The sequence below is a fragment of the Gadus macrocephalus genome, chromosome 17 (assembly GCF_031168955.1).
Source record: "Gadus macrocephalus chromosome 17, ASM3116895v1".
In the NCBI taxonomy this organism is placed as follows: Eukaryota; Metazoa; Chordata; class Actinopteri; order Gadiformes; family Gadidae; genus Gadus; species Gadus macrocephalus.
This window is the reverse complement of record NC_082398.1, coordinates 2134706-2206794: the sequence shown is the minus strand read 5'-3', so window position 1 is coordinate 2206794 and position 72089 is coordinate 2134706. Positions and strand designations below refer to the sequence as shown.

General features: G+C 47.3%; 2 protein-coding genes across 6 annotated transcripts in view; both read right to left on the bottom strand.

Moving 5' to 3' along the window:
* Positions 1-20258: 20258 nt before the first annotated feature.
* LOC132445650 (inactive ubiquitin carboxyl-terminal hydrolase 53) lies at positions 20259-59887 on the bottom strand. 5 transcript variants are annotated; one of them, XM_060035733.1, is made up of 18 exons: positions 59402-59887; positions 51664-52410; positions 49577-49669; positions 48620-48754; positions 47178-47294; positions 45124-45206; positions 44437-44521; positions 43742-43888; positions 41195-41344; positions 39404-39572; positions 37818-37967; positions 35241-35393; positions 32397-32543; positions 31514-32306; positions 30850-30917; positions 23269-23335; positions 22444-23141; positions 20259-22307 (listed from the first exon to the last, which is right to left on the bottom strand). In XM_060035733.1, exons 2-18 carry the CDS (start codon positions 51805-51807, stop codon positions 22231-22233), a joined length of 3276 nt encoding a protein of 1091 aa, XP_059891716.1. In that variant the 5' UTR covers positions 51808-52410; positions 59402-59887; the 3' UTR covers positions 20259-22230. The 5 variants fall into 5 exon arrangements, with proteins under 5 accessions (XP_059891716.1, XP_059891718.1, XP_059891717.1 ...); XM_060035735.1 differs by having other exon boundaries at positions 59418-59887; XM_060035734.1 differs by having other exon boundaries at positions 59537-59887.
* Positions 59888-71881: 11994 nt separating this feature from the next.
* Positions 71882-72089, bottom strand: part of LOC132475470 (myozenin-2-like) — a 9549-nt gene continuing 9341 nt past the window's right edge. The window contains exon 6 of the mRNA XM_060076626.1: positions 71882-72089. This exon is cut by the window's right edge and continues 200 nt beyond it. Within this exon, the coding sequence (XP_059932609.1) occupies positions 72055-72089 (35 nt within the window). The 3' untranslated portion in view covers positions 71882-72054.

Genomic DNA, 72089 nt, shown 5'->3' with positions numbered 1-72089 from the left:
GCGATCAGCGCGGTTCAGTGCCTCCCCCTCCCCAGGCCTCGACGGCCGTTGTAGAAATGTCAAATTTCATGCCGTTTAGAGTTTGATTAAGGGGCCCTAATGGATACCTGTCCAGAACATGACAGGTTAAATCGGCGGCCCTTTCACCCGGCTTTTATTTAGCTCCTCCTCTGCTTGAGCAATCTACCCTTTCTCAGGAAAGGGCCGGAGAAAGGAAACGAGAAGGGTGGGTACTGGTGAGACGAGAGAACTTTAATTGGGAGCTCGTTTTTGGAAGTGACCAGTTGGCTCTGCGGGGATCGCGTGAAACACACACTGCGTATCGAATGGGTTTGTGAGATTGCTTCAAGGCAGCGGGGGGGGGGTCGTTCTTGTTTGTCTAAACTTATTGACATGACTAGCTGTTGCAATCTAAAGGACCATTAGTCTGAAAACAAAGTGGTCCGCCGTGGATATAACACAGCTGGTAACGGTCTGTTTTTACACCTCTATGGTGCCGACAGATTCGACGACAACACTGCTGTTTGTCTTTGACACTTTCTCACTCCGGACAGTTCTCCCACCTAATGGGATTGATTAACTGTCTTTTATCACGTCTATAAAGTCTGACATGTTGATCAGTCCCGCAATAACCGATACGGTGAATTAAAGCGTTGCTTATTGTATATATAACTATTATGACAACAGTACCCCAAAAAGACAACTCCAAAAATGTACTCCCTTGCACAGATGACATCATTGCTTGTTTCCGTTTTCCCAATCACATTAAGCAGATGCTTTAATCCAAAACGACTCACAATAAGTACATTTGTCAGAAGAAAGGGAAACAACTATGTATCGTTTTCGGTACAGTAAAGATATTAATCGAAAGAAGTGCAAAGCATTTACAATTGCTAGTTTAACCGTTCCCCGTATACAAGAAAGGTAGCTAGGCTAAGACGCTACATAATGCTAGGCACTTTTTTTTTTAAATGCGAGGACAACAAGTGCATACATTAAGTGCCAGAGTTTCCCCTCAGGCAATTGCCTTGAAAAGGTTAAATGTTGGCTGTACATTGGATACACTATGCAGACACTACTCCCCCATGCTACACCACCGCTGTGCCTTCTCTGCCTCTGGGAATACACCCGACAGCCGCTGAATAACGGCAGTACAATACAGCAGGAGGAGAAAAAGAAGCCGATATTGATAGCACCAAAGTGGGCGAGAAGGTGCCGGTGGCCGTTTTAAATCACTACACGTCTCCAGGAAGCAACCCAAGGAGACGGCCACTATCTCAAGATATTTCTTGGCGGCTCCAGATTATTCCTCCTCCCTCCACAACATCTCCTGGCACCGGGATGTGAGGGATGAGAAACATGTCCCTGTGGGCCTCTCTCTCTCCCTCAGGTTCTTTTCCGTGTCCCTCCTGGGTCCTCAGACCTCAAGGGAGTCTACATGTATCTATCTATATATATATATATATATACATACATACACACACACACATGAGGAACGGGTTCAGGCGTTGTTTGAGTGGTTGGTCTGGGTAGAAATAGTCTCACAAGGCAGAGACTAAAGTAGAAACCCCATGATGCATTCTGATGTACGAGCCCTACAGGCCTGCCGTGTGTTTTCTGTCGGTAAATCAAGATAACCTGCAGGTAAGTCAGTCATTATGCGATCAATTAACCACCGTGTGTGCGGTCTTAACCTGGCCCCATATGAACACGATCTACAAAAAGGCACATCTCAGACCTGATCGATTTTCCATGGCCGTTCCATTCCGAAGTAGCTCCGTGTTTAAACACAGAGCTACTTGAAGCACAGCAGGTTGTGTGGCAATGGCGAAGAGAAACATAACAATCACTTTTTACCGACTGTTATTTTTTTTTGGAAAGTGTCGAAGAATTTCAACAAAATACGACAGTGAAATTCATTCGGCAAAATCACTGTGGGGACTCAGGCCCGAGCAGAATCCTAATGAACAGCTCGTAGGTGGACAATAACATGAAGGTTTGAGAGATGACGCCACAAGGTGTGTCATGGTGAGCTCTGTAACTCTGTATACAAGCTACAATGAGTGATGCAAGCAGCCGAGTTGGAAGGCGAGCTAGGTGACCAGGAATATCTTAAGAAAGCACTGATGTCTCTGATGACTGTCACAAATCCACCTGGTGACCATTTTCTTAAAAATAACAACATATCGCAGAAAACTAAAAAAAGAAAAATCGAATCGAGCCAAACTTAACTCGGAAATCTAAAAAAATAATACGAGATTCCCTCCCAAACATAGCATTGCATGTGTTAAAAATAAAAAGTGGTAGCTACATCCGCAAAAAAACTTGTATTAATTGTCCCACCAAGCCTGGAGGGGTACGGAGGAATTGATGTGCTGCAGGCCTGCCTTCTCTCACATACACATACACCCAGCCACAAAATATTATAAGTGGGGGTAGTGTGAGTGTGAGCATAGCAATCAGTCATGAATGGCCATAAATTTCGTGTTGCGGTGCGGCAGCGAGCAAGGCGCGTTTGTGCTGACACTGTGAAATAGTTTGACAGAGAGCTGGCGAGTTTTACAGTCATTTCTTTTTTCCTCAATGAGCTTTTCCATTAGGGAAATATCTACTTCCAGGTCTCAGCCACATAGAGGTGCATGCAATGCACACACACACACCTCCCAAATCTCTGTTCTCACAGTGTGTGTGTGTGTGTGTGTGTGTGTGTGTGTGTGTGTGTGTGTGTGTGTGTGTGTGTGTGTGTGTGTGTGTGTGTGTGTGTGTGTGGTGATATCACCGCTGAAATGGATGATGTGGTAGACTTTGGGTGCGCTCGGTGAGTCGTTTTCATCCGGAGAAGTGCCATTAAAAGCATTTAATCTCATAACCTATAACTCACCGTGTCGCTGGTACACATTACCATGGTACCACTGTGATGAATTTCCCTTTAAAGGTTAATAAATGCTATCAGAGATCTTCCCTTTAATTGGCATGCGTGCTAAATCACCTCCTCCTCTCCTCCCCCCCTTGCCGGCTAACTGACAGGACACAGAGGACGGAAGGAAACACCAAAACGGCGGCTAAGGTGTTGCGGAACAAACAAATGAAAAACGCAGTCGGTTGGTTCACTTAACTAAACCGTTCGTACACATGTAACGATAGGTTAGACCGTGGGGGGAATTGGCAAACTGTTGAAAAATGACCTATGACCCGGGGTAAAGCCCGTGTGCTACTGAATTAGGATCTTTGTGGTGGAATATATTTATTGGTTGTTAAAAGCAGATCATTCAGCAGCCACTTTGCCTTTCTGGCATCCACCTTCATAACATTTTCACAGGCGATCCACGGCAAATCAGGTCAGAGGACAGTGTTAAGTCTTCCGTATGGACCCCATTAAAACAGTGCACTTCTACAAGGGGTCGACACACACACACACACACACACACACACACACACACACACACACACACACACACACACACACACACACACACACACACACACACACACACACACACACACACACACACACACACACACACACACAAAAGAGGGGGATGTATGCGAGGACCAGATTGTCATCCTTTGTCTTATCTTACAGACAGTATGCAAATGAGCAGTGCTCGTCACCATCGCCACTTCCCGAGTCTGCAGGCAGGTTTTCCATTTGACATGAAAATATCCGAGTTGACAACCTGTAATCATATTCACTTACCCTAGAATAAACTGAAATTGATGGTCTGAATTGAAACTAAGTGTTAGGAATCGGACTGACGGTGCCTGTGCGTGCTTGTTTGAGTGAGTCCTAGTCTATGGATCGCTTCATGCAGCATGAATGCGTGTTGGTCTCGTCATGTGCTGCAGCTAACAATCATTAGTCAATGAATCTATCCATCACATTATCTAAAGAAATGCAACAGAGGATGCTCTATACACCTAGTGTCCTAGATCGGACAGGAGAGCCGACAAGCTAACCAATAGACGCGTGTTTAAAGTTTGGAGCATTTCTACGGTCAACCAAGTCCTATATACACCGCTGAATTTAATGCATTTGTTTATTTTCCCAAATGTCAGTCCTCAATAATTATAAAACACTTAATTCAAAGCCCAACACAACATCAAACATAACATCAGTCTAGGCCATCGGTTACGTGTATACCGATGCATTAAAGCCATTATACGGTACAACATGGACCTCTGTGTTCGAGAGGACACTGACCTCAATTGACCAGTGTGAATACTGAGCACGACGACGAAAGCGACGAGCACTAGAGTCATCATCCGAGGTTATCACACAATATTAATAACGGTTACACAGTCGCTTCCCTCACCCGACAGTAGCCACAATATTACCACCATATTACGCCACCTGTCCCCTAGAAAAACACAACACGCACATAGACGCACACACACACACACGCTTTCCTATTCATGCATGGTGCAAGTTTAATCATTTGGATTTCCATTATCACAGCTTCTGCTCCTCATTACTCAACCTAGTTCTCTTAACTAGTGAGCCATGAACTCAAATTAATTCATTACATCGTCTTTCGCCACAAGATTCCAATCCAGGACGGAGCTGAGCTTTTTTTTTTTCGTTTATTTGAAAATCCTCCCCCTTTTCTATTTGCCATGCAGGGAGTACATTCCCTCATGAACCCCGTCCTCTTTAATTAGATTTACTCGGCTCAAACGGAGCAGGGATGGCACCGAACGCCACCAGCATTCCCCTCGATTTCATGGGAAAAAAGCAAAAGGGGGAAGGAGCAATGGCGCGTTGGGCAGCCAGCCACAACTCCTCCATTCAACCAGGTAGCCGGGCCCATTGTCAATCACAGCCGTGCAGCTTTGAGCACAACCGACGCTCAATGGCTTTTCCCATCCCTGCTCCTCAATTCATTAAAACCCCCCTCTCCTGGTCCACACACACACACACACACACACACACACACACACACACACACACACACACACACACACACACACACACACACACTTCGTCCTCACCCGCTCTCACACACACACTTCGTCCTCACCCTCTCTCACACAGACACCTCTGTCATCCTCACTCTCACACACACGACACCAACGTCCTCCCAAACACACACGCACTCGTTTTCCTCCTTTCACACACTGACACCAAAACACACACACCTTCGTCATTCTGACACAACTCGGTCATCCTCATACACACACGCCATTGCCACCCTCTCTCACCACACATAGAAATACAACCCCCCCATCCCCCCAGTGCTACACCAGTGGCACTGGGAGTGGGGGGGACATGGGACATGGTGGTCGATCAAAAGCAATGTCACACCTCCATTAGGTGCAAGGGGGGGGGCCTCGTCACGTCTTGTCGCTTAACGAGAGGTAGATGAACAGACGCTGACCTTGTCCCGGTCGCGCCGATATTAAATCACGATCGCCGGACGGTTTTGATGGGCCCAGCTGATACGAGGAAATATATCGTCGTACGCAGCTGCATGTTGATGGCAAAACAAGTGGCAAAGGCCTCATCAAATGAAACGTTGCCATCGTTCATTAGATGCACTGCGATGCGGTGTGGTTCATATTCACTCTTTGAAAGCCATTTAAGTTGAGAGTAAATAGGCCGCTGATATCGATTTTAAACACTAATGCTAAACGGTTACCCTAACCCCTTATAGCTCCCCATAGGAACGCATTTGGATGTCATCCTAGATACTGCCATCCAAAAACGGGCGAAGAAACTCTTAACGGAAAAAATGTAATCCCTTCACTGAGTTTGCTTAACAAAGAGTCGCACCATGAAAATTACGTTTCATTATCGTTCCATTTATATCATTCCCTCACCCTCTTTTTTCTGCGTATAAATATAGCAGAAGACTCAGGCACATCTTGCGCAAGACCATTCTGGATGCGAGAGAGAGAGAGAGAGAGAGAGAGAGAGAGAGAGAGAGAGAGAGAGAGAGAGAGAGAGAGAGAGAGAGAGAGAGAGAGAGAGAGAGAGAGAGAGAGAGAGAGACTAAGTGCTGAAAGTTAATTGGGAAACTCTGGTAGTTGAGTGCGATGCTGACTTTGATCAATGACTGGGGAAACTCATTATCAGTGCAAGCCCAGTGCATGAGGCGGGCCCTAATTGTGTGCCAGTCTGTAACTCGGTGGTGTAATTGACAGCTCCGTGAAGCAGGTGTGCCCAATGACACGAGTGGCGCCACGCCGGAGACACAGTGGGAAAAGGGGACACAGAGTAATGGCTGGGAGGCAGCAGGAAGGAGTAAGGGAAATACCAAAATAAAAGTGTCTCAAAGTGAATACGGCGTCAAACATCGGCACCCAGGTACACAAACATCCACGACTCCTGAAAAATGTATCCAGCGGACACGAGAAGAATCCCGTTGTGTACTGAGAAAATGCCTTACTGAAAATCCATAGAACACAACATTCTGTACGTGAAAAAAGGCGTTTTTTCATCTTGTTTGGGAAGTAAGAAGGGAAGGCAGGATTTGTCTCCATTTGTCAACATTGGTTTGGACACGACAACAACAACAACAGTTTGAAACGATTACATGAAAGGCCCTCAAATCAAATTGTCACTAACCCAGCTCTCCCTCACTTCAGAGTTTAGAATTGCTTGATGGCTAAATGATGAAATGCTCAAATATAGACAAAAAGCTAAATCTAATCTTGCCTGTAAATTCTTTTTTTTTTTCTATTTTTAACACAGGGGTAGAAAGAACCCAACACAGTTATGCTGATTAGTTTCTTCCTGTTGCTAACTGTGCTTGGTCTCAGGATTTCTCTGGTTCACCACGACGGTGGCTGACTCACCAGGTCTCTCATGGATGCAACCGACGTAATTTAACAATCGGCAAAGTGGGCACACACTGAAAGTCCTTTGGAGATGTCCATTACTTCAGAGGCAAGTGCCCTCATTACAGCGCGGTGTAACGCTGCATGGCGCCTCTGTGCGCTTTAATTTCCCAGTTATTTTTCGGTCCAGATTTCCAGGCTGAAACCGAAAGGGACCCCCTGCCATACTGCCACCACTTAACGGGCAGTTCACAGCTGCCCCGTGGCTTCAGGTATTGTCTGCACCTCTCACGGAGCCCAGAACCAGCGGGGGGTCAAATTGCTCGTAATCAGTGTGATCGCGTTCTCCGGGCGTCCAACCCGTTGGCCCTTTCCACCCGATCTACGAACCGAGGCTTTTGGCGCAGATCGACGGACCCTTTTTGTTCCCGTCGGCTCCCGAGTTTTGAAGAACACCCTTAAGAACGTGCGATGATGTTGCCACGAACAACGCCACTGACATGGATCGATGGCGACGTTGGCCCCCGGGCGAAGGCGGCGGTGGACTTTGGTCGATGGGCCTTGACGACGTGCGACGCCGTCGGCTCATGAGTTTGAAGATAAGCCGTAAAAACGTGCGTTGACGTTGCCGCGAACAACGCCACTGTTGTTGGCCCCCGATGTTGCCCCCCCCCCGGGCCGACAGCGGCGGTGGACTTCGGTCGTTCGGCCTTGTCGACGTGCGACGCAATCGGCTCACGAGTTCGAACAACAGCCGTAAGAACTGACGATGACGTTGCCGTGGACGTCTCTACGGACGTGGGTCCATTCCGATGTCGGCCCCGGGGAAACGACGGCGGTTGGCTTCGGTCGGTCGGCCGCGACGACGAGCGACGCGATGCCCACCCACCCCACCACCGAACCCACCCATGACGTGGCCGAGATGGCCGCGCAGATGCTGCGGGCGGCTGGCCTCATTAGCAAGGGCGGTGGAGGTTCTGATCCGCGGGCAGCGCATCTGATCACCGCCATCTGTACCCGGACAATAAACCCCTACCCCGTCCCACCCGTCAGTTGGGGGAGATTACGGCGTACCGGATACCCTTCACCAACAGATGTTTTGTCTGCGCGTCACACACATCAGGGAGGCTAAAGTTGACATAGGGAATGTCAAGGGTTAAAAAAGACTTCCGGTGCTTGATGAGTCTTTTGGTAGTTGACGAATAACTTTCGGAGAAAGCGAGTGCCATTTGCACGTTAATGACCATTGTTATCGTTTGTGTCTGTGGAACAACTAAAGCTGTCATCACATTATACGGTTATACCCCCGTTCGCGCACACACACACACACACACACACACACACACACACACACACACACACACACACACACACACACACACACACACACACACACACACACACACACACACACACACACACACACACACACACACACACACACACACCCTGAGGCTTTGGGAAGATGGATCTCCAGCAAGCGTTCTCAGATACATTACACATGGATAGATGGTAACCATTATAGGTAAACCTTCTGGCGAAAAAAAGATTAGTCTAATTAGTTCTCTCTTTAACTATGCTGATCTTTCGGTAGTACATTGTTGGTGATGCATTTCCCATTTAAAAAGTGTTGAGGAGGCGAGTGCCGCGCTGCCCGTGAATCGAGTGTTTGGATCTCTCAATCTGTTTACCCAGTGTCACGGTAATAGCCCTCAAGACGCCCAAACGGCTTTCCAAACGACTCGCGGATGATGATTTGCTTAATATTTGCCCTGCGCAGCGAGAGAGAACGCCTCTCCACCGGAACATTCAGAGATAGTCGCGCCGCCACCATCTTCCACATTCGTTGTTTTTACTCTTTTTTTTTTTAAGATGCTCATCTTTCACTGCTGAAGACGAATGCCATGGAAACATCCCAATATTCACCCCAAATAGATGTTTTTTTCCCCCTCATTTCCCTTCATATGTCAACATGCTACTACTGATAAAACATCGCCTCCTTTGATCGCGAATATCCCACCTGTCTGCCGAATGTCATGCACATTTTTAGGACGGGGATTTCGGTGTGTGTGTGTGTGTGCGTGCGTGCGTGCGTGTCTGAGTGACGTTTCTAGGTGACTACTGTACATCAGACAGTCCTATAGCACCGTGTAAGCCAACACGTCCGTCTATATGTGTGCATGAACACACACACACACACACACACACACACACACACACACACACACACACCAATGCTTAGAGAGGTCTCATCCATAGTGGAATAAATCCAATCCATTACGAGATGGCGGCTGTGGGCAGCTCAATCGATGGCCCTCTCAGGGGCCTGATGATCTCCCCTCGCTGGCAAGGTGGATCACTCACACCTGTCGCGGAACCGCGCCACGGGCTGGCGATGGCCGAGAGCATTCGGCACACACTGCACAAGACACACACACACACACACACACACACACAAACAGAAACACAGGCATACAAACGCACAAAAACTCACAAAAAACTGGGCACACACAAACAAAAACACAGGCACACACAGACACACACACACACACACACACACACAATCAGAAACACAGCCACACAGCCACACACAAACATGGGCACACACACACACACACACACACACACACATACATACACTTTCCCAGGGAAGAAGAGCGTGTTGACGTGCATAAACAAAACTCAAAAACTTAGAAAGCAGTAATATAAGAGACAGGCATTGCCTAAATCGGGGCCTGGAGTTCTGGACAACACAAGGAGACGAGTGAACGCAGGAATGCACGTATGACATACTGAGGCGCGAGTGTGCCCCCGTCTCAAAGTCACAGAGCCTTACAGTTCGGCTAGCGTTACCCATCAGCCCATCCATGCATGAAAGTGAACATAAACTGTAATTATTTTGAACCGTGCGCGGCATCACAGGACACAGAGTCCGCCGGCCCCCACCGTCCGGCCCGATGTGTTCGCTGTGTCTATTCTCTCTTACACGTTCACCCTGTCGTCTGTCTGCCACCCAACCCCCACCTCCCTCCCCCCAGCCCGCGAGGAGACAACACACACATTACCACAGACACGGGCAGTGCACAAACACACACACACACACACGGGCACGCACATACAGGCACAGAATTACACACACATACACACACACACACAGGAACACACAAGCATGCATATGCACACACACACACACACACACACACACACACACACACAGGAACAACAAAACGGATCGAAGAGACGAATGAAAGGAGTAACGAAAGAAAAACAAACAAAAAAGGGAAGAACGAAAAGAACGAAAGAAAGAAATAAAGACTGATCGAACATCATAGTATACTATAACGAAAGAAAGTGCGAAAGAAGGAACAAAACAACTACGAACATAAGAAAGAACGAAACAAGAACGAAGAAAAGCACAGGACGAACGTAATAGAACCAAAGAATCAAAAAAAAAGACAGAACGAAAGAGAGACGGAAGGCAAACAGATCTGTCTCATAACGGGAAGGCGGAGGCGGCGGCAGAAGAAGGCATCGAGGAGAAGAGTGACGATGAGATCGGATGGCAGGCGGCTCCATGATGCGAGATGTGTGCGTCTGATGCCTCTTCCTGAGCTCGCCACCTTCGCCGCCATGGCCGCGCCTTTCGGCTGGGGCCAGTCAATCACGGTTACAATGGCGAGGGGGGGAGACACGCGCAGCGGTGCGGAAAGAGCAGGAGCGATAATTACAGTGCACGGGACAAGATAATGGGTCTCTTTCCCACCCCCACCCCCTCTCATCCCCATCATTTCATGTATCTACTGAAGACCCCCCTCCCACACCCACCTCCATCTCACGCCATCCCCACCCGCCATCCTCTTCAGCACAACATCCTTCACCCCCTCTTCGTCCCACCCCCACACTCATCACCCAAACCCACCCTCTCAACCCCCTACCACCCCAACAATCACTGTCCCCAGTGATTGGGAACAAATGAACAGTACTATTTTTGTAATTGGATCACTGTGATCGCATAACACAGTATTCAATGCCCAGAAATAATAATACAAAAATATAATAAGAATTGGCTCCTGTTCATTTTACATACAGTGTACCGTAAAGGACATATATTATCATGGGCCAGGTGAGTATTTTACAGTAGTCGATGCTGAATTGAATTTGCTGTTAAATCTTCAAGAAGCATAATGAAAATGTTTTTTTCCCCTTTTACGATGCACTTGATTACTTGGTTCCTTCTGATAGATAAACTCAGTCAGAGCCAGAAATGGGTTTTCTTATCACACTTTTTTAAATAATACTGGTTTGCTTCAGCAGGCATCAGGTCCTCTTAAAAAAAAAACTGATATTCAACATTCATGTCAGAAAGGGAAGCATCCTGTACATACTGCTACAAACAGTGACTTCCCAGCACATAGGTTTGAACCACCATCGAACAGCCTCACGTACAACAGCCAACACCGTGCTGAACCCAACGCAGCCCGTTGCATTGTCAACGATCCAACGGGCTTTGGCAGAACACAAAAACCTCCATTGCCGTAGTGCGAGGGCCATCGTTTTTTAAAGCGGGCAAGGAAAATACAAGAAGCATACAGGCAGGGGGCTGAAATTTGAATACAGACTTGTGTTGAGGATAGTGCAGCTGCTTGCACAATGTCACTCAAATGCCATCTTTACTACACAGCCACAAAAGCCTGTTTTCCCCCCCACATAAATGTAAATGAGGTGTTGAGGATTATACCCTGGTTGTGGTACGACAACACTAGACCCAAAAAGGCTGCATTTTAAACAGGTATCAGAGGTAAGGTGAATCATCCCCTTAGCATCAAACGTGCCAATCGCAGGCGGCCAGCTGTTGGCATGGCTGTGGTTGAGCCCCGAGGCGTCAGCCACTACTTTACTCCTGCCTCGGACCGTATTAAAGTAGGAAGGTTTAAACTCCTGTAAAACATTCCCGTTCAAACCTTCCACTCGGAATTGTTATCCCAGACTCCTGGATTTAAACGACCGGTTAACAACTCAACTCGACACACATTTTCAAACAAACACGTCGGATGGATTTGTTAAAAGTAAAATGGAAATGACCCTGCTGACAGGAATAAAACTATAAACTGACGTGGGAATGCATAATGGGAACGGGCAGAAGATTATGCAAATGAATGTCACGAAAACTGTACAACTGCAGAGGACCGACACGCGCCGTCTTTATGAGTGCTTACCAGTCGCGTGTTTAGCAACTCAATAAACGACAGGACACGCATGAAGAGCGCAAACAAGCAGCGCGCGGCACAAAAAGGAAACGCACCACACCATATTAACCTTTAACGAAAGACACTGAAAATTCATAAGGCCGATAATAAAACGGTATTAACGGCAAACATTGGAAATGCTCGCCACTCATAGGCCCTCTGCGCACACATCGACACACACAACACATTAACACACACACTCCTGCCAGGGAGATGAGAAATGTACAGAGAGAAGGAGGCCACACAGTCAGACATGAGAGACGCCAGAGGCAGAGAAGCCAGTGCTAATCCTTTGCTCTAAATGCTGTTAAGCCTACACACTTCATAAGCATGTGCAACCACGCTTCCCTGTCTCTCCACTACATATACAAATATACATATATTTCTCCTCCTTCCCTCCCTTCACTATTGGCAACCCTAAAGACAAACCGGCATTTCGACCTGAAACCGCGACGGCCCGCCTGCGAGTGGCAGAACAGGCGCCGGAATGGTTTCCACGGAGACGGAGGAGCCAACATCAAGCGGCAGGCACAAGTGAGTGAGTGAGTGAGTGAGTCCTATAAAGCTACTCCATATCCCGACAACGTTTAACGGTGTCATGGAAGGGAGAATAACGACCCTCATCTATGAAAGTAGATAAACGGTAAATGGACGGCATTTATTTAGCGCTTTTCTCCACTCAAAGTGCTGATGGCAGCCATGTTACCAATGCGGTAACGGATTTGGTCATTCATTCATTCTTAATTAATACATTTGATCAAATGTTTCAAAGTTCAGTGTGTTCTTCTACCCTGTCCCCAGGTGATTCAAATCCGTGTCACCCACCACTTTACGACGGTAAGAGGGGCACATCAGGTGAGGTAGGTTTTTCCATCGTAAGGTTGCCAAGGAATCAATCAGCGTTGGGTAAATTAGAACGGTGATTGTTCGAGACTGATTTGTGGACCAGATGACCCGGGCGACACATGTCACTATGCCTTTGAGGACGGCAACACACACACACACACACACACACACACACACACACACACACACACACACACACACACACACACACACACACACACACACACACACACACACACACACACACACACACACACACACACACACACACACGACAATGTGCCCAATTCTTCACTCGTGTCCTTGCAAGCGTGGAACACCTCCAAATAAAATATAAATATAAAGGCAACTACCTCCATGGGTTTTTGGTTTATTGAAATAAATGACAACTCATCCCTCCTAGTGACGTGCAATCATTACAGCGATTTGGTTTCATGTGGGAGGAGAAGCGCATCATGAGGGGAGGCTGGGCAGATTGGCACGGAGCCGCTCAAGGTTGGAATTCGGACCACTATACATCACCGCCACCTCGTGGTCGGTAACTTAAATGCGACTGCGCCTCAAATTCATTGTCACACTTCCCTGCCTTCTTACTGTTGTGTACCTCATAAAAATTATATGAGGTACATATATATATTGTTTTTTACATTCACATAGTTTTACTAGACCAATCGCTGATTAATAGGTAAACCATTTATATGTATCATGTATATTTTCCATTCCACCTTCACCAATATCTTAACTCTGCCAACGAGCCACACCGGATAAATGCCCTATCGAAAGAGACATCTAGAACCTTCTGGAAAGGGGCAGGGTTAACCACCACAATCATGTCCCCAACATGAAGGAGTGCCACATCACATCTTAAAAAGGGTCAGGTAATTCTGACCCCTATAAATCACATCATCCTACTAGATCACTTCCTGTTCATTGCAGCGTGACATATTTAGGAATCAAGCACCATTCCAAGTTATTATTTTTTCCTTTCTTCTATCACCAAAAGAACATGAGTTTTTATGCTTTTTACTGCACCAAGAAAAGCATGGTTTCCTGTCCTTCTTGTCAGGACTACAAGGATAACAAAAGCCTGTGGGTGCTTAAAATGAAAGAAGAGAGAGCGAGAGAGAGCGAGAGAGTGAGAGAGCGAGAGAGAGTAGAGAGAGCGAGAGAGAGATCGTGTCTTTAGTTTGACGCGTCAGATCGCTGTAATTCATAGCGTGAATATCAGTTGAAAATCCAATATCTTTCTCACAAAAACAGCGACTTTCAAACTACATAAGCCGCTATTGAGATGTGTTATCCCTTAAACACAAACCACACAGCAGTGCTATGCTGCTTATTAACCTTTTCAGTGCTTTACACAGGGGATCTTCATCAACCCGGGCCAGGCATTAAACACTGGCAAACAAACCTATTTTACTTTCATAACACATTTTATGGTTGCATGAGTATTAAAACGATGATCAGGTCCCGACATCAGCCACTAAGAGGCTATTTATGCAGTAGCGTGTGTAAACCTACAGAGGGAGCCCTCTACAATGTGACTCAATGTATCAGGTGGTGTTGGGGTTTACTTGTTTTTCAGGGGGGGGGGGGCTTGATTGTCAATATATAACACTTTGATTAAGAATAATAAGTCAGTTAGATCAAACTAATAGTGCGTATATTTCAGCTTTCTTAAGAATGTTTCCGTTTTTTTCAAACTCGGGGGTGGAGGGGGGGTGGGGGGCAGTGGGATGGCCGACCTCTGACCAGGGGGGGGGGGGGGGGCCTGGCCCCCATGTGGCTACGCCCCTTCGCACCGTGTCTTGATCTGACATCCCAAATAATGGGACATCATATATGTAAAGCGATATCAGCCATAAGAGTGTGGAAACCACTCTCCACCTCATCTCCACCTCTCCTCTCTCTGAGAGAGAGAGAGAGAGAGAGAGAGAGAGAGAGAGAGAGAGAGAGAAAGAGAAAGAGAAAGAGAAAGAGAAAGAGAAAGAGAGAGAGAGAGAGAGAGAGAGAGAGAGAGAGAGAGAGAGAGAGAGAGAGAGAGAGAGAGAGAGATAGGGAGGGGGGGCTGGAAGCGGGCTGGTGCCCAAGCATAAAGCAGGTGAAGGTGTGTGATGGTGTATATTAACATTTTAACTAAAAGTTATGAGAACGGCGCGAAGCACAAAGACACAATTTATCAATCTCCTCTGAACTTACTGACTCTCATTTCACACTCGCTTCCTGACAAAAGGCTTTGCGCAAACCACATTTTCTGCTTCAAGTACAAGGCCCATAAATCACTGACATAAGGAAAAGTGCTACCAGGGGCAATATCAGTGTATGTAACCCATTCCTTTGAACTAACATGAGGAGAGTTAATCACGACAAACCCAACACCAACACAAAAGAGCAAAGAAGTTGCCTCCTTCTAATGAACTTTTGCAATCGGCTATGTTTACCACCAGTCATTATGTCCCTCAACCCACAATCAGTTTGTACCCAACCTTTGAACAAACTGGGGCACTGAATTGTCCTTCCGCACGCAAAACCATCTTTCCCATAAACAAGTTGTGAAGAGTGCATTTCCAACAAAACAAAGGAAGTCAATCCAATGTAATAATGTAAGCAAATGGCCGTCGGTTTACGAGCACTTTAGTCAATAATTTCTTGTCAATTGTAAGTCCAAGATCAAAGTAAACACTGTCTGGGACATTGTAACAAAAACACAATTAAACAAAGTCAATGATGGCCCAAGCAATTAGTAGCTTTAATCAGGAACACTTACCATGTCCATGGGAGCATAGTTATTGTTGAAAGTGGGGATGCAAGATTAGCAATTGACAAGCAAGAGCTGATTTTCTGAAAGCTTTTAATCTCGACCAATAATTCAGCTCTTTTTATTGTAAAGCTAAACGTACAAAGCCGGCATGACAGACGACTCTTAATATTAACGTACATTTCTATTGGTATCTTAAGGCTCTTAGATGAGCAGCATTATCATACTAAATATATCCTAGAAGCCTAGACAACTAAGATGAGCATCTTCGTTATCATAGTGGTTGTATCAATCACCCATTTGACTCTGAGCGCCTTCATGAACTCCTCATGGTGTTGAGTATACAATCGGGTGTTGAAAAGACAGCACGCCATTAGCCAAAGATCTCACCTAAATATATTCACTCATCCTACTCTTTCAAACTGACGTAAATCTCCATTACCTGTAAGTCTTGTCTCTTCCTCCCTTTCCCTTCTCCATCCGGCGATTGAAATGGCTCGGGTTATTATCCTAGAAGAACATGCAAAGAGAGGGAGACAGAGGGGGTTGAATGAATTATGAAACTCCTTGACAGAGAGAGAATAATATACATGAAGACGTGTATTTATCCTAAACGTATTAAGTGATATTTATATTACCTGTAGCTCAAGTCTTCCCATTCGATGTCTCCTCCCAGGGGCACCACTCTGTTCTACAGAGGTCATCAAACATTAACAGACTGAACTGGTTTGAATACATTATACATTGTATTAGGCTTTTTAATGCGTGTGTGAGGAAGGGAGATACAAGTCGGATCATACACTTCTGAGCTGATAACTCGTATACCTGTGATTCCCCCTCCTCCTGTTCTTCCTTGGCTTTCTTTTACTATGTTCTGCCTGCAGATAGATCATTGGTTCTCAAAGTGCGTCCCGCGGGCCAATGGCGGCCCGCAGAAACATTCCTGGCGGCCCGCAATGACATACAGATGAAAGTAAAAAGAAAAATGATTTTAATATATATATATTTTTTTTTTTTAATTATTATATTATCAATATTAATTTAAACAAAAGTAAATAAATATAGAAGAGAAAAGTCGACTCTCTAGCTTTCAATTAAATCCTGTTACATTTGTTAGTCTTAATCCGACTTTAAATTACTTTGAAAGGATGAACCTCAGTTTCGTGATTTAGACCTCACTTGACCTCACTCCCGGAGGTCCAAGCACAATGTTTTTCTTCACCACTGGGATGCTTACGGCGTTTCCCGCCTGAATTTTTTTCTTTGGCGGCCCTCAGTCAAATTTTGGGATGCTAAATTGGCCCTCATCTGTCCAAACTTTGAGAACCCCTGAGATAGATAATAGATGGAGGATTAGATAAAGATGTATACCAAAATCAAATGGCCAATATGAGACACCTGCCCACCGTTATTTACAGACTTATATCTGCCTTTCTAAAAGGCTGCTTTCAACACTTTCAGACACACACACGCACGCACACATGCACATACACACGCAGGCACGCACTCACACACATGCACGTACACGCTGTTGCTCCCGTGGTGGTCATCTAGTGACTCCATCATGCACCTTTCCTCGACGCGCCAACACTCGCCAACACTGTCTTTGGGGAGATTAATTACAAAAATAAGCATTATTTTGGGTAACAATGTATATATATGTGTTATGTGTATTAGCAACCGTCGGCGACATAAGCTAGCTCACCGTTCCGACTGAAGTTCGGTTCGTTTCCCCATTCGACGGACTTTTCAATCGATTTTTCTTCGATAATCAAGTTGCTCGAGGCAAAGTGGAATAGATTCAGATATCTCTTTATAAATATATATTATGTTATCAATAAATTAGCAATTAAAAGGACCATGCGAGCATTGACATTTACTCAAATAAAAGTAACAAAGTGAAAAGGAAAAGCGCCACCTGTGCTCGCGCTAATAAACTCCCGCTGCCCTGGCTCGAACTCTCTGATTGGCTGGCCTGTCTCAGCTGTGAACTATCAGGCAGGGGACAGGGGACGCTCGTGCTTGTCCAGGGACGTAAATAAATAAATGGGGCGCAATATGACGTTGACGTAGACAAGGAGCCTCTTTGGTCATGATTTTCTTTGAACATAAAATGGTTGAATTGTCTTAAAAGATGAGTTAAACTAATTAATTTGCGTTTTGACATTCATTGATAAGCCCATGGAATTGATACTCGGATGATGGTTAACCTTACTCACAAAACTGTCACACAAAAGAATAAAGAAATTAATGTATGACACTTATCTTGGCCAACATGCACGTACACGCATTTGCTCCCGTGGTGGTCATCTAGTGACTCCATCATGCACCTTTCCTCGACGCGCCAACACTCGCCAACACTGTCTTTGGGGAGATTAATTACAAAAATAAGCATTATTTTGGGTAACAATGTATATATATGTGTTATGTGTATTAGCAACCGTCGACGACATAAGCTAGCTCACCGTTCCGACTGAAGTTCGGTTCGTTTCCCCATTCGACGGACTTTTCAATCGATTTTTCTTCGATAATCAAGTTGCTCGAGGCAAAGTTGAATAGATTCAGATATCTCTTTATAAATATATATTATGTTATCAATAAATTAGCAATTAAAGGACCATGCGAGCATTGACATTTACTCAAATAAAAGTAACAATGTAACAAAGTGAAAAGGAAAAGCGCCACCTGTGCTCGCGCTAATAAACTCCCGCTGCCCTGACTCGAGCTCTCTGATTGGCTGGCCTGTCTCAGCTGTGAACTATCAGGCAGGGGACGCTCGTGCTTGTCCAGGGACGTAAATAAACAAGGAGCCTCTTTGGTCATGATTTTCTTTGAACATAAAATGGTTGAATTGTCTTAAAAGATGAGTTAAACTAATTAATTTGCGTTTTGACATTCATTGATAAGCCCATGGAATTGATACTCGGATGATGGTTAACCTTACTCACAAAACTGTCACACAAAAGAATAAAGAAATTAATGTATGACACTATCTTGGCCAACACTTGCATTATCATACCAATCAGACCTTTTAAATTGGCTGACATTTTTTATATTTTTGTTTTTGAGTTCTTTTACTGATATGTATTTTGAAAAAAATAATCCTTTTCTCAATTAGTTTTTGATTTAAAAAAATCATTCTTTATTTATCAATTTTTTTAAAATCACCTATTTTGAGAGCCTCTACCCCAATTTCGTTGCACTTTGTGCAATGACAATAAAGAGATTCTGACTTGGTTAAACAGAGGTTAAGGTCGATGCATTAACCAGCAGACGCTATAGAAACTCGAGAGATAAGTGAAGCGGAGGTCTGGAATTCACTCGGGTGGTGAGAGCGAAGACAGCAAGGGCAAGGGTAAATTAAGAAGAAGAAGAAGAAGAAGAAGGAGATAAACAGAAGCAGAAGAAACAGAAGAAAGAGAACCGTGTGGAAGATGGAGGTATGATGACAGAGTGAGGAATGACATGAAGACAGAGAGAGAGAGAGAGAGACGAGGGAGGCGGCTGGCAGGTGGGAGGAGTAAATGAGGGAGCGGGGGGATAAGTCAGACACACTGACAGTGCGGCAGAGTTCAGCTGATGGCCCCTAATGAAGTCAGCCAGATGCGTAGGAGGAGCCCCCGTTGACAGGAACGGGGCCCCATGCTGACGAATGAAGATGTAAACACTTTCAGACACACATGTGCACACAGACACAGGCGCACACACACACACACACACACGAAAAAAAGGGGAAAAACACACACACACACTTAAACAAGACAAGAAGATAAAGATAAAGTGTGGACACTTGTCCAAGAGCTGATATACTTCCACTATTGACATAATTGACCACAGACATTAGACTATTGACTACTATCGCCCCTCAATTCATTTAAGCCACAACCATTTAGTTGAAGGGCCCAGTGACTTAGACCAGTGGACCCTCACCCCAACCCCCTTGGCAGTCTGCACGTTAAATGGGTGGAGGGAAAGTGTGAGTAATGATGAGTTAGAGACATGGGGTTGTGATTGACCCTTTTCTACATTCAGTCATCACACCACTTTCTATACTGTACATATTTTTTACGTAGTGTGTTCATATCTACTTCATATTTTGATAACATCTACTATTAGCATTAAGCCTGTTATACCTCTAAATGTCTATATAAATATTTGTTGGTTAAATATTGATTTTTTTATTCAGATGGCTTCTCACTTCTGAATGTTAAGTTAAGTAAAGTTAAGTTAAAGTAATGATAGCTAATATTAGATGCAAAGAAGCCGTTCGTAGAGGTGAATGGGATGATGGGGAGATAGCTTTGATGACCTCGTAGGTCAGGGGCTGTTGACTGAAAAGTTAAGTAGTTAGAACGGGGTAGAGAGAGGTATAGAAAGATGTTAATAGTTCTACATTGAAATCTCCAAAACGTTTTTTTAGATTAAAAATCTTAAGAGAAATTATAAATGATAGATTCTGCATTGGAAACTGCACCGTAAGCGAGCCATCTGAATAGGTTCTTCATCACTTTATTATGCGAATATATTAGGCATTGAAAGGCCAAAGTTGCAGTTCAGTCAAATATCCTGCAGGAGGCAGCAACACGCTAGGCATCGGTGGACACTGGACACCCAAAATGACAGACCACTGCTTAAATAAAATGGTTTAATAATTAATACAAACGAAATATCTTGTTAAAAAACAATCCTGAAAATCAAAGAATTTTACACATAATTGTATTTCAAATGGTCGAGAACATAGAAAAGTACAAAAGGCACTGTGCAGTTTACTCTGTCCAAAATGTACAAAACAGTTGATACCATCGAAACACCGTAAAAGACATCTCCAGCATTTTACCAAGTAGAGGATGAATATTCAGGAATGGGACCAAGCAAAAATAATCTGTTAAAAATAAGCATTTCAATTCCCAAAGACATGCTCAAAAGCGTCTACACTCTTAGCCAACGTGGATTGATAGTAAAAGGCATTAATATAGTGACAGCACTACTACTTTTGCCCATAACAGGACCTATAAAAAAAAGTTAAGGAGTATTGGAAGGGAGTGTTAAGACAAAGTACATGAAATAAAGAGGAATGCAGCATTATGATACACATAAATTCTATAGGGATGTTTGACTCTGCAGCTTGGAGAGAAAGCGACAGAGGTAAAGACAGAGAGACAGACACACACACAGAGACAGAGACAGAGACAGAGACAGAGACAGAGACAGAGAGAGAGAGACAGAGAGAGAGAGACAGAGAGTGAAAGAGTGATTGGGGTGTGTGCAGAAAGAGCATTAGCCAGATACCTGTTCACCAACAAAACACCACCACACATTCTCACCCTCCAACCGGGCTCCGTCTTAGTCCTGCTCGTATCCTATACATGTGCAATTTAACCCACAACAATCTCCTGCCATCTTGAAAACATGACAAACAAAAAAACAGAACCTTAAACAAAATGAAAACAGCATTAGGATTTATTTACTTCCATCACATTCCAGGCCAATGATTCACAAGCTTCCGATTGAGCAAAAGGTAGAATGAATGGAAACACGTGTTCATATTCTTGGTTTAAATCGTGCCGTTAACCTCTTAAGGGACGGGGAGTTAAGGGGAGGGGGAGTTAAGGGGCTGTTTTTTTATACTAAGACATTCTGGTACAGATCCTCTGTGTGTGTTGTGAGACGTTGCCTGGTGAGACAAGCCCAGAACCGTTTCAGGTGCAGTTGGTTTTCCCGAAGCTCCTGTTGGTTTAACCGCTGCCCGCTTTGGGGTCTTTGAACCGCGTGGAGACAGAGCGTGCTTTATAATTTATTTATCCCCGTTTACTCCCGCTGGTGAGGATTTGTTAATATGACTTTCAAATGAGTCTACTATTCATAAACACACGGGCTGGGCTCTCCGCTCTCTCAGTTCAGAATCCCCCCAGAGAAAAGGCATTCCACAATTATTCAGCTCAAAAAGTGCTTAAAAGTCACGCAGTCACATAGCAAAGTCATGTACCGAAAACAAATTCCACCGATTTTCTTCTTAAACCAATTAAGTAAATTTCCGTAAATTTGAAAAAAATAACACAACTCACCAAAGTAATTATTGCAAGGCATGAAGAAGGCTCTTTGGGATAAGACGGTATGCCGTTATCTAGCTTAACATGCAACATGGCGACATTCTAAGATACAAATCTACCACTCTTCAACCCCTCTGCTAATGAGTGTACTTACAGCACTGGAATGCCTTCTAAGAACATGGAGGAAAACACGATTAAAGCAGACCTCTCGCAACTTAATAACACATTGAAAAATGCAATGGCATTAAGAGGATGAGCTACGAGTGACGTAAGCACTGTGCTAACACAGTTTGGTGTGTTATGGCTTCCAAACGCTTCAGATTTGTTAAGGTTGTATTTACAAAGCAATGAGGAGGAACTGGTACTTGTAACATTCTTTCAACGTTGTTTTTCGGGAATCGATTTCTTTGGCGCTTCGGATTTTCTGTGCAACGGGAAGACGAGTCGTTTAAGCATGTCGACGTCTCCCCTTCAATCGGAGGATTAAAAAAAATAATAATCACAGATTCATCATCGCTCTTCTGCACAGTTTGTGGCTCCGCCTGAGTGGAACTCAGAGGTACCCGTGTTCATCCAGTCCTTTAGGAGTCACCGGGTTCCACCTCGCAGCACTTTTAGCCGTAGAATAACCTAGAATCAGAAAGATGTACAGCTTAAGCACAACATCTCAAAAAAAAAATTCAATAACAAGCCAACGGGCGAGTACAAGAACGCGTTTCCGAATTTCGGAATTTCTCAGAATGCTTTCATTTCTCAGAATGCTTACCCAGCTCCGATCTCCCTCTCCCGGGCTCCGGCACTCGCCGCTCCACGGGGGGCAGCCGGCGCGAGTCGGCGTCGCTCTCCCCCGACGACGCCTGCTGCTCCCCCCAGGCCTCTGTCAGGGCGTGCAGCGGGGGCCGGCGGTGGTACTTGGCCCGGTACGTGTCCGTCATGCAGCCGTCCACCGAGAAGTAGGTGGTGGGGAGCTTCACGTCGCTCGGCGGCGTCGTGGCGGCGGCGGCATCCCCGTCCCCGGAGAACCCCTTCTCGCTGTCGCTGGCCGAGAGGTCGTTCCGCTCCTGGTCCGAGGACACCGACTTGGAGCCCGCGGAGCTGGAGTCGGACGAGTGCCTGTGGTCGGGCGTGGCCTCCATCCAGCGGCGGAAGGTCGGGTGCGTGGTGGACAGTAAGGGTGGCGGGGGCGAGGACGGGGAGTCCCGGCGCCGGTCCGCGTCTCCGTCCAGACCCGGGAAGTCGCTGGGCCAGCGGATGAAGTCCTTTGGGGGCAGCGGCGGCGGCGGAGGCAGGGGGTCGTCCTGCTCGGAGAAGGGGCCGGCGAGGTCGTCGGAGCTGTTCCACTCTGAGCTGCTGGTCTTGGCCAGGTAGGGGGGCTCCGGGCTGCCATCCACGTTCTCCTCCCGGTCGCTGTCAGGGCTGCTGATCTTCTCCAGGCGGCCCGGGTTGTAGCGGAAGGCTCTGGTCCTGTGGATTAGGATTCAGTCACTTTGACCAACTCGTAGTGAACGGTCATTTAAAAAAAAAAATAACACAAAAAGACACCTTCCGATTTGGAGTGCGATTTCCATTTTTATTCTAAATTCCCTTTTACCTTTGCAGGTACGGAGTAGACACTGGATCGGGATCCTTGAGACCCGCTGGTTTCCGTCCACGGTCATCTAGAGGACAGACGGGAAGCGTTACGGCATTAAACCCGAGACAACACGGATAATAACTACCGCCACAGCGGTCAGTCCCCGGCCAGACAGACAGCAGCCCGTCGGCCGCGGCCCGTCAATAAACAAATAAATTGCCGGAAATAAATAAACAAATAAACTGGCTTAACATCTGTCATGATGGGTTTATATCTGAGCGAAGCTACTGCTGCGTGTCCTCTCCCTCTTTCCCCCCCCCTCTCCAAAACATGTTAGATAATCTAGCAGGGGTCAGTGTGGGGGCTTTCGCCGGTACACAGACAGTGGCGGTGTAGCAGCCAGTCTAGAGCCGAGTGCCCCGTGGCTCTCTGTGTTCTGTCGCTGGCTGACCCTGCCACACAGAGGGCTACCCCCGAAAGGGAAGCTGTGTCGATGTTCTGGCCCCGGTTAGCTTTGCGCTCACCTCTGCCAACGATAGCAGAGTTAGCGCCAGTGCTACAGAGAGGGAAAGGTAAGGATGCGTGTAAACAAATAAGGGGTGGGGGCACCCCCACATTGATTTGGGGGTTGAATTCCCTACTATGTCCCTTTAGTCCATGTCCTGTTCTCATTATCGAAGACACTTTGGTTTGTAGATTGAAATAACTGGACAATGTTGTAAAATTTTAAGAGGGAAGAAAATTGCAAGGTGTATGTCACCTGATTAACAAGTTAGGATAAGTCGGTCGGCAAACTGGATGGGTTTGATTCACAACGCCCAATCAGAGGAAAGCATCAGAGCTCTTGGACCAGTAAGGAACTCGGAGTAACATCTGTGGCCTGTCAGTCTGTCAAAACACGCTCACACACCACTATTTTAGCCGTAGGGCGCCCCCACTATGAGCATTAAGCAGCTAAATCCTTTGTGCTGGCGTGCAATTACACTGGAGGGTCGGGCTAGGGACTCCGTCTCTCTTCCCACCCACCCCCACCCCCCCCAGCACTGCTGCATGGTTAAGCTGATAACTCCCCCAATGTGGCAGCGTTTGTTTTGGTCCCGTTGATAAGCGACTAAACAGCGTAATGCCGTTAAAAAAAAAATATCACTGGAATGCGTTTTTGCTGCACTTCTGCAAAAAGCTGTGAGGAAAACCAAAGATTTGGCAGTTTTACCGGACCACCAAACGTAGTGATTTCCTGTTGCTATGCACATAAAAACGTTGTCTAACAATTTAATAACCTCCCATTATTAACCAATTTCTCCTTTTTGTTATTAGAAGATGCAGTATCAAGAAACAAAACAGAAAGACCGAACACGTCAGAGTCGTCATCGTTTGCCCAGTGGACCAGACCGGGGAACGATTCCCAGTGAGACATTAACTTGTATAGCGCTCCCGTTTCTCCATTTGCACACAGGTCTCCTACATCAGGAGGCCATTACCCTAGTGAACGAACTCCCTGAGAACATTTGACGCCCATCTGTACAAACGCACACACCCCGGAAACACATCAGAGAAACCGGCAGTTATTCATGTAGAAATATGACCAGATATTCAAGAGTCGTACACTTGTAGAGTGAAAAATAACTGCAAATATTCATTCCAAGTTAATGCAACTCTGCTTAATTTGTCTCCGGTTCCATTTTGGATGCCAGCGTGTGCATATTCATAGTCAGCACATTGAAAGAAATGCCCGCAAGACCTCAGACGGGTTAGAAAAATTACAAAAATATACATGAAAAGGCTGTGTGGTGAGTGGTCACTGTGTTCATGCACACATATATATATATTCATGTATTCAGTGTGGGGGAATGCAGATAGAGATCTAGGGCAGGGCTATTCAACCTCCTTAACAAGTGGGCCGAAAAGGAAAACCACTGGGGGTTCATGGGCCACACAGAGGTAAAACTACGTCAATGAATCTGCTACAAATAAATCGTACTTAAAATAGTGTTAACTTAATATATATAGTACTACTACATGGAATAAACTTGTCAGACGCATTCCTTCCTTCTTCACTTTTAATCGTATCATTATAAAAGATTTTGTTCTCACATATTTTGGACACGTATTTAGAATTCAACAATGTTGTTTGAATCATCACAAAACAGAACTACTGTACATATGAGACATTTTGAGCCAGTGAGTCAGTGAGAAAGATTGCACTGCCTCGTTTGCCTAGTTTGGCTCATCCTGAGACACTCATGCAGCTTCTTATAGGTCATCGAGCAACGTGCCCTTGTTCTGATGGCATTCATATGAGAAAAGCTAGACTCATACGTATCGGTTGAGCCAAACATTGTCAGAATAAGTGATGCCAGTTTCTGATTGTGGGGTACTGATACTGGCTAGTATCACCGGCTACACACAGAAACCTGATTTGCATGCAACTATGTTTCTCGTTTATTTTATTTATTTTTTGCATGCAACCACTTGCGGGCCAGAAAAAGATTAAGAGGGGCCGCATTTGGCCCACGGGCCGCTAGTTGAATAGGCCTGATCTAGGGGATGAAACCACAGATGTGTCCACGCCTGACGCCATTCCAGAGTCATAATACACACATACAAATACACACACACACACAGGCGGACACACACATCCACGCACACAGACAGAGGCACACAAACACCCAATCCAGTCCTCCCCTCCACACACACACACACACACACACACACACACACACACACACACACGGTCATCATCGCCTCACACACACATCTGTCTGTCTGGGCTGCTGAGGTCACGTCTGCTTGTGGCGGAAGTGGAGGGGAGGATAAACAAGCCACTTGACACTGTTTCAATACTTGACGCTGGAGTCGGTCTTTCATTTGACACGAGGAAGCATCCTCCTCACGAACCACGAGCCGTTCAGTGAGAACCTTTTGACAGCGCTTAGATGTTGCTGTCAGCGCACCGCCGAGACAACCTGTTCCTGTACTTTTAAGGTTTATTTTAACAAAGAGATTTGTTCCTCCTCTTATCATTAAAATGCATGTTGTGGCATATGTACTAGTCACGTCCGTGCGGTTATGCACGGAGGGAAAAAACACAAACTCAGGCAGTGCGTCAAAGCGTCCGCACTTTGAATAATATTCCAACAACATCAATTATTAATTTGCGGCTGAATATAGTTGGGTTTTGCAGACGGATGAGTCTGGATTTTAGATTACACCAGATTACCATAAACAGATTAAGGCAACTTTAAAAAAATATATATATATCTGGCACAAAAGTAAGATGAAACCTAGACACATGCTCTGTCTGGCTCGTCCCAGTCCTAGACGGCATGTTTCCAGACATATTGGAGGACAACTTTTTGATTTGTTTTGTCATGAACACGTCCCAAAGTTCTGCTCATTGCCCATTGGGTAGAGGGGCTGGAGGAGTGAGGTCAGGGGTCGATTCCCTTCAGAAACAACATGTCTTAGTCTGTTCTTCCTCATCCTTTCTCCCTCACTTCTATTATCTCGTGTGTTAATATGATCCAATGGCCTGACGACCCTCTGTCTTAATGTCCTCTTATCCTGGGGCGTTAACACATCGCAGGCTTGCTAAGCACAACCCACTCACTTTACAGGCAGAACAAGAGCCCCCCCCTCCACACACACACACACACACACACACACACACACACACACACACACACACACTAAGGAAAGGGCCCAAAGGGTCAAGAAACTACCCATCACTAATGCACTCGAATGATGGGATAAGGTAATGTTTTGCTGACATCATGGAGAAACTAAATGTCTATACACGAGGAGAAGTATGGGAGAAGAGTGTTCTACAAGTTGATGAAAGGTTTAAAGGATGTTGGCGGTTCATCCAGGGGATCATTCTGGACGCTCCGGGGCAACCGGGTCCATGTTCTGGACTCCGGGTTGGAGACGGGCAACCCAGCTGTGTAAATCAGACAAGTTGTGGGCCATCGCGCCTTCTGCTCAGCTGCAGCTAGTCTGTGGAATGCTCTCCCTGACCATCCAAGGGCCCCACAGACTGTGGATTCTTTTAAAAAAGGCCTAGAAACCCATCTTTCTAGAAAAGCCTTTGGCTAAACTGCTATTTTAAATTATTATTTTTTCTCTGTTATTTTTCTTTTTAATCTAGTTAGTCTTTTATGTTTTATAGTCTTTTAATGTGCATTGTAGCACTTTGAGGTCATTGAGTTAACGTAAAGTGTGTTATAAATAAAATGTATTATTATTATTATTATTATTAAGTTCCTGAGTTACAGACTCAAAGTCCCACACCAGAATGCCTGGACTTGCGGTAAAGACATATTTCAGCCTTTGGCTGAGAGGTGGGAAAGGGGGAAGATACAAGGTTCACTAAAGTAAAGTCGGCTATGGATGAGACGGACTAGCAATAGCATAGGGAAGCTGGCCGCAGGCCCCGAATATATTGGAGGGACAGGGCTCAACGGCTCTGGAGGTAACCCGCTACCTTAAACTCCCTGCTATGAATCCATGAAGTCTTCCTTCTTCTGGGTTACCTGCGTTTTACATTCACTGGAGATGCAAGGACGAAACATGCTGAGAAAACAGGGTTTTGGAACGGGCAACCGAGGTTGGCATGGCTTTTTATCAAGCAGGTCAGGTTGCCAACACAAAAAACCAAATGAATTACGCAACTTTAAAAAAAATCTATATTATGATAGTGTGCGTGTGTCTATGTGCGCGCTTGTTTCCATGTGCGTGCGTGTGTCTATGTGCACGCGCGTGCATGTGTGTCTATGTGGATGCGTGTGTGTCTTTGTAGGTGTGTGTGTCTATGTATATTTCTGTCTGTGTGTCTGTCGGTCTGTGCGGGTCTGTGAGAGAGGAAGTTTGTGTGTAGAGTCATCCCAGGCTTCCCAGGAAGGCCGGCCCACACCAGCGACCACAACTGAACATCAGCCAACTAAGCCTTTTACCAGCAGCTGCTAACAAACAATTTATACTAGAAAAATAGGTCAGGCCGAGGACCATGCCAGGCCAAAATCACGGCAAAGACGATGGGCGTGTGATAATTTAACCTATTCCAGTTATCTTCCCCTCTCTAGTACTTTGGAACTCACAAGCAGATTGTTAATAAGAACGACCCTATCGTGAACTTTGGCATCCAGGGGGAAATCTTTAAACAGTCCAGGCATGCCACATTAACAGACCTTTTAACAATTAATGTAAAACTCGTGCTTAACAACAAACTAAAAGGGCACCATGAAAAAACAACGTCACAGAGATGGGTCACGGCTGGCTGGGCACAGCCTGGCACGCCGGCAACCTCAGCCAATAACCCCTCTCGCCCTGCTCATGAGCGTGGGAATCCGTGACAGCCTCTTCACAGGTTTTGGATGTTTGACCTTCCCTCTCAGCCCCTTAGTCGATACGTCCCCTCCGCGCGCCAGGCGAGGGGACAGCAGGAGTCAGACGGGGGTGTCCCTCTCCCTGGGTTAATGTCACCTCCTTTAACTCGAGCTAGGGCGGCGGTTTGTTTTGTAAAGACGTGCTATCGCGGCCGGACACGCTCTGGCTTTTTACGACGAGGCCGCCTTCAAGAGGGATACAATTTAATTTTCCAGAATAAATATTATTTACAGTCGTTCCTGTTTCAAAGCGATCCTCGCCAGGATACAGCAGAGCAAACATACAAACCCCAGTGTGATTAGTGAGCCTGAAGAAAAATCGAGGCAATCTCGACATACAAAATAGAATATTTATCGGATGAAATAACAATTATCATACAGAAAACACATTTCTCACGGCGATAAAACCCATTTTCTATTCTTTGCCAATTTTCTGAGCAATGTGGTTTTTTTTCATGAAACAGGACACATTAACTTTGTTCCAACAGAAAGAAGGTCAAGTTTAGCGAAGGAACAAACCTCGGTGTTTCCACGCTATCCGAGAGCCTGACCTTAACCATACGCACGGAACGATAAATCAAGGTTAATGACCCGGTGTAGCGGAGCGATACGGTGGCTGGATCACGGTATGAGTGTTTCAGGAAGTCCACGGGAAAGAACCATGCCGGTTTTATGAAAGTCTGATGGCCAGTGGGGACTTATTTGTAGAATTACAGATAATTACTATTTGGTGTCAACTTGGTGCTGCAAGAGATGAGGTAAACCCAAAGGGGTGCGGACAAAGGCCGGTGAGTCCCATAACAACAGATAATGAGTGTAATAATCGCAAACGCACATCAGTAATCATAACACCAGATTATAAGACTGCGAAATGGTGAAAAGTCATGGGAAAAGCATCCCACAGCCCTCAAATACACCTTTGTGATATGGTATAGATGTTTGCAAGTCCAAACCAAGTATACGCATTACTTGAGAGAATGTTTAAGACGTTGAGAAAAAGTACAACCACACCCGATGTACTGATATAAAAATAGATTGAAGAAGCATTGTCTGGCCCGAACAGAGCATAGTAATAACTCAAATCTAGCTGATAGACAGGAGCTGTTTATACTAGCAGCAGGTTTGTTAGGCAGTAGACTATTAAAAAGCAGGAAAAGTCAAGCTTGTTTCTTGTGTTGCCTCACCGATAACCCGGATGACCTCACCGCACTGAGCAACACTCGGTGAGAAATAACAACCGCGAGAGGCCGCACCCGTACTCAGAAATGCAGGTCAGAGGCGGTGTGGTGTGGTGTGTGTGTGTGCGTGTTGTTGTGCGTGTGTCCACGAGGTGTGTGTGTCTACGCGGTGTGGTGTGTGTGTGTTTGTCCGCACACCAGGTGTGGTATGTGTGTGTCCGCACGGTTTGGTATGCGTATGTCCGCACGGTGCGGTGTGTGAGTGACCGCACGGTGTGGTGCGTGTGTCTGCGCGGTGTACGTTCTTGGATAATGAGCAGAAGGTGAGAGACGCCGTTCATTATTTAGTGGAAGCGGTACGTACACGCGTCCCGCTGGGGGTCGCAGGGCACACCGCGCTCTGAAAGGGTTTCAGGGCGTTTGCACACGGCCACGCAGACACACACTTCAACGTTGGTCCTCATCAGCCAACGTTGTGTCACTGGGGGCCGGTGTTTACCGGAGCGGTGTGCAAACATCTGAAGGAGTTTTAAAGACAACAAGGAGCTGAGGACTCGGAGGAAGGTGAGCTCGGTGCGTACAGTGGGACGAGGTAAACAAGGTTTTGCAGTGTAAATAAATGCTAAATGGACTGCATTTATACCGCTCTTATCTAACCAGTGGCCACCCACAGCGCTTTACAATATTGCCTCACATTCACCCATTCATGCAGACATTCACACACCGAAGGCGGTATCAACAACGCAAGGCGACCTTGCTCAGGAATAAACCGGCGCTCGGCTAGGAGCCGGGGATCGAACAAGTAACCGTCCGGTTACCAGCGAACCCGCCCAACCTCCTGAGCTTCATGCCGCCCAGCAGTGTACCGTCTGCCGGTAGAAATGAACTCGCATTAACATCTTTGATTACATCTTCCTAGCCGGGCCCAGCGTTTGCACAATAACACAAGTATGTATTGTGTCAAAAGCTCTTGCGACACCCATAATTACGACCTGGAACAAAAAAGGTGCGTCTTGGGTGAAGGACAAATCTCTTACCGTAGGAGAAGGAGGAGAGGGTGACGTCGGTGTTGACATCATCCCCTCTTATCTGCTGATAGGGGTCCCTGAAACACAAAAGTGGCCAGCAGGGTTTATGAGACTCTCCACTGATAGGAAAGCAGTGTGATATCGCTCTGTGCACACTTCACCCCAAGAACCACTTTAACAGATTGAAGCTGAACAATGAGCTCTCGTGGCCGTCCCCCGCGACATCAGCTATCTCCTTTTCATTTATTTCGGAGTGGTGCGATGTGAAAACATCTGCCTGGTCACCCGGTCACCCGCCCCCCCGCTGCTTAATCACAGAAACCACGACCGCAAGAGGTCAACATCGCATTAATCACTAAAGGGATCAGAGGTCGCCAATATTAGCCATTAGCCGTCCCTAGCAGAGCCTTGTCTTCGGTGTGTAGGCTTGTTCATTGTTGTGGGGCCAGGGAGGCAGTAACCTCTCCTTTCCAGTATCTGCCTCGGAAAACCTATTATTTTATAGAAGACACTTTCACTAACAGGATTAAAAAATACGCTAGTGCTGAAATACTGGACACAATAGTACCAGTGACCGCACAGGGCAGCAGCCCAATAAATGCATCTGCCGGTATAAAACAAGCGGTGATAAAGCTGATGAAAACCATTCCCAGTGGGGCGTTCCCCCTCTCACCTGGCCGGGTGGAGCTCAGGTCTGGGCTTCAGCTCTTTGGAGGAGACGTTCTCCACCGAGGGCGAGCTGGCCGAGCCGTTGCTGAGCCGGTCGCTGCTCTCGTAGCCCGACTCCGTCCGCTGGAACTTCCAGTGGTCGCTGTGCACCTTGAGCGCCGTGGGCGCCCCCATGGGGGGCCGGGCACGTTCCCCGGGGGCCCACCCGCCCCTGCTGTCCGAGTCCAGCGAGCTCCGGCTGCCCCCGATGTCCTGGCGGGACTCGTCCTCGTAGATGGTCATCAGGCTCTTGGGCTTGTGCTCCTCCCGGCTGCCCCACGCCACCGGCTCCCTGTCCTGTTCCTGGTCCTGGTCCTGGTCCCGGTCTCGCTCCCTGTCCCGTTCCCGGTCCCGGTCTCGCTCCCGGTCTCGCTCCCGGTCCCGAGAAGGGGAGTGGCTGTTGGGCCTCCTCCGGCCGGGGCTGGCCGGCCTCCGGTCCGGCCGGGACGAGTACGCCCCGCCGCTGCCGGCGCCGATCACGCTGTCCACGTTCAGCACCTCCCTCATGGGCTTCCACGGCCGGCTGGAGCGTCCTCCGCTGCCGGAGTGGTCCCGCGAGCCTTGGCTGGTGTCCGTATCGTACCCGTTTGCGTGGTGGTCCAGCCTGCGGAGGCTGGGGTGTCCGCTGACCCCACCGCCGCCACGAACACCACCCCCGTTGTTGTTGCTAGGGGGGCCGCGCAGTGCGGCAGCCACCGCGGGCGCCGGCTCTTGCGTCCTGGGGTGGGGGCGATCGTGGGGCCGGGGGGGGTCGTGGGGCCGGGGGGGGTCGTGGGGCCGGGGGGGGTCGTGGGGCCGGGGGGGGTCGTGGGGCCGGGGGGGGTCGTGGAGCCGGGGGGGGTCGTGGGAGGCCGGTCGGCCCCCGATGAAGGCGTGGCGCTCGTTGCGCGTGGGGCCCTTGCCCTGGCTGTTGTAGAGGCGCGTTTGCACGTGCTGCTTGAAGCCGTTCACCGGGGGCGAGACCGAGCGGCACACGGGACGGTCTGGAACCGGGTCTGAGCGGGAGAGAAAGGGAGAGAAAGGGAGAGAAAGGGAGGCTCTGTATGAGAGGGTGCCTGAGTTTCTTTTTCACCAAACCATTATTCATCTACCTCCCACTCTTAACAAGAAATAAATTATGAAACATTACATTCTATAATTGAATGCATCATTACTTATTTATTTTTTTCCTTAACTTGTGATGTGCAAAGTAGAAACGCAGGAAACGATTTAAATCTCCAACCCAGGCGATTGTAACAAAGACAAACTTCTGACAGCGCATGTCACAGAGCATGCCACACCTCTCTCTCTCTCTCTCTCCCTCTCCCTCCCCCCTAATGCTGGCCTTGTGTTTAACAAAACCCTTCAGTGTCATCAAGTTCCAGGGAACAGAAGTAACAAAGTCTTTCCCACCGTCACCTTGACCCTTCACCGTGGGACACCGCGACACAAATGCCTCGCCCTGTGTGCGGAGTACGGGGGTGGGGTGAGGTGGGGGTGGGAGGGTGGGGGTGGGGTGAGGTGGGGGTGGGAGGGTGGGGGTGGGAGGGTTGGGGGTCTGACGGGTGCTGCTGGGCCTGCCAGCGGAGGGGTGGGAGGTGTAAATAAAGGACACCGGGGGTCCAGGTTTCACACCGCCGTGTGCTTGAGGAGCGGCAGGGCCAAGGAGTTCAGCGCGTGCTTTCGTGTCGACTTTACAGAATGTATATCGGGAACAGCACAGGGTAGGCACTCAAATCAAAGATTCAGAGTGTCACTAGGATAAGACGGTGTGTCTATACTTGGGACTGAAGAATGGTGTGCGTGCGTGCGTGCGTGCGTGCGTGCGTGCGTGCGTGCGTGCGTGCATGTGCGTATGTGTGTAGCCTATTCACAGGCATACAGCAGAATACGGCTTTGCTGTTGCAGACTCATGTCTATTTCAGGCTTTCTTAACAAGAGAGGCAGACATGTGACCACGGAAGTGGTCCTTTGGTCAACCGTTATCACCAATAAGGAACACAAAAGGGAATTATGGGATACATGACTCCACCTGTGAGGTAACCTCTGAAAATACCATCATGGTCGTCATGAATGCAGCCTCCGATCAAACGTTAACGTGACTCAACAGGCAGTTAGCGGTATCTGATGGATTTGAAATTCTCATTTGAAAAGGAATTGTGATTAGATAGTAAATGTGTGGCATTCAGATGTGTTGAAACTACCGATCATCCTCTGATACACGCCACTAAAGAGGACACAAGTGGATGCAAGCCAATAAGGGGAAGTTAAATCGTTGATGAAACACGGAATGTGCCCCACACCCCACACCAACTTTAAATAATTGATAAGCCTGTAACATACAGGCCAAAGCTACAGAAATCAAACAGAATATTGAACAGAAACAAATTAAAATCCTTTTGTCGCCGCACACACAACCCAGAATAGAGTTCTGCTCCCTCAACAAACAGCAATAACCTCTAGCAAAAGATGAAACCGGTTGATGCAAGACGGAACATCTTCGAGGACTCTGTGCCAGGAACACCCTGCACAACCCGGCGCTCCACTCATCTCCAAGGCCAGCCCGACACCTCCCCACCATTAGAACACAATCACCCCAGAGACGGGACCCGACACCCCCATCAGCGCACGGTCTCAGACGCCCCCACCTCGGTGAACCACGCCGCCTCAAACTGTTGCACTCCGGCGCTAAATCAAAACAACTTGACGTCAGGGAGATCCATCAGCTCCTCTCGCGGTGCAGAGGGCATCACCGGCGCGGCCGGTAATTGCAGCGACGTCACCTCGGCCAGCCGCGCTATTCATCACGGCTCGCCGACACCGCCATGCTAACCGAATGCCGGCGTAATTGGGAGTAAAGCGCTCGCTAACGGGCTAACGTTTGCGCGGTTGACTTGGTCGATGCTATCCCCCCCCCCCCCCAGGATTCTAAATTGGAATCGGTGGAAAAGGGCACCGAGGGGACAGAGGAGTTAAACCCATTTCCCCGACACTTGATAAATCTGTGGGAGACCAGGAGAGACCAGGAGAAGCCCCTGGTCTCCCCCCCCCCCCCCACTGCATGTCTTTGCGGGGAATCTTTTTGTTTTGGTTTGAGGTTTGCCATTAAGCCCACCGAAAGGATCGACGCCTCCCAACTGGGATGCGTAAAGAAAACATGAAATCCATTAGGGAGGAACAAGAGTGTTTTTTGTTTACGTATTCTCCCACTCCTCGGTGACTGAGTCAGAGCGAGGGAGAGCAGGGCTGGACAGACGTCAGCGCTTAATCCCCCGTCTGACACATTGCTTCCAGACGGCCGCTTACATAAGCGGCAGACGAGCGAGACGCTGGCCCCCTGCTTTCACGTTGGCCCCGGCAACCGGTGTCAACGTCGCACACGCAGTCATGCAAACACCAACGACCATCTTTGAGCAACTTTTGACACCTTTGCAAAAGCTTAAAAAAAACGTTTTTTTAGCAAAAGCTGTAAGAAATGTTGCGCTTTTTTGCAATGGTTGATCCATTCTCTGGATGGAGGTCGGGTGTGGGTGTGTGTTTCGCTTAGTTTGGACCATCAGCATCGACTCGTGACCTACTCCTGGCTGTGAAATACTTAATTGTGTTTGCTAAACAGACGGATAAAATGCACATTTAAATCGACATGGATGTCAGAGTCTTCTTCTCACATGACTATGAGTGCATCTTCCGCTGGCTCCCTGTGAACAACAAACCTTTGAGGCGGCTCTCTGCCCTCCAGGGTCCAGTCCGGTCGGGGTCTCGTCTGGGGAGGTTTATCCCCCGGACCTCCCCGGCGCGCTGGGCCGCTTCTCTGGAGATCTCCCTCAGGTTCCTCTTCGGGTCGCCGGAGTCCAGCTTCCCCGAAACTAAAAACAGAAAAAAGGTGAAGGATTGAATATTTACGGACGTACATCGACAAGAAGGTATGCGACAAAACAAACAACATTGCACAAAAAATATAATTTAAATCCAGAGTAAAGAGCGAGATGTTTCATAGTGCGTGTGGAATCATTAAGGTCAGGGATGACCCAATAGGAAGGCAGACGTCGGACTGGGAACTCCACAAAGAAAGGACTTATTTACGACTTTTCCAACTGCTACTGCTGCTGCTTAAGAGCCATTATTGAGGCTGCCCCAGTGAATCCCCCTGCAACCAGGGGCCGGTTGCTGAATTCGTAGAGAGAAGGGAGGGGAGGGGAGAGCAGGAGCGAGCGACTGCAAAGCAGATCGATGCACGCATGGCACGCGTTCTGCTGTGCAAGGGGAAAGCCATCGATGCGGAACGGCAGCCGATGCCAAAAGGCATATCTCTGCACACTGCCTCTGAGGGAGTCAGCGGCAGCAGCAGCATCTCACAGAGAAGCACCGGCCAAGCCAGTTATATGGACCAGGAGAGACCACGAAACCTTCACACAACCAGCCACACAAACCCCGCTCTGCATATAACCGTGCAGTCGTGCCTTTGTCAACGTTTCATTTTGTTCTTGATACCCGACAAATACATTCACAAAATGAGGCAAATGAGTGGGTATTGAATAAAGAGGAAAAAGCAGCATCGAACATTAGCCACACTTGTTAAGATCTAAAAGCAGCAAACCTGTAGATGTAAAGGCCGCAGTAACAAATGCAAAAATGTGTACATCGAATCATATCCGAGGGCCCCAAGTGTTGCCAAAGTTGCAAAGACTCACAATCTTTTGATATTGAACACGACCCACTTAAGTTTGAATAAAGTCACACTGCTTTTATCATAACATCATAAAGGTGGTTTGAATCGGCTAATTGCCCAAATAGCCTGTCATAGTCTGTCATCAGTAGATAAATTGTTCAAACTGTTGCAATTACCATTTAGCGTAAATTGACCAGATCACAAACCTTTTGAAAGATATTTGAATAGAATATGGGACCTATTCATTCACCGCAGAGCAAGATCGCCACGTGGCAAAATCATTCGCCAACCGACTTTGGTCATACAACTTTGTATAAAGGCTGCATTCACAAATTTGCCGGGCCACCGTGATTTGTCAGAAACATGTGTATACAGGCTGCGGTCAATATAGCATGCTGCACATGGGCCAGGCTGACCTTGGACTTTCCTCTCTCACGCCGTGTTTACTCTCCCCTCCAGCACTGTCTGTCTTTCGAAGACCCAGACTGTTTACTCATTATATCACATCCCCCTGTTACGCTAAACCCCTCCTCGCCAGCGCCGCCACCGATATCAGTATGCAGGCACACGGGCAGCCACTTCCGTCTGAGCTCCCCTAACAAGCGCTCCTAATCCCGCCAGGCAGATTTAATTCAACACAGAGGACTGTTTTATCATCTCTCCATACGGCGGTCGTTCATCCATACTTGTATTAACTGCAGATTTCACACTGCAGGCTACGGATCCGATACGTACAGAAACACACACTCCCGGGAGTTGTGTAGGGGAAAACCGACACTTCGGCGTAATCACAGAACTAACGTGACGAATCCCTTTCAGGGACGTGCCCTTTGTGAGTGAGTCAACTCCTCTCCTCGTCTGCCTTACGCCTCGTCATCGTTCTGGGTCACGTTACTCCTTCCACTCACTTCAAGTTATTTCTCGTCAGCGTACGAAAAAGTCTGAGTGATATGAACAAGGCCCGGACAGCCTAGTGGTTCCCCGTTCGACCATCAGTGGAAGGGGTTGGTTGGTTTGATTCCCCAATGTCCGCAGCCTTAACTGTAGGCCTCCTTGAGCGAGACACCTAACCCGTTAACTTCCCATTAAGGGCATGTACCTGAATCTAGGGCTTTGACTTTTGCACAAAAATCAAATTCGAAGTTTGTTTGTTTATTTATTAATATTAATATTCGAATATTTATTAATAATATTTTGACCATTAAATGCCTTCAGTAAGACCTGGATTGGGCTTCCCCAACTTACCGCGTTGCTATGGTTACCAACGGTAACCATGTTCCAACGGTTTATAAGGTTTCTAATAAATCGCTGTCTTATCAATACTTCATTCACTGCCTCTTCTGTGGTCATTACAATATTATGAATAGACTGCGTGGGGTTCTCCGACGTCTCTCCCTCTTGGCCAGCCCATAACGGGTTCCAATATTAAGGGCTGCCTAATATTCGTTCGAATTTTGATTTATTTTTTGATATTCGAATTACATTCGAATAACGAAGTTCGGAGTCAAAGCCCTACCTGAATCCAATTCGAGTCACTATGGATAAAGCCATCTACTAAAGGACTTGATCAATCGTAGTAAACAGCATTATGAGGACCATCGTGACGATGGGTTTCAGCTACCTGCTCCTCGCCCCCCGGCGGTGGTGTGTCCGCTGCCGCGGCTCAGCGTGGACGTGGCCTTGGGCTTGGAGTAGCTGGAGCCCAGCAGGGTGTTGAGGTTCTCCTTGGTGAGGTCCAGCTGCCTCGGGCCGGGGAGCGGCGACTCCGAGCCTGGCCAGGGGGACAGGAGGGGAGAGCGAGTTGGAAAAGGCTTTTCCCTGTGGAGCCTGGTGTGTCATCATGAGACCCAATCACAACAGAAAACACCCGGGAAAGTGTTCCAGGATAAAATGGGATGGTTATAGTGGGTGATTGATAGTGTCTTTTTGGGTAGGGACAGCCATGATATCTATTCAACCATCATGAATAGTTTTCCCACACAGAAGGACGCTTCTCATACATCAACGAATGCTCACAGGGAAATGATTCACAGCTTCCAAAAATATTAATAAAAAATAAATTAAAGCAGACAAACTAAGAGCCAACTGTGCTGCCGATACATCAAACCAGCCTCAGTCACGAAGTAAACTTGGCACATAGTCTCCTTCCTGACGTGTCCACAACACTCTCAACTTAAAATCCCCCTTATTAGCTAAAAATAACACCTCCCTTTCCAGCATGCATTAAAAAGGAAAGTAATTTATAATCCACTGATACAGCTATAGTTATATCGCCTGAGTTTTAGCTTTTTCCCCTCCTCGAGTATCTAACGCGCTGACAACTCAGTCTTCCACTCGGAAGCGACAGTGTCATCTCTGTGATATAAGATCAACGCCCGAGGCAGGAAGACACAAGAACATGAAACGTGAGAGAGCGGAGAGATCCGGTCTCGGGCCAGCCTCCCAATTAGACAGTTAGCTGACTTTTGGTTTCCCCCGCTAATGCAGTATTCATGCGGCTACAAAGCCTGGGAGTAGGGGTGCTAACAAGGCAATGAATAAGGACCACGAGGAAGAACAAAATCAACTCCTGATGGGCGTGCTGGCAGGCACCACAGCCCTCCAAGGAGTTGGTTATGGTGTTCTTCGTTAGCATATCACAGGGACCCCTCGAGCCATAGGACATAATGAGCCCATGTTGTTCATTGGGATGATAATGGCGCGTTTCATGCTCACTTTTGCCACCAACTCGAGTGCAAAACCTCATTAGAAACCAGCAGTGGAAAGAGGCAAACAACAAGACATGCTACGATAACAAGGGTAGCCTTCGACCTGGTGGGGGTAACATCAACGGGAGGGCTGTTTTAGGGGCCCTCTAAACTCCCTTACTCTCTGTGTCTGTCTGTCTGTCTGTCTGTCTGTCTGTCTGTGTGTCTGTGTGTCTGTGTTTATGTGTGTGTGTCTGTCTGTCTGTCTGTCTGTCTGTCTGTCTGTCTGTCTGTGTGACTGTGTCTGTGTGTCTGTCTGTGTCTGTGTGTCTGTCTGTCTGTGTCTGTCTGTGTGTCTGTCTGTGTGTCTGTCTGTGTCTGTGTGTCTGTGTCTGTGTGTCTGTGTCTGTCTGTGTGTCTGTCTGTCTGTCTGTCTGTGTCTGTCTGTGTGTCTGTCTGTGTGTCTGTCTGTGTGTCTGTCTGTCCATGTGAGTTTCAGGGTCCGTCAGGGTCGTGGTACCTTGGGCCTTCCCGTTGACGGAGGTCTTGTAGGGGGCCTGGCTGCTGTCGGGCCGCGGCAGCTGGTCCACGGAGATGGCGCTGCCGTCGGGGTTGGAGTAGAAGAGAAGCAGTGGCTGGAAGTGACCTTTGATGCACTTGGTGACCACGTCCTTCCACCGGGAGCCGATCTGACAAGGTGAGCCAAAGCACAGCGGGCGTGAATACACAGGCACGCACACATTCTCACATGCTCACGTACACACACACACACACACACACACACACACACACACACACACACACACACGTGTTGGTTCTCGAGGAACCAGGTACTGGTGTGAAACTACCAGAGCGCGTTGTTTTAATGATTGTGATTCTCTGCCGTTGATCTGCAGGTCCTACCACAACACAGTCTCCCAATTAGCCTGGACTCTTGAGTTAGACGTCCGGGCCAACATTCTTGTGAACATAAGACATCCGGCCGTTCGTAGTACCAACAAGGCAGATCGGGGGCTAGACATTGGTAGCGTCCTGCTAGTGCCCTCCGACCTTAGGAGGGCACTCCTAAGTTAAATAAAACGGCTAATTAAATGTGTGGGGGCTGGAGGAGGGGTCACCGGTAGAAAGTGTGAGAGGTAACTATGGCATTGACTCCCAACAAAATAGGTAGAACAGAACTAAACAAAAGTGAAAGTAAGTGGAAACAGGAATGCGGACCCAGAATTAACGGACAGTTAAGAGGACGGTGCGGAGAAAACGCAAACGAAGGCAACAAGGGGGCCGGTTCGGAGTGGGACACTCAGCGAGATACGCCCGCTCCATCCTCATGCAGAGACGGCGCCGACATCCAGACGCGCCGCTGGGCCGAGGAGCTAAGGCGCAATCTCTGCTGTGAACCTGCTGGACTTCACAGACCATCCACCATGTGTTCAATCATACTATCGACACGCATTAGAGCCACGGTAGTCCCCCCCCCCCCACCCCCGGATCCCAGGCCTGGGGAGGGAAGTGCACACACAGCACTTGTTAATGGACCGACGACCTGCCTGGCGGGCCCGCCCACACACAAGGGGAACGCATGACTCCATGAGAGTTGAACACACACACTGCACTTGACAGGTTGCAGACTCACACACAAAACAATAAAGAAGTCGCAGGTTGGTTGCCGTTGACTATACGGAACAATCACGCAAAGTTGTGCTTCCGCAACGGGCGGGTTCGGGGAAGCTCTGAGAAACGACCTCGCTCCGCGCCGGGCATCTGGTGTGCTGTAATTACGGACACCGTGTCCGGGGTCTCAGGAAATCAATAATAGTTTTTTTTGCATTATGCAATAAAGTTAACCCCCTGGGGGCCGTGGATGCGGAGGCCGTTGATGATGTGAGAGCGCTGGTACGAGGCTCATCTCTTGGCCTCCGTACGTTCGCTTCGTTAGACAAGGGTCGATTCGTTTTTCGGGCAGGCTAAGGGCAAACATGTTAGGCTTCACTGGTGATCAAAGTGAGTAAATATAAAATAGTGTGTCCTTTTCTAAGAAATAACGGTTCTCTGGTAGCCCAAGACAGATAGTGATTTAAAACACCAGAGAAAGGCCAGTGTCCAGAGACTCTTTTTAGCATGGAGGGTCCCAGTGGGAAGCAAGATTCAGATATCCCAGAGCACGGGGAGACCGAAGCATAATCGGGCTCTGAAACATGAGCACGACCCAAAGCTGTGTCAGATGTCAGTACGTTGTTTACATTTAAGGGATTTTTTTGATGCTTTTATCGACACGCTGCGTCTGTCATTGGTAAGTTGAGCGCCCCCTGACCTCTTTGACGGTGGCGTCGTCGAAGAAGACCCATTTGGAGGATTTGGTGTGGAAGGCGAAGGAGCAGTAGTGACGGCTGGAGTAGCAGATCATGGCCACCAGTAGAAGCTCTCCTTTCTTGGCCTGCTCATCTGTTACCCTGTAGAAGAGCTGCGCGCACACACACACACACACACACACACACACACACACACACACACACACACACACACACACACACACACACACACACACACACACACACACACACACACACACACACACACACACACACACACACACACACACATTAATAACAAGGCCTTCACCAGTGGTCTGAATTGAGCTCTTAATAAAGTTAGAGGCCGCCTGATTTATGAGAGATAAAGAGTCCATTCCCTTGTTGGTTTTTCCCTGCTGGGGGGGGCGAAATACTAAGAACCAAATGAAGACATTCTTAAAACCACTTGTCCGTAATGTCAACAAACAGCCAAAGTAAAGACAAACTTAAGCGTGACTTTCTTTGAATGCATTAAAAAGTTATTTATTCATCCACAGACACTCCTCTCTAAGGTTTGGCACATTAGTTCCAGCCTAACTTTACTGCCTGGCTAATTACTGAAACGGTTGTTCTCATTTTTGCTGTGACAACAGTTGGTCAATCTTAAATTACATAACATGGATGTTGAAGTTCCTCCACAGACAAATCACACGATTAAACAAAAGAATTATAAGTATTCCTCAGACTCGTGCAACATACCCCTACACCAACACATGTCTCCCCTCCCACCCACTTGTAATCTCTCACAGGCCCGGTTTACCTCACCGAGAACAATATACTCCAAAACCCAAGAGAGAGCGAGAGAGAAAAGGAGAGAGCGAGTGAGAGTAAGAAAGTGAGGTAGAGAGAAAGAGAGAGAAAAGAAGAGAGAAAGAGAAAAAGAGGGAGAGAGACGGCGAGTGAGAGAGCGAGAGCAAGAAAAGCAGAGCGAGAGAGAGAGAGAAAGAGAGAGTGGGAGAGAGACTTCCGTTAACACGCCATAAAGTCACATGAAACGTCCCCTCATGAATCAAGGCCTTTGTGGAACAACTGCCTGTGCTGGGAAGCATGTAAGCAGGGTGGTGGAGGTGGTGGAGGTGGTGGTGGAGGTGGTGGAGGTGGTGGTGGAGGAGGGGAAGCCGCAGACAGATCTGTGTGTGTAGGAATGCTTTCACAACACGGAGGGGGAGGCCCAAGAGGAGGGTGCTGTCAAGTGCAATAACCGTAGCGGCCCGCTGCGTTACGTAATGTGTTGTTCAAATGAGGGCCGGGCACCATTGATTTATTTTTTCGCTCTCAAAAAAGGTCCACTAAACAACACAGCTGACAACAGTGTTTTCCTACCTACTCAGAGTTAAATACTCATTGAATGACGCTCTCTGAAATATTGCCTTTGATGCTTAGATAATCCCGCTTCCTCGGAGTCCGTGTTTATCCGACACAGCTTTATAGAAAGCAGAAGCAGATCCCGTTAAATTAGGCACCAACTCTTATGCAAGCTCCCATAGTTTGTGGTGTTTTGTTGTTTTTTCAATCTCAATAAGATTGAGAATCTCAATAAGAAACTGACATACGTGTGTGCACGCACGCACGCACACGCACACACACACACACACACACACAGTGTTACGGGAAGGGGAGTTTATATTTTTTGACAAGCTGACCAAGGGCCAGCAGTGTCCTTTTTGATGCGTGCCGGCCAACTGGGCACAGGGTGTTGGCTGCTTATGCAACGGCCTCTACTTACTAAGAAACAAATCCAGGCTTTAATTTCCCACATATGCTCTGCTTCATCACAATAAACACAGCGAGGAGCGGCGCTTTTGAAGCAGTAACTGTAAAAATAAATGATAAACCAAGCAAAACGGAGCCACGGGACCTAGCATGGAGACACTGGATTACAGCTGGCTGGGACATCTCTGTACGTTATGCCCTGTTTGTGGAATGGTTGTGGTGCAGAGTTTTCATTTTTCGCTTAACAACTGTGCCTGATTCTGCTGTGGTTGGTGCAGTCATTAGCCGACATCAAATTTTAGAAAACTTCTTCGGGTTGCTTTTGTTCAGCAATTTTACATTTTCAACCTTTAGTTAATAATCCCCTCGAATGGCTGGCAAGAAAAAAATGCCAGAACAACAAATATACGCTGAACAATCAATTACCACCGAAATAATTCCAGTTAAAGCGAAAGAAAAACCTAGCAGTGAGCGAGAGGAAGCTAATGAGTGAGGAGAGCTCAAGCCGAGCCGGACACATGGCCGGCAGTAGCTTAGGGGGGTAGAGCGGGTTGGCTAGTAACCAGAGGGGTTGCTGGTTCAATCACAGGCTCCTCCTAGCTGAGTGTCTGGGTTTCCCTGAGCAAGACACCTCACCTCAACGGCTCCCGACGAGCCGGCTGTCGCCTTGAATGGCTGACACCGCCGTCGGTGTTGGGAATGTGTATTAACGGTTGCAAGTCGCTTTGGACAAAGGCGTCTGCTAAACGCCCTGAATGTAAAATGTACAATGGAGCCAACCGCCGCATGCTCACCCCAGAGAGGTTGAGGTTCGACCCCAGGGAGCGGATCACCTCCTCCGTGAGGTCCGACTGGTCCGAGTCCCACACGAAGCCGATGGTCACGATCTGCGGGGAGTTCATGAGGACCCGGCGGATCTTGATCCTCTGGCCGCAGTTGCTCTGGATACAGGAGAGAGAAGGCCGGGGAATATATCAGAGAGAGACTGAAAGACTACATTACCCAGGGTGCACCGGTCGTCACGGCTCGTGAACTAGGATGACCTCCTTGAAACGTTACAATTTATCCAGGGAAAACAGAGTTTTACAAGAACGCTTTTTGGCTGTTGTTCCTGTCCAATAAAAGTTAACAGAACAAAATATGGTTCATGGGAATACTTCTGACTTAATATTTACTATTCATCAGGCAATATTATCCAAACTGACAGTGAATTTAGACACAGGCTGAATGAAAACCAAAAAAGGGTTTTGCTTGAAAGCGTCAACTAAATGACTTTAATCGCCAACAGTTCAAAGGTCATCGAGCGGCAGGTATGGGATAGGAATCAAGCTGTAGGATGCAAGACATCAAGGACTAAATCTAATACCCTCTGGCTGGGAGTTTCCTCTGCATAAAACCGCCAGACAGATGAATGGTTCTGTGAGTATGGAAAACAGTGCATCTGCAATACTAAAGCCATGAATCTGGACGGGGGGGATTATTTGCTTACGGGACAGTTGCGCAGGTCTCCGATGGTGCTGGCGGCCTGCAGTAGTTCCCCGAATGACTCATCCCGCCGCTGGTACACCTGTTGGCTGGGGAGGAGGAGGAGGAGTGAGGGAGGAAGGCGTGGGCGAGACAATAGGCAGACACAACACACAGCAGCGAGAACTGCATTGCGTTGTACACACAATTGCTTCTTCAATTACTCTGGATATTGTCAGATTCGGTTTGATCGTTTGTTAAACAAGAGGTTAAATTGCTCGTAAGAAACACGATAGTATACGTGTTTTCTTTCGGGTTTTATTAAGCTTGTTTGTGGTGATGTATTTTGCATTGGCAGACACTTCACACTCAATCTACATCTATAAACATACACTGATAAGGTTTCCCCTTTTCAAAATGTTACGAGTTATTGAAGTGTCAGAGTGTCTAGAAAACACGTAAACGAACAACCCGTGCTGGGACCACACATGAAGGGCACGCCACAGGAGGTGGGGGGACCGAGGAAACACGAGACAGAGGAGAAGGTGACGCATCTCCCAATCAGCAGCTCAGGAGGAAGATAGCACATGAAACATTTCTCCCACCCGATGGTAAGCCTCATTCCCCCCCCCCCCCGTCCATTCTGCCCCACATAACAACGTTAGCATTTCAGCGGCGGCGGCGGAAGAGGAGCAGACCAGCGCTGTCTTACCAGAGGGCTGTGATGGAGACGTAATGCACCAGCTCGGTGAAGGGGTGGGGGTCGGAGGACGCCCCGCAGCTACGGCACACAGACTGGAGGGGGGGGGGGGGGGGGGGGGAGAGAGATAGAGAGAGAGAAAGAGAGAGAGACAGAGACAGAGGCAGAGACAGAGAGAGAGAGAAAGAGGGAGAGAAAAAAGCCACAGGGAAACAAAAAAGGGAAGAGATAGACAGACACAGAGAAACACACAGACACAGAGAAACAGACAGACAGACATAGAGAAACAGACAGACAGACATAGAGAAACAGACAGACAGACACAGAGAAACAGACAGACAGACAAACACAACCACAAAAGCCATTAGACGTTAGCATGGAGCTGCCGGGTGCACATCATCAAGTCGTTAATGTGAAAGCGCTCATGGTGTTCAGAGAACACTCTGGGTGGTTGGTTACAGTCTGGGTGCACGCAGAGGGCAGCGGCGGTGTGGGTGTGAGTAAATAGGACATGGCAACAGCCCTAGACTTTGTGATTATGTTTCTGAGCCTGGTAACGCGGGCTGATGTCCATAAGAGCCAGGGACCATGATGCACCACTTCACAAGACTCTCCTACAACCGCTCACACGTGCCAGGTGAACGCCATTATTTCCTTTTAACCACCGGATCATTCACTCCTCGCAGCATTAAACCTCAAAAAAGGGGATTTTGATGGAAGCCAATTCCCCCCCCCCCCCCCCCCCCCCATCCAAAGCAGTTTCAGGTGTTTTGGACCGAACTGATAGCGGGAACTCTGTGAGGGATGGCCAGTGTGACGCTGTTGTGGGGTCTCTCTCTCTCTCTCTGTGTGTGTGACGCTGTTGTGGGGTCTCTCTCTGTCTGTGTGTGTGTGTGTGTGTGACGCTGTTGTGGGGTCTCTCTCTGTCTGTGTGTGTGTGTGTGTGTGTGTGTGTGTGTGTGTGTGTGTGTGTGTGTGTGTGTGTGTGTGTGTGTGTGTGTGTGTGTGTGTGTGTGTGTGTGTGTGTGTGTGTGTGTGTGTGTGTGTGTGTGTGTGTGTGTGTGTGTGTGTGTGTGTGTGCACATGCGAGAGAGAGTGTGTGTGTGTATATGTGTGTACCGGCAGTAACTCATACGACGACGCTAATCTGAAGAGGGGAAGCTGGAAACACCCTCGCCGCGTGATGAATTACAACCCCACCGCCTCCGACAGTGATCTATGGGCCCGGGTGTGTGCGCGTGCACGTGCATACGTGCTTGTGTCCCTACCTGCTCGATGTCACGATGACCGAGTTCCGAGCGTAAACGTATTGTGCGTTCGAGTATTCTCTGCGAACCGACTCGGATCTCGGATCTGATGCCACGCCCACACTTCAAGCGTTTTATTATTTCGCTCGGTCGTTGGAGGAAAACATGGACGCCACCCGGAAAGCTGTTGTCGCGGTAGCATTGGCAGAGGACCAGGCGATCCAATATAAGTAGGCTATAGGCCATAGTCAAGTCAAGTCAAATGTATTTATATAGCACATTTAAATCAACAGTAGTTGACCAAAGTGCTGTACACAAATACAATATATTTGTGTACATAGGCAGAGATACGGACGCAGTAAGGTATTGCAGTAATACGAGTGATTGAAATTACCATTTAAACCACCAAAGGGGTCCAAGCACAATGAAAACAGTTCATACTTCAAGTCACAATGGGCGCAGCCATCTTGAATTCTGTCTCGGAATTTCGCTCGGTCACCACTGAGTTCAACCGAGATGGCGAGATCGCCGTCCGAGGAAAAGGGGCGTGTTTGTGCGTGTCGCTAGGCAACGTCCTCGGACCTCCGAGACGGATGGATAATAAAACGCACCATTAGCAACCCGATGCGATGCAGCGACACGAATATCACATCGCCACGTATTTAACACAGGAACAACACAATTGTGTCATCGCATTCTGGCTGCAGTCGCGACCGGACAGCCGGGTCACCGATCCTCCATTTTCCCTATCATGCGCCTTGGTAGCTAGCATACGGCTAGGTAGCTAGCATGTGGCTAGCGCCGCGGGGACAGCCTCACCTGTTCATACAGGGTCATGGCGAACTTCTGGTGGGTGATGCAGGAGCGGGAGGTGCAACTGTCCTTCTCCTTCTCCTCGGGGACGATGTGCAGGTGGATCTGCTGCAGGATGTTCTCCTGGAAGAACAGACGGGAAGAACCGGCTTAGGCACCTGTTTAGTAAAACCAGGAAACTTTACGTCTCTTTTGAACACTCGCTTTTTTGGACGCTTTTCCCGCTTGTCGTTGAAACGGAAATTTGCGCTTTAATTGCGAGGGAAGGGGAAATAGAATTACCGAAACTTCTTGAAACAATTATGCGGAATCGCTCGTAGTAGTTGATCGCTAGGCAACACCCTTGTTTTGTTAATGGGAAGCGATGATTCCAGTTAGGAAAAATGCACCGCTGGCATTCAGCATTGATAGGCAGTTCAACGTTACTATTTTTGAATAGTTAAAAGCTATCAAAGAAAAAACCTTTTTTATTGTGAAGTCTTTGTGGATTCCCTTGTATACTAAAACAGGTTGCAACGAAGTTAACCAGGGTGATTTCACAGACACTTAATCGACGTCTGTGTCAGTCTGTGGGTCATAAATCCAGGTGAGGGTCCGTCCAAAGCCAAGGCATTACCGGGATACTGCTCAAGAGCAAGGACCTGTGGAGGATTAATGTTCCCCATAAAAGACCCTTGGCGTTCGCACCCGAGCTCACCACAGACTCCAACAATGTTTGGATTAGCAGGGAGAAACCTCAGCACACACAGCGGGACGCAACAACCCCAGAGATGTTTTCATCTCAGCTTTAATTTAGGAACATTAAGCTTTTTGCAGATTTGACGCACAACAGGGGAGGCGAGAGATGGAATTTCTGTTTCTAATTAACTTTTCCCTTGTTTCAGATCCGCCTTCTGTATCATACAAACCTTGGTAATGAATAAGATGCTCCTATGAGTCGATGAAAGGGGAATGAAACAGAGGTTGCCCTGTATACATAACGTTCACAACAATGCAACGTGCTTCATGACATTAGCATCACGTTCCCAATGCCACAGCATCGCCAGCTAAAGTGAACATGAAAAATTCAGACAGTAGCAGTAAGGAATGACCAGAGGCCTGTCAGGCAGGCTCACACTGATAAGAAAGAGATGAACATCACACACACACACACACACACAGACAGAGAGAGAGACAGAGAGAGAGAGATTCAAAGACTATTGCAGGGCTTACATAACGTGCCATGCTGGGCTTTCCTGGGGCAGTGTCCATGGCGATGATGCGAGCAGAAAGAGGGGTGGGGGTGGTGGGGAGAGAAGGGCAGGGAGGGAATGGGGGGGGGGTAGGGGGAGGATGCTCTTGAAGTGCAGCCTCGGTGCAAGTTGGCAACAAGGCAAAACAAAACTAACAAACAAGCATCCACACACTCCCTTCACCCCCCCCGTCCTCTGGTTTCAACGGGAACTTACGAAGCACTCTGCGGCGTCGTCCATGAAGCCCAGCTGGAAGCGCTGCTCGTCCTTAAAGGTCTCGGCCAGGGCCAGCCGCAGGTTGTCCGAGGGCAGCGCTCGCTCCCGGCTGTGCTGGAACTGGGAGAAGATGACCTGCGCTCACAGAATGGGAGAAGAGGAAGGAGGAAAATGTTTAAAGAGCCAGGGCACGCAAAACTGCATGAGGTTCCAGCTGAAACAGTGGGTTGACTGGCTCTTTACATGTTGAATCTGTGAATTTCGACATTTTTTACGACATTTACATTTTACATTTAGGGCATTTAGCAGACGCTTTTATCCAAAGCGACTTACATCAGTTAATACACACATTGACACACCGACGGCAGAGTCAACCATGCAAGGCGACAGCCAGCTCGTCAGGAGCAGTTAGGGTTAAGTGTCTCAGGGACACATCGACACTCGACTAGCTAGGAGGAGCTAGGGATCGAACTAGCAACCTTTCGGTTACAAGACAACTGCTCTACCTCCTGAGCTAAGACGACCCAAGGAGTTAAATGGGAGTCACATTGTTTTGAAACGGCGTGAAGCACAACAAGCACGGGCGTGGCAGTGGCGGCTGTACTTTTCCGCTCTGATCTTCACTGTTCGTGACTCGAGCCTTTTTTTTTTGGGCCGTGAAAAGTTTAAAACATGATTTTGCACAGCCGTGACCTTTGGGCTTCACGCTTCATGTACAATATTCTCAGTATTATCAGAAGCTTTTGAAATTAAACAAGGGTAAACGTGTGTGTGTGTGTCTTTGTTTGTTATGGGTCTGTCTGTGTGTGCCTGTCTGTGTGTGCCTGTCTGTCAGTGTCTTTGCGTTCGCCTGTGTCTTTGTGTCCGTCTGTGTGTCTGCCTCTGTCTGCCTCTCTGTCTCCGTCTGCCTCTCTGTGTATCTGTCTGTGATCAATTATGCAGACGTCTCCGCCTCACCTTCAATGCGCAGAAGATGCAGGATTCCCCGAGACAGTAGTGTCCGGGCAGCTGTCGCAGGCTGCGTCTGAAGATGTCCAGCTGCCACAACACCTGAGCAGGAGGAACGCGCAGACACTTCAGTCGACAATGTTTGTTTTTCTCCTTTCCACGTTTTTTTATTTATCATCTAGAATAAATGCCAGGAAAGCTGTTGCATAATAAATTAACTAGCTTTTATAGTATCTTTAAGCGACGTGTCTAAAAGAGAAAAGTAGGTTCAAATGAACAGAACAAGCATGATTCATTGCCCATTAATAAATAGTTTGAATATGATACATTATATATTTACTTTTCATACTTTTTCAGTTGAAATGTGCTCGAGTGGAAAAATAACTATATTTAGATACATACATCTTGTTTTACTTTCCCCTTATTATAATGAGTTATGTGGGACAAACTAACTATTCAACTCTTCCCCTCTCATCTTTATTCTGGGACCAACTGCAAATCCACGTAATATGCTTAGTTTGGTCTTTGGGAAATAGAGGGATAAGGACAAGGTCATGGGGGGGGGGGGGGCTTCCCAGAGAAACCACGGCCTGCAGGGTCGGTACTATCATCACTGGACCACTCTGCCGTCGTTACCACGGCGACAGCTGACCCCGCCACGTGACTCACACTTCCCCTGGTGTGACCTCACTCCTGGGCTTACTGCCGCGGCCGACGGCGGCCGTGGTGAGCGTCATGCCCACTAGACCAACGAAGAAGAATAAGCTAGGAGGACCGGTGACTAAGCCTGACTCGGGGGTTTGTGACGGAGGGGAGGGGTTAGGGATGAGTCAGGGGTGGGTGACTCCGGTGTTCAAACACAAGGACGTCTCTCTCTCTCTCTCTCTCTCTCTCTCTCTCTCTCTCTCATTGTTGACATAAGGGCAAGTCTAACGAGAGCAAACTGGATTTTCTTGCACGACTGTATTATGCAATGGCTCTGGGTTGAAACACTGGAGGGGGCGGGGGGGGGGGATTGGGGGATTGTATTTATCGGTTTCAGATCCTCTACACTTCTGATGACGACCAATCCTCTGTTCTAGGTTCAAAGGGTGTAGTTAATGCCTTGCATGCCAGATTGTTCAAATGGTAACACTTCAGAATAAAAGGGTACGTTAATCAACGTATTTGTTGACATAAGTTGGTAAGCTTTCATTTATTTCATGAGCATAGGGGTTAGGCGCAGTCGGTTATACCTAACCCTATTCAATTATGTATACATTAATACCTTAGTTCAGTTAATGCTTATGACTCCATTTAATAATGTTAATTAATAGTAAATGAATGCACCCTTATTGTAAAGTCTTAACCTATAATTATAAGTACTTATATTTATTATATGAATTCATATAAGTATAACAACTATTTTGTATAATTGTATAATCAATTGTGTATTGTAGTCCATGTTCTGTTCATTGTCAAAGCGGCGAGGTCGTAACAGCCGACCCGTAACCCCCTCAAAGGGCCCACTGTGGGCCCACTGTGGACCCGGGTGGCGTGGGTACCAACAGCCAACCCGTAACGCCCTCAAAGGGCCCACTGTGGACCCGGGTGGCGTGGGTACTAACAGCCAACCCGTAACGCCCTCAAAGGGCCCACTGTGGACCCGGGTGGCGTGGGTACCAACAGCCGACCCGTAACGCCCTCAAAGGGCCCACTGTGGACCCACTGTGGACCCGGGTGGCGTGGGTACCAACAGCCAACCCGTAACCCCCTCAAAGGGCCCACTGTGGACCCGGGTGGCGTGGGTACCAACAGCCAACCCGTAACCCCCTCAAAGGGCCCACTGTGGACCCGGGTGGTGTGGGTACTAACAGCCAACCCGTAACCCCCTCAAAGGGCCCACTGTGGACCCGGGTGGCGTGGGTACTAACAGCCAACCCGTAACCCCCTCAAAGGGCCCACTGTGGACCCGGGTGGCGTGGGTACTAACAGCCAACCCGTAACGCCCTCAAAGGGCCCACTGTGGACCCGGGTGGCGTGGGTACCAACAGCCAACCAGTAACCCCCTCAAAGGGCCCACTGTGGACCCGGGTGGCGTGGGCTCGAGTCCCTACCTGCACTGCGCTGTTCAGGAAGCAGCTGTTCTGGCCCGGCTCGTTCAGCAGGCCCTTGGTGGGGGCCAGGGACAGCATGCTGCCCGCCTGGTACGAGTTGGCGAGTTTGCCCCCCGGCTTCCTGAAGAACTTCACCCATGCCATTGGATAGAGAGGTCCGCTTTCTTAACAAAAAAAATATTCCAAGAATAAAAGAAAAGACGGCTCTGTCGGGGATGTGGCGGTCCTTCCGCTGAGGAGGACGCCTCGGCACCCCTCCCCCTCAACCTCCCCCTTCCTCCCCCCTCCTGGGTTCCTGGTAGGAAGGGAAAGTCCTCGCCCAGCGGTCGGGGCTAGGTCACCCCACTGTCTGCAGCGACGGGCGGTGTACACATGGACCTCTAGTACTCCATCTTCACAGCGCAAGAGGGGGCTCCCGTCCGCGTAAAACGGTAGAATATTCTCAGAGTAAAATGAGATGAAATAAATCCAAAAACAAAAAAACTAAAATCCCCCCCCCCACCCCCCCACCCCCTGGCACTAAAAAAGGAAAAACTTTGATCTATGAATAGATCCCTCTTGCAGTGCGTCTATTCTCTCGTTCTACTGCTGGGGCGCATGGCTTTAAGATCTGCTGGGGAGGGACGGTGAATCCCAGGCAGGGAGGGGGTGGAGCCACGAGGCCTCTGTGAAGGACTCCATCAGTCAGAGCCGTTTCCACGGAGCAGGTCCTTCCCGGGGCATCGGATTGGCTAAAGCATCCAGGCGCTGCAACGGAGAGGGAAAGAAGAGTTTGAATTTGGGGTGGGAAATTGGGAATCACGGGGTACATCACGATATAACAGGCGATAAACGGCCCACGATGCAGCCAATATCGAGATGCAGTGATTCTGCCAGAGTCAATATATTGTTAGACAATTTAATAACGATAAATCACGATGTCTAACTATGAACACAAAATGACCGTGAAAAGGTAAAGTGCTGGATTTCGTTCTTTATTCCTAGTCCAAACAGAGTTTCTACTCGTCGTTGGCTAGTTAACTTCCGTTCAAGTTTCCCTCATTCATATGTCAACGCCACCAAGAGGAGCATCGATATTTGGCGCCGGTGTATCGACTCTGGTATCGCACGAAGAAGGGTGAAGATAAATTTCCGTATAGATATTTGGTCCAACCCCTAGTTTGAATACGCTGTATCAAAGTTAACCAATGGGAGAGAGTTTTCCATGATGACTAACTCTTTGCACTGTGCTTAGATTTCAAAGGAGGTCGTTTTGTTAGTTGTATGGCAGGTTTGATGTTATCAGGCATTAAAGTACTAGGGTTAGTACTTTAATGTTGTAGGTTAGATTGAACAGAGATAGCGTTTGGTTACACATTAACCTCGTCACTCACTCTGCACGGAATGTGTGTCAATAAACTTTTGTTTATATCCCAGAGCACATGATTACATGTTTTGTATTTAGTATAAATCCCACAAGAAAGCAATTACCCATAAGGTTTGTAGGCACTGGTAGGGTATGACAACAAATGCATATTTATTTATATCTCAAGCAACACAGTAAAATAAAATGATATTGTTATTAATCATCATTTAAAAAGTAATTTACAACACAAAAATGTTTTATCAAAGTAAGATCCACGTCTTAACAGTGTCACTCATGCCACAATGTATTCAATTAAAATTGAATAATTCAGAGCCAAATAAATTAAATCAGGGATAAACAGCGTGTTTCCTAAAACCAGACTCCAAACCCTGTTATGTTTATACCAAAAGGCTATTCAAAAAAAGGACAAGCGGTCTGAAGTCTCGACAAACGACTTCCGGCAAGGTTAGGATGAGCCAACTCTGGGAAGAGCATATGCACAAACAAAGGACCTTCCCTTCCATGACCGTCCCTGGAAAAAGAGTTTCACCCAAAACCAGCAGGGCAGCATACCGCATACGCCAGCGACACATTCCTAAGACGTTGTTTTTGGTGTTCCTGAAAGTGCAGCAGCCAGTCACAAACCTAGCCCGGTGACATTTGGAAACAGCATGTGTTTGTGGAATCATTTCTCTCTCTCGAGTGTACAACACAGTGTTACACTTTGCGACCGGACGCCATGGCAACAGCATTCCGAGGCGATCGGTTAGGCTTAGTGTTGCTTAAGGGCTGCTGTCTTTGGGATTAGCACCAGCGGCTGGACGGACAGGTAGAATAAGGCAGTCATTGCTTTTTCCACCCATCATTGCGAATGACAGCATCACCTATCGCGTTGTAACAAAGTTGTTCGACAAAGCGAAAATGCTTCTGTTTATACATGTCATTAACTATTTAAAATACTACTTTAACTCTCCTTCAACAACACTAAATAGGCCACTGCATTGCTATTGGTAAACTCATGGCACATAATTATGGCTCCCATTGCACTCCTGACCATTCCTGGAAGGAGGGATCTCCCACTATGCTTTCCACCTCAAGATTTCTTCCTTGCCTATTGGGAATTTTTTTTTTTTTTTTTTCTTGCCCTCTAGGGGGCTAGGGTGAGGGGGGTGTCATAAATATATGGCCTGTTAAGCCCTTTGAGATTGTACCTGTGGATAAGTGCTATACAAATACAATGTAATTGAAATAAAACGCATACAATTACAGTTAATAAAGCATATATCAACAACCTAATTTGATCCGACAGTATTTGGTCTACCTTCCGTCAAATCGGAAGCCGTTCTCCTCAACAGACACAAACAGAGGGACACATCCATTGTCTTTGGATTTTTCTGTGTTGAGCTCACTCTTACAACCGCAGTGATAAACATAGCTCTTCCATCCCAATTATACATCCTAGTTTATTTTACTTTCTCTATTCTCTACCGAATGATGGAAAATGTCCAATATCAGACGGCGCGGTTGAACATTATTAAGTGTAGCGCACAACAGTAGGGGAAAAGTTTTTGTGAATCAAAAAACCTCTCAGCAGAGGTCAACAGACCTCTGCTGCCAAGCCACACTAGCTACCTCAAAGGTGCATTCAGCCTGTGTAACCTGACCTAGCTAGGTCAGTTGACTGATCGCTAAAATGTGACACTTTTAGTGACACCTCATGTGCCTAATGAAATATAGAGCCATCAACCTGATGCCTTGTCATGGACAAAAACAATTTGGTCCCTTGTGTAGTAATGGCGCCATGTCTTGTGTTGCTGCGACTGCTCTGAATTTCTATTCAGAACTTGGCACCATGCTGAGCGCCATTAGCTTGTTGCTAGCGGAAGTGCAAGCATGGTTATACGCCCATATATGGGCACTTACAAGAAATATGATGTTAGGTAATGCAGGGGGGCTAGGGTGGGGTTAAAATCCCAGCTCAAAGGCCCGCGGTTCAATCCTTATGTGCCCACGCCGGCCTGCTACCTAATGAGCAGATAGGTTGCATCTCAATCCACTGCAAATCCTTTGAGATTAAAGTTTCCTTATCATCCCTTTTATAAGTGGGGTTACACAGTGCTGAAGAATCAGTTCAATACCACTTCACCATTATCTCCATGGTAATGATACAAAAAAGATAATGTGCTTGGCTTTCATTCTGGAGAGTATATTATATTCCTGCAGTATTCACCATTAAAACCACAGAAGAAGAAATGACCAAAAAAATAATAAGAATACAAATGGGAACTACAGTTGCAGAAGTTCCCTGAAACAAACTTACTAAATGAACAACAGAAGTCAGCACATTGCCAGACACATCTTTAGCGAGTGATCCTGGGCCATGTTTACCAAAGAGACCCACTTCACTGTCGTCCCCTCCACTCCTCAAGTGGAAAACACTAAGGCAAGCAGCTGAGATTAATCAGCCCCACAGCCTCTCAGCAGTTTCGACGGGTCCGTATGGCATCACAGACGTGGACGTCTCCCTCTCAAAGCCACAGGGAGCCCGCAATGCTCTAATTGATCCATCAGTGATCCCGTGATGGATAGCCATATTAAGAAGCGTTTAATAACCCCCTTTGATACGGGCTGGGCCACACCTCTCTGATGGATCGATCTGTCATAAACCGGAACAGTACTGGCTCCGTATGCGCGCGATGAATACATATGAAGACATTATGCGCCACGCCTCAAAAAGGACATTAGGAAATGGAGAAATCGTACGCGAAAGCGATAATAATCCAAATTGTTGTCATATCTTAACCACAAATGACCAATGACAAGTCTAGTGAGCATCAAAACATGCTGATGATTTCATATCGGTTTAATGGAGCTAGATTGCCTGTGTATTGCATAAGCACCACAAAATAAATTTCCAAAAGCTTGAAAATAGTAACTAAACTCAGGGAAGATGAGGAAAACGATGGTGACGGTCTACTGAAATAGGGAGCGGATCTATGTTCCCCGGGTCCTATGTTCCCCGCTTTGTATGTGACCGGGGAACACGGGACCCTGTGAGCAAATCTTTCTTTCGTAGGATGGTAGGGGCAAGTACCGCCTTATTCGCCTCTGATGCATTATATATTTCAACTGCCATAAACTAACAATAAAAATAAGATTTTCTGCTCTTTGATCTTTATGCTATAAAATGCAGCAGTGAATCCTATTTTGTTTCAGAAAAACGGTTCTGCTTCCTTATGATGCTACCATAGCGCTGTCAAAGATGCCAAATGCTTTCATGTTGTCGGTGGCTTAATTCACCATGATAATAATAAAACACATCCCCATTAGTTCTAACGTTGATGCGAGATCTAATCTCCTGTAGCAAACCACCAAACGTGCCCATTGGGGAGACAGGGCTTACAGTAGCTTCTCCAGAAGTGCTTTCAAGGCAGATCAATACATCATCCCATTGAGAGCTCACGCGCTGCCCACCTGCATGCCAGCCAAGAGGGCTTTCCCCCTGAAACCACTCCACCCCAGCCTCTCACACACCCTGTGGTGTGTAAGAGGTCCTCACCACACCACAGGCAACAACGGCATCAATAGATAATAGGGATGTTCTTCCAATAGTCATATCTTAAAATACGATTGGGTATCCAAAAAATTATCTGTGAAAAGCAAATAATATTGTATTATAAGTCCTTGCACAAATTATTTTTCCTTAGCATCATATAGCCTCTTACCATAGCCATCTTTGTTGTATACGGGGAAGGGGTTAACCTAGTGATTGATGGTGCTTGGCACTTGGTTCTATGAACATCCTTATTGTGCCGACAGCGATATATTGTTGTTTCTCTTTTGACAAATGTACTTACTCTAAGTCGCTTTGGATAAAAGCGTCTGCTAAATGCCCTAAATGTAAATGTTATAACAGATAAGAAAAGTCTTGAGTCAAAGGGGGGAGTGAGAAAAATAGCGAGCCAACCATCGACCTGCTAAAGAGACACTAATTAAATTAGCGGCCCACGTATAGTGCGGCAATCTTTTATTTTTAAGCACAACCGATGCAAACTCTGCACGCTGATCGACCCAGGTGAAAGGAGCAGATAATGAAGACGGCGTTTGGGTTGGCTAAAAATAGAAACACAACAGCTTTGAGGCAATACCGGCCGGCAGAGTGGTGGTCCCACACACACACACACACACACACACACACACACACACACACACACACACACACACACACACACACACACACACACACACACACACACACACACACACACACACACTTTATATGACCCGGGTCATTTACAAATGTCTACGGTCCATTACCTTGGGTCGCTATTTAAACTGATTATTACACCACCAAGTCAGAAAAGCAGAGAGAGGGGGTGGGCAAGGCCGGGCTGTTCTAAGGTTCAATGGGGTGGAAAAGAATCCCCCCCACATCCACACCCATGCCCCGCCCATCTCCAAATCAAAACACGTCTGCATTGTGTAATTGTTGCGACTATAAATCACCGCTGCAGTGGTGGCCAGAGACACTCCATATCAGTGTGTTTTGGTTGCCCATGGATTTTTCTCTATGACACACGTACGATACAGAAATAGAACAAGAGCCTATCAACCAACAACCATGTCTTTGCTTTGTGTTCAGCCGAAATAAAGGTCTTAGAAAGAAGGACAACCCTAGGGTTAACATTCACTAGTGACGGGGGGTGACCTTGCCACAAACCCCCAAACGACGGTAAACCTTGTTACACTCCCTACAGACGTACAGACGTACAGACCTACACACAGGGCTTCAGACCCCTGGGAAAAAACAATGCAGCGACCACCGTTTCCTGAGAGGGCTTCCTGCTCCAAGGGCCGCATGTGTGTGCGTGCATGTGTGTGCGTCCACAGCACACCACTTTCCACACACACACACACACACACACACACACACACTTTTTTGAAACTTACCAGGACACCCACTCCGCACTGAGTCAACCGCCACGCTTCCGCGCGACTCAGCCAACGGGAGGGGAAAGACGAGAGAGCACACATGTTCTTGGACCGGCGAGCAAAAACGAATTTAACTGAAACATAACAAACCACTAGTTGGCTCTTCAAACTGTTTTCTAGATGTCTCCGGACTCGGCGTGCCAGTAAATGTGGCCATGACACTGTCGTGCTGCTTCCCCCAATCCCCAGGATTCATTGAGTAGGCCTACCAAAAAAGCAGTTTAAGTCACGCCAAGAAAGTGACTCATTATAAAAGTCGGGAATCACAGCATGGAGTCATTCTGACTGTCCCTGCAGGAGCGTTCTTAATAAGTAGGCCTACTTCTGACTGAACAAACACTTTTATATTGTCTCAGTGACGGTTGCCTACTCTCAATGGCTGCACTAATCTTACAATCTAAAACATAAACAACACAATTCCTGCCTCTCTGATCCCAGAGTAAACCGTTACCACTCAAAACTAGTTTTACTGCATTTCTCCATATTTACCATAGTTGAAAACATTGTGACTTAATGTCCAGCCGCTCTTAAGGTAAAAGGACAAGCAGGAGGCTGAATACTTCTCCTTACACTAGGGTTCATGTCGCCATTCCATCACTAAAGTGCTGATTTGTGACAAGTGTGTCAAAAAGGCTATTATTGAATGCAGCGGCCTGCTCCACACATTCTCGTCACATTCTTGCCAACGGTTGAATGTACCATGCCGTAAACCTGTCAGAAAGGCAATAGGTTAGGTTTTATGTACATGGCTGGAATTGGCCACGTTTGGCTATAACAAAAATTTTGCGTTTTGCTTATTAGGTAAAAATAGGTTTTGATTATTTTAAAAAAGGCAGTTTCGCTCTTAAGTTCTGCGCTATGATTCTGTGTTGTCAGGGAGCGTCTCTTCATCTTAGGGCAGGATGCATTAAAATAGCAAAAATGTAAATCATATGTAAAAAAAAAAACTTAAAGGGCAGCGGACATTACAACACGGCACACAGCAGACATTTAAAACACAGCACACAGCAACAACCAGAAGTGGTGACAGCAAGTCAACAGCGAGCCCCTTAACCACACACTTCTCAACTTCTCAAACACCCAAGATGTTCACATCATCTCCCACTGCCATATATGTGTCAGCAATGGTAATACGGTCTTTTTCAGGTGTTTTGTAATCATAATTTTGCATTCATGAGTAACCATTCACCTCATCATCATAATGAGCTAGCCTGCGCTTCAGCATTCACCAAACCCAGGAGTCTGATCCAGTCCACAGCAACAGTTAAGCATCCCTACTCCGCTTACCGGACTCACAGCCGGCTCGAACGATCCCTGCTGTGGATATCAACCCTCATGCTGCACATTAACCCGTTGAAATGACAACACGGTGCCGAGGCTACCTGGTGTGTGTGGGCCTACCTGGCTTCCGTCTCACCTGAGTCTCAGGTGAGCATTTCCGCTGCGCGCGACGCGGATCCACACGTCGACAGAAGAAAAATCACTCCGGAAAAAGTTCAAAGTAAAAGCTCAAACTATTCACGCGGAAACACTCACCCCGTGATCAGTACCCGGGATGAACAACCTCCGCTGTGGACCCACTCAGGCGGCGGTAGAGGAGCGGGCGGGTGGGTTTCGGTGCGGGATCCCTCGAGCCATAGGTGGACGTCAAACAACAACAAGCGTCAAGTTTCGCGTCTGGGACAACTTCAAAATAAGAGTCTCCGCGCGTCTCCCAAACGACATCCTCCAAACATCCCGTCGGCGAAAACAACAATAGTAGTACTCCTCTTCCACCGGCTCGGTTCGCTCCCAGAGGCGGACGTTAGAGCCTGGTTCTCGGCGGCAGTGAGCTGTGAGCCGCGGCTGACTCTCCGGCACCTGAAACACTGGATCAGTGATCAGCGCGCAGAGCGGCGAGGTCAAACTCCGCCTCCCCGGAGCGCCGTGCGCCCTGCGCGGTCCCGCCTCCTGCGCGCCACGCGCACACACACACACACACACACACACACACACACACGCACACGCACACGCACACGCACATGCACACGCATACGCAGGCAAGCACGTATACGCAAACACATGGGCATGCACGCACGTACACGCACACACACACGCACACAAAAACACGAACACACGTACACTCACGCAGACACACGCACGCACGCACGCTACTTTACTTTCTATCTCGCCGTAGGAATAGTTGGTGGTGTTTGAGTCGGCTGTGAGTCGCCTCCTAGAAGTACGAGTTGAGTAAAACGATTTGCTTTGTTAATGATTATTGCATGAAATGAAACTAAGGAAAATAACAATTTAATCACCGTCGTACATGTATGTGATGAGTGTCACAAAGACGATTCAGATAGTCATGATGGAGAACAAATTTGATGCAAGATATACTCGTTATCCAAACGCCATCTGTCTGATCCGGTTGCATAAAGACCGAGATCAGCCTTAAGTTATTTTGCGTTCATAATTAGGGATGGACGGGATAACTTGTTGTTACGGTTCTATTTTAATGATATTTTAAATGACATTTATGATCTACCCTGCGTTCACACCAAAAGATGCAAAAAGTTGACGCGCGTCACGATCCCATTCAAAGTGAATGTAGAGACGCGTTGCTGCTTTGCTGCCGCAGCATTTGCTGCTAAGAAAACGGGCAGCAAAATTTGATTTGCGGCGCGTCAAAATCTGATTTGCAGCGCGGCATGCCCGTGCCCGCTGCACGGGCGGCGGGCGCGTTCACGTATTTTGCGGCGCGTCAAATGCTGCTCGAGTTGAAATATTTCAACTTTTCGGCAGCAAACGCGTGATGACAGCCAATCAGCGTTCAACAGCGTTGCCACCGAGGCGTTGCCACTGAGTGACAAGCCGTAACAGCCAATCAGTGTTACTTAAATGGAGGAGAAGATAATTGCAGTCTCCGCATACCCGGTGATCTTCAACACCACCGTGGCCAGTTACAAGTGTCCAATACATAGATATATATATAAGTATAAATGTCCAACCGATAGATCCTAGCACCGATCCTAGCTAGCAGGTCATCAAACTGGGCCGGAGTCAACCTCAAATAGCGCTGGAAGCGTTCGTCATCCAGACGGAGCTCCTGCAGAAGACGGTGAAATTCACCGAGCTCTGTACGGCTCCGAATGGTCTCATGAACCCATAAACGACGGGCATTCCGACGTCTCTCCCTCTTCCACAACAGGTAAAGACATGCAATGCTCGTAATGTCGACCATGGTTGTGAATGAATTCAGAAGCACCGCGGGAAAAACTTGCCGCGCATCAAAACTGCGGCGCAGCAAAACTTTTGCGGCGCAGCAAAACCTTTGACGCGCCGCAAAACCTTTGCCGCGCTGCAAAACTTTTGACGCGCCGCAAAACTTGATTTGCGGCGCCGCAAAACTTCGGCGGCAACGCGTTCGGGCAGCAAATGCATCTTTTGGTGTGAACGCATAGGATTAATGTGGAATGCACGTTCGAAGTTTTAATTCACTCCACAAAACCTTTGTCACGGTTTTATTTTTCACAGCTTTAATTAAACGCCTCTGTTGTAGGCCTACATCTTCAACAGTGTTAACAGGTGGTAAATGTGTGAGCATGATTTCTGTTCGATTGGACTGCAGCTTGAGGCTTTCCGACGGTTTAAGTGTTGTCTAGTAAACATAGCCATCTCATCATTTCAACTGACTGCACCAGGCTTTCTTCCAAACAAAGACATCTCTCAACACATGTCTGAAGTTGTTAGAAAATAGTGGGCTACTTGTAGTATATTATCCTTTAGCTATCTTTGTTGTATACACGGAATGAGTTAACCTAACAATCGTAAGCGCTTGACACTTGGTTCTATGAACATCCTTACTGTACAGACAGTGATATATTGTTGTTTCTCTTTCTTCTGACAAATGTAATTAGTGTAAGTCGCTTTGGATAAAAGCATCTGCTAAAGGCCCTGCATGTAAATGTAAATGGTAAGAACAACCAGAAACAGCAGGCAGTCAGACTTCAATCTGTTTTAATCCATAACATAGTTCAGATAACGCAGCACAATTTCCATAGGTTATTAAATATGAGTGTGAGTGTGTGTGGAAGTCAGACGCTGTGATGGACGGGTGTGTGGTGGGAGTGTATCAGAAAGGTTCAGTCCCTTTCCACCGGAAGTACTTAGAACGGCCCATCGACAAGACAATCACTTTTCCCAACGCACACACTTCCTGAGGAACCATAAACGGTTTCCTTTTTGGAATATGGAGCACGGGAACAACGACTATCTTTCATCTTAAGTGATTTGGCATCCCGTGCGTTGCACGTCCCTTACCGTTTTATAACTCGGCCGTTCTTCCGTTGGTAAATTTGAGTGTGGTGCGTTTCCCAGCCTTTTATGAAAGGCATTAGTGCACGTTTAGATGCTAATGCTTCTGGCACTACTCTACGATTTCTCTAAATTTGGTGAGGAGTAAATAAATAATAATAGAAAGCAAGGTGAATCGACCAGCGTGCTCCTTAAATACATAACACTTCTTTACGATCCGTGTCTGATTCCAATCTGCAAAAAAAATATTTATATCTATTGATTTACCTGTCTGTCTATCTATCTATCTATCTATCTATCTATCTATCTATCTATCTATCTATCTATCTATCTATCTATCTATCTATCTATCTATCTATCTATCTATCTATCTATCTATCTATCTATCTATCTATCTATCTCTGTCTTTCCATCTCACTCACACACACACACACACACACACACACACACACACACACACACACACACACACACACACACACACACACACACACACACACACACACACACACACACACACACACACACACACACACACACACAAGTCATTCCTCTTTCCACTGTCCTGTCTGTATTCACTACAATCCACAAAAGCCCATTCAAAATATACATTAAAAAACAAGCAACCTTTCTCAGCTGTATTCTGTTTCCATCCTCCACACTTCAGAGCGCCTGCCATCCAGAAGGCCCAGTCACTTCTGACCTCTTGCAGTGCTGTACAGATCCCAGCCCGTTTCGTACTCATGACGTGACCATGGTCGGGTTCTTCTGAATCTGCAAGCTTGCGCCGCGTCATCAATGCCACACACACACACCAGATGTCCAATACCGTTTGCAGCACTGCAGTCAGGGTGTTCACAGTTCACTGAGTGTGGCTGATGTGTACTATTAATGACCTCGACAGGAACACAGAAAACATGGCTCTATTGTTCTTTTATGTTCTTTAGCCGTGACTTTCACCCTAATGCCCTGGTGTCTGCTTGTCCTTCAAGTGTGGCAAATCTAGCAACTGCACGGGGCAAAGGGAGCGGTTAATGTTAGCTGCATGTGCGTAGGGAAAAGTTTGTGCGTCTGTATCAACTCATCCGATCCCCCATCTCTTTCAAGAAACTATAACAAAAATAATGACCTCCAACAGACAGTTCTGTTCACTATGGCAACGCCGCAATACCAGCACACCTGCAATCTTGTGCAGCTTTGATTCAATGGCAAAGGACGATTACAGAGGAGATGATTACAGAGAGTTGGCCAGCCTTGCAAGAAAATAAACAAACACTGTGAATTACACCGCAGACCTCCGACGAGAGCTGAACTCGGACCTTGAGAAAATGCTCCAATAAACAGACAAGATATTTACTAGAAACAAAGCACAAATAGTGTCCTCTGTATCCGCCTACACTATGAATGTAGCTGAGTCTTTTTTTGTCTGTTACAAAAATATCAGTTGTAGGACATTTGCGAGGAATTTCAGAAGTGGCGTTTTTTTCACTTGTTGGTATGGCGGATTTGTACCTTCAAAATGGAAACATTAACTTGACAAACAAAGTCACTTGTTGAATCACACTTAGTGTGCATGAAAGGGTGCACACATACATTACGTACATTATGGAATAAGCACATTTCACATGGAAGTAACAAAAGTAATATTGTACAGGAAAAAACATAGTTGTCGTTGCTAATGTTATTCTGACTCTCGGAGTCGGGTGTCTGCAAAACTGGGTTTGAGTGAAACCACACATCCTCTGCTAACAAAATATGCGTATTCTGAATGGCTTCTCACCAGGAGGCAAATAGAAAACGCCACAACACAAACCTGAATGCCCTGTCGTTACGTAAGAGATTAGACGTGTCGGAGAGCCACAATGTGTGTTTGTGTGTGTGTTTGTGTGTGTGTGTTAGTACCTGCATGTGTGTGCGTGTGTTGGGGGAGGGGGGGTAGATTTGTGTGTTTGTGTCTGTGTGTGTGCGTGTGTGTCTATTTGTGTGTGTGTGTGTGTGTGTTTGGTGTGCCCACATAAAACAATGTTTTTGAAGCGACACGCACCCTTTTCAACCAGGGATTAAAAGGCCTGTAATGTCAAGGTACCCGAGTTAAACTACTCCTCTGGTTTCCTTTGTGTGTGTGTGTGTGTGTGTGTGTGTGTGTGTGTGTGTGTGTGTGTGTGTGTGTGTGTGTGTGTGTGTGTGTGTGTGTGTGTGTGTGTGTGTGTGTGTGTGTGTGTGTGTGTGTGTGTAAGGGTGGCATGTGCCTTTTGTGTGATAATAACTTATGCACATTTCTCTTGGAATTATGTTTCATAGCATTACACTGCATCTTAAAGCATTCAAATATATTACATTATTGCAATAATCACGTTGAAAAAAAACACAATGTTGAGGTTTACACAGAAGAATGTGTACAAATCAAACAATTGTAGCGGCTTAAAGTCTTTCTTTTGAATAGGAACATTTTGTATTTCAAATAGGAATATGAACACCCACCAAACAATTAGCATGCCTCTTTAAGTATTGTTTAAATGGGAACATTGAAGTGTTAGCTGGAATCGAATCACATTTAAACCCATAATAACAGAGGGGCGGCACGAACGCCAGTATTACATTCCTGCAGAGAACTGAACCAAAAGCCTGATTTAGAAAAACACTGCCCAAAAACTAACACTGATTCCCATCAACGTCTCCTATAATAACGTCTAAATTTCTTTATTTTATACTTTATTTCACTAACCACGTTGAAGGATTGCTCTTACATTCACACATAAAAAACTGGATGACATAAGCATCATTTTCTGGCAGCGGGACATTCTACATTAGCGTTGGAGCGCAGCCAATGGATGACTATGATATATTCTGCTGCTGTGCTCGCTGTATCCGTGGGAGCCGAGGCGCAAGTCGCAAGCATGCATGCCCCACCTCACCACCACCACCACCACCACCACCACCACCACCAAGGACGAGCCTAAGTGCGCTCTGTTTGTCGGCGTTAACACTGCCAGTCCACACTGTGTGTGTTGGTTTTCTTGGACTGTATTTTTCTGCATGCGCATGCTCTCCTCCTCATCCGCGTGCATTGTGGGGCCGCTTGTTCACTTGTTGTTTTTTCAGCACTGCTAAAGTAAGGATGGTCGTTACGTCAGACACAAGACTTTGTTGCAGAGTCGGTCGTCGCTGTCAGCTGTCCAGTGTTCCCGGTTGAACTTGAAGTTAATGCACGGTTGGGTCGTCCCGTAATAACGATTGTTGGGAAGAAGGCCGGGGTTGGGGAGGATCATTCGGCCCCGGTCCCTAGAGTCGAAGCTCACAGACCAGCAGGTGACGGTGTGAGAGTACATTGTTAATTGGTCCCAGGGGCCGTATCCATGTGTACTACTCAACACGTTCAACAACATAAAGCGGCCCTCTGCAGACTTATGGGTCCTCCTCACTGGGCCACCTCGTCTATCGTTCGTTTGTGTACCAAAATACAAATCAGTCAGTGGATCTCACGGATCCTTGATAGTTGAGCTCAAAGTGGATAGAACCGGTGATGCATATAGTTTTATTTCTAACATTACACTATCAACACAGACATTTACATCTATAGTCTGGCGTTAGAATTGATTTGCCTCGGGTGTACTGTGGAGTGGGTGAGACTGTTTTATCAGCAGGCTAGCATTGCCCGTTGCCGTGCGCTAGCCTAGCACGAGCGAACTCTGCAACTAGAAGGACTGAATGAAATGTGTTGAAAACTGTCTCCAATAAAAAAAAAAGAACACCAACTTGGGAATCGGGCCCTATGTCCAAAATTCCGAACTACCCCTTTAACGGACACACATGCACTGTCACAACAGCTCAGGTACGTGCACGCTCTTGCACAAGCGGTCATGTCCAGATTTGCCTCGGACTGAATGGGTCGGGTACCAGTTTCCCTGCGGTCACTTAGTCTCACATGGCAGGTTGACACGTGACCTACGGCCTACGTCCTCTGACCCCACGGGGACCCGAACCTCAACCCAGTGACCATTGGGATGCTTTATTTTCTGATATATATTTATATATTCAGGCATGCTCGGTTGCACCCTGAGGTGAAGCACCCACCTGTTGTGGACACTCCGAGAGATGAGCCCAGGACCTGCGATAGTCAAGACTTAAAGATTAGCATTGATTGCAAAATTTATTTGAAGTTTCAATAAAAGGTGATTGATCTGATATACCAGACACAAAGCTGGTGACTGATAACAATTCCTAAACCATTCCAATGTTTTAGAGATCTCGTTTATTATACATTGTATTATATTTATATATATGTGGAAACATATCAGTATAAAAGCATGATAATAATAATAAATTGGATTTATATAGCGCTTTTGTTTCACTCAAAGCGTACGATACCATGACACACTCTGAATGTCGATTCACGTTGCCTTGAATTCGCCCAGCGAAGAACCAGCGAAGAACTTCTGCAAAGAACTCAACCACCCGTGTTTAACAACCTTGATGTCTCCTGACCCCTGCGGCCACTACGGCCTGTACCGATGTGTGTTTTTCTGTACCATCGCAGTATTGCTCGGGTGGATAATTAAGGAGGACCTGTGGGGAGGGGGGGGGGGGGGGGGTATCGGCCATGTGTCTGCCTCCGGCGCCCAGCGATTCTTGGTGTCAGCAGCAGCAGCAGCCAGCAGAACGAGTGGCTGTGTAGCTGCTGCTGTGTGCGCACAAACCATGTGCGCTCACACCCCCCCCACACACACACACCATGGCCCCACCACTGGGCCAGTGTGTGTACATGTGTGTGTTTGTGCGACTGAATGTTTGTTTGGTGTGCGTGTGTCTGTGTGCATGAATGTGTGTTTGTGTAGCATGTGTGTGTGTGTGTGTGTGTGTGTGTGTGTGTGTATGTGTGAGTGTCTGCGTTTGTGTTTGTGTGCATGTGTGTGTGTGTGTGTGTGTCTGCATCCCTGTGTGCGTTTGTGTGTGTGTGTTTTTTGCATGTGTGTGTGTGTGTTTGCGTGTGTCTATGTATGCGTGTTTTTGTGTGTGTCTGCGTTTGTGTGTTTGTGTGTCTTTGTGTGTGCGTCTTTGAGGAGGTCCTCACTCGGTCAGAAACCATTGTCATTGACAAGCAGACAGACAGACAGATGGACGGAGAGATATATGCAGACGTATTCAAACAAATTCAAACACACACAGGTCGACCGAGAACAGAGAGACTTTGTCCTTCACACACACAGATGGAGTTAAAGTGTAATTCCGGCGAAAATTGAACCAAGGGTCTTTGTTTCAGCATGTATACCCATCAAATAATCCCTCCAGATACTTTTTTCATTGAAATTCGAGTATAGAGTTTGCCCGGCGCAATGTTTGGCTTCCATGTTATTGGTTAGGGGCAGTGTTGGGGGTAACGCGTTTAACAAAGTAACGCGTTACAGTAACGTTTAAAATATCGGTAGCTACACTACTTTACTAGACTATAGTAACGCGCTTTTCTGCGTTACCCAAGCCATGTTTGCCTGCGTGTAAAGTTCTGATCTGTTGTGGTGCGTGCATGCGTGCTGCCTGTGTGTGCCTGCAGCGCCTGCTTGCCTCGGCACGTTGCCATAGAGATCGATTTGAGTGACGTAGCTGCTTGTGCGAAGGAGTGTTTAAGTGTTGGAGCGCAGAAGAAGGTGACACAGAAAGACAGGCTGGATGCAGGGTTCATTGTAGAAGACATGCTTCCCCTGTCGACTATTGAATCGCCCAGATTTAGAAAAATACTAGATAAAATACCCGCAAGTTGCAAGCCAGCATCCGACAGGAAGACATTACCTGAACAAGTGTTATACCGACATGGAATCGAAGCTCAAAATAATTTTCGAGTCCTCCCTGGATCATGTGTCCACCACCGCGGACATTTGGTCCGCGGTGGTGTTCCAAAGTTACTTAGGAATGACTTAGGATAGACAGCATTAGGCCTACTTTAAAACTTCAGAAGGCTGCTCTTGCCTGCAAAAAGGTGAGAGGAAGACACACTTAAGATGTCATAGCTTGGGTAATAGATCAGGTTTATTCAGCCTTTGGACCACATGAAGTAACAGCATGTTTCACTGCCGCTTAAGTGCATTTCTGTTTAAATTGTATGGGATAAAGTGACCTTTTTATATATTTCATTGACCACTTAATTTTTGTTCTCATGTTTCCCGAAGCCTGTGTTTTGAAACTTGTGTGTTACTACTGATTAACCTCACCATAGCCTACTTTATCCTGTTTTTTTTTACAGAGGCATTTCTTTGTGCAGACAGGGATATCGTTCTTTCATATGGTTTTATATGCAATTTTTTTCATAGATTTATACAATAAACACTAAGCGATGATAGGGCTATGATGTTGTCCATGTATCTGCAGTAAATTAAGAAACAGGAAAGTAAAGTAATAAGTAGTGATGTTACTTTTCAAATGCAGCAACTAGTAAAGTAATCTCATTACAATTTACAAAAGTAACTAGTAATAAGTAACTAATTACGTACACTGGTTAGGGGCACCGCGAACACTTCCAAATCTGCATTTATTTTAACCACTAATATTGCTCACAATAGCACCATATAACATGGTAGCACCAATAACATGGAAGCCAAACATTGCACCAGGTAAATTCTATATTCGATTTACAATGAAAAAAGAATCTTGTGGGCTTTTTTGATGGGTATAAATGCCATATGAAAGACCCTGGGTTCAACTTTCGCCAGAATTACACTTTAAGGCAGGCATACAGACAGATAGACAGACAGAAAGATAGGTAGAGGCAGACAGTAACATATTGCGCAAATAAGACAATGTAATAAACTTTGCAAATGCAAAGCTTACATTTCCTGCTTTGTTTGCCCATGCAGTTGCTAGATTTGCCTCACTTAAAGGACATACTGTTTTATAGACAAACATACAGGCAGACATCCTCATCATTCACATGTGCGCACAGACACCTACAGATCATGACGTTATACTCGTGGCGCCATTTTATCACAAATAACATTTCCTACATTTTCACCGTCCTAAAGCAGACAAGCTATCTACCTTGCAGCGCAACGCAGACTAAAAGTCTCCCATTGTTCCCACCGTGTTATGTCTTGCCAACTCCACCACGCCGGGGCCGAGGAAATAGGTGGAGCTCAAAGACAAACGTAAAAAAGCACATAGCCATAACTTCTCTGCCCTTTACATTTCGACCGCGGCCAATAATATCCCCGTCATTTTGATAACGGAACGAAAGCTCAAGACTGCCAGAGTTCAGAGGGAGTTCAACGGCCCCCTTCACCCACAGGGGCCGGGGAGGTCAGGTGAAACCGCCGTTGGTGCGACAATACTACGGCCAGACACATCTTGTGTTCACTCAGCGTCTGTGAGGAGGAATCTCCCCTCGACCTGAGAAGGGGAGGGAGGGAGAGAGGGGGAGAGAGGGAGGAAAGATAGGGTTAGAGGGAGAGAGAGGGAGGGAGGGAGAGAGGGAGGAAAGGTAGGGTCAGAAGGAGAGAGAGGGAGGGAGGGAGAGAGAGGGAGAGAGGGAGGAAAGATAGGGTTAGAGGGAGAGAGAGGGAGGGAGGTAGAGAGAGGGGGAGAGAGGGAGGAAAGGTAGGGTTAGAGGGAGAAAGAGGGAGGGAGGTAGAGAGGGGGAGGGAGGGAGGGCATGAGGGAAAGTGGGGAGGGAGAGGAGGGAGGGAGGGAGAGAGGAAAGGTAGGTTCAGAGGGAGAGAGAGGGAGGGAGGGAAGAAGGGAGAGCATGAGGGTAGGTGGGGAGGGAGCAGGAGGAAAGGTAGTCTCAGAGGGAGAGAGAGGGGAGAGAGAGGGAGGGAGAGAGAGGGAGAGAGGGAGGAAAGGTAGTCTCAGAGGGAGAGAGAGGGGAGAGAGAGGGAGGGAGAGAGAGGGAGAGAGGGAGGAAAGGTAGTCTCAGAGGGAGAGAGACGGGAGGGAGGGATGCAGTGGTGTCGCAAGACTTGCCCTCCAAAGAATGTCCAACAGAGGCCATGGAATGCGATGCAGGTTCGGGAAATAACCCAAGAGGCATTTCCTGTTGGACAGGGGTCAAACGGGTTAGTTTGAACGGCTTGAAAGACTTGAAAGTTGGAATGCAGTGATCTGGGCTACTCTACCACTGTATTAAAAACACAGATAATCTCATTGTGTGAGATGGTTTCTCTAGCAAGACGTTCCTCAAAGTTATGATCCTTCATTTCCGTGTGTATTTTCTTATTTTTCCCTTCCTTTCTTCCGCCCTAACTTCCTTCCCTAAGCTACCTTCTTTCAAATTTAACAATATTTAGCCTATTAATCGGCTCGTGTTGTTGAATTTCGATTTTTTTTTTTTTTAAATAAGTGCGGTGTGTGGAGTGAGAGGGAGAGAGACACACACACACACACACACACACACACACACACACACACACACACACACACACACAGAGAGATAGACACACACAATGAGATAGAGAGCCAGGGAGACACAGGCACCCCCCCCACACACACACTCATGCTCACACACAGACGCACACACACACACAGAAGCACAGACAGAGAGCCAGTGAGACACAGATACATACACGCACACACATCCACAAACACACACTCACACGCACACACACACACACACACATAATGAGATTGAGAGCCAGTGGGACACACACACACACGCACACGCACACACACACACACACACACACACACACACACACACACACACACACACACACACAGAGAGCCAGTGAGTCACAGGCACACACGCACACACACCCAGACAGACAGAGAGCCAGGAGACACGCATCAGTCAGGGGGCTGATGTCAGGGCAGCTTATATGATTGGTCAGACCCCAGCGAGTCAACCTTGACGCGCGCTACCGTTGGCTATCGTGTAGCGCGCCGCGGAGCCATCACAAGAGGGATAAATGATGTCTCTGCATACTGCCGGGTCCACAGGTGAGGCATCATTTAGCCCGGCCAGCCTTCGATGATGGCCTGACCCCGCTGACACGCTGCTGTGTGAAGTCATTCTCGCATTACTTAGCGGGGAGTGGGCGGGTGAAAGCCTACCGTCAGAGACCTGCCGGGAAGAAGGTTGAGCGAACAAAAGGAAATGAGTGTTCTGATTTTTTGTGTTTGTTTTCGTGTCTCAGGGAAACAATGTTCTATTCAGACGCAGGTGTCCCTTTAACGTTTTTTCAGAATTTCTTAGTTTTATTTTGGGCAACAACACATTAACCTCGTCAAAGCACACAGAATCGTCTCAGGAAGATAAAATACTCTTATAAACATAAATATACATGGGTGGATTCTATTGTACTGTGGTATTGACTTTAGCTAGCGGAGCAAACTGTGGAAGCACATTCATGGCAACACCGGGGCTGGGAGACGCCAACGGCTCTTTCTCCTTTCTCCCTTCCTCCCCCTCTCTCTCCCTCCATCTCCCTCTCCCCCTCTCTCTCTCTCTCCCCCTCCCCCTCTCTCCCCCTCTCTCTCTCTCTCCCTCTCTCTCCCCCTGCCTATCCCTCCCTCCTTCCCCCTCCCACCCTCTCCCTCTCCCCTCTCTCTCTCCCCCTCCCTCCCTCCCTCCCTCCCTCTCCCTCCCCCCTCTCTCTCCCCCTGCCTCTCCCTCCTTCCCTCCCTCCCTCCCTCTCTCTCTCTCTGACTCCATGCACCCTAATGCCCTCCATTAGAGCCCCCCCCACCCAGAACTCCTTCGTAGGGGGCAGACCCAGCGGCAGCCAGAGACTCGTCGTCATGACGATGACCTCATCGCGGCGGGCAGGAGTGAGGGGTCAAAGGTCGTCCGACTCGGGGATCAGCATGGGCT

Excerpts from the sequence above, each read along its gene's own strand:
- LOC132445650 (XM_060035733.1), bottom strand. The coding sequence starts at position 51,807 with ATGGCATGGGTGAAGTTCTTCAGGAAGCCGGGGGGCAAACTCGCCAAC. Across the intron at positions 32,544-35,240 it reads GGCAGAGAGCCGCCTCAAAG|ACCCGGTTCCAGACCGTCCC; the intron begins GTTTGTTGTTCA and ends TCTCCCGCTCAG. Across the intron at positions 30,918-31,513 it reads CCTGAGCTCCACCCGGCCAG|GGACCCCTATCAGCAGATAA; the intron begins GTGAGAGGGGGA and ends TTTGTGTTTCAG.